We start from the raw sequence: 60000 nt of genomic DNA, 5'->3' as shown, positions 1-60000 counted from the left end.
AATAATATGTTCTGAAACTTTTGTCAAAGCGACAGATGTCTGCTTTCATATAAATGAAATTAAGGAGCAGGTTGCGGTCAGACCTCGTTCTCAGGGAGGCCTTCAGGTAAATCTACTATAGACCAACACGCCAAGTACCCTATCCTGGACCCGATAGGCATGTTAGCCCAAAGAATCACATCCAGGGGTGAGCATGCTAGGTGTAATAGTCATGCTAGCCCTACAAATCACATCCATATGATGAGCATCCTAGCTGTAATAGTCATGCTGGCCCTAGGAATCACATCCATAGCAATGTTGAACATGCTAGCTGTAAAAGTCACGGTAGCCCTAGGAATCAGATCCATAGCAAGATGAGCTTGCTAGCTGTAATAGTCATACTAGCACTAGCAATCACATGCCTAGCAAGATGAGCATGCTAGCTGTAATAGTCATCTTAGCTTTATGGATCATTTCCACAGAAATTATGAGTGTGCAAGCCCCAATAGTCGTGTTAGCTTTATGCATCATTTCCATAGCAATGATGAGCGTGCTGGCTTTAATAAGCATGCTAGTCCTGTGAATCACATCCATAGCAATGATGAGCATGCTGGCTGTAATAGGTACCTTCCAGTAACTTCCGTTATTATGTCATTTAGCAGTGGAGGGTCAGAAGGCCATTGTATGGTTGAACAACACTGTTGAATGTTTTAACTCTAGCTATCTTCTATCCACGCTCTCTTTAACACACTGCCCTTTTGTTTTTTACTGGGAAGCTTAAAAAAAACAAAAGAGCTCTCTTCACTCATCTTAAATGACTTGTCTGCTCCTAACTTACTTACCACAACACACACTTCTCTTTCTCGACATGACTACACACACACACACACACACACACACACACACACACACACACACACACACACACACACACACACACACACACACACACAAAAACACATACACGCACACACACTCATACACGCACATGTACCAACACACACATACACTTGCACACACACACACAAGCACACACACTTGCACACACACACACACACACACACACACACACACACACACACACACACACACACACACACACACACACACACACACACACACACACACACACACACACACACACACACACACTAGTCCCAAAGCGTTTGAGGGACATATTGTTGTGTTGTTGCTAAGGACTTAAAACAAATTTTACACCTTCCCCATTTGTGCCATACAGTCACCCTCCAAACCACCATCAAAACCGGTGGTTTTCATACTGTGTGCCTCCAACAGTGAACAGGCCCCAGCAGGGAACCAAATGAGTGGATGGCCACAACCCATGGCAACATTTATATAATATTTCACGAGTATGTTTGAAGAGTGAAAGGGGGAATGCTGTGTTGAATGCTGATTGACAAATGCAAGTGGTTAACTTTTCCTGACACGTTAATAAGAATGTATTGCTTATTTAACCACGCAAACACAAGGTGTTGGGTGTGGTGGTGTGGGGGATAAGAGTACCTCCACAGGTGGGTCAGGGCATGAAGAAGCATAGGCGCCCCCCGATCTATAATCCACGGAAATCAGCTCTCGTCTATGAAAGAAAAAAAAGTCATGCATGAAGAAGGTCCCTAATGACAACCCTTCATCATCAGCACAGCTACAGTAATTCATCCGCTGCACATGAAAAAAAAAAACACAAAAAAAACATGAATATGCATGGCTGAATATCATATGCATACATCATGCAGTACCCCCTGAATGTACCAGGCGGGCAGTGGCGGGAGCGAGTGTCCGCAGACAGTGGAACATGTCATCTTCGTGTGGCCCCCGCTGGGGCTTGGGAGGAGCGGCCCGGCCCGGGGTTTTGAACCAGCAGCTGCTGTGCACAGTGTCAGATACCATGCCACACTTTGGGTTTCAATGATGCACCTGCTGGCGCTGCCGCGTGACGCAGGGGCCCGTGAGAGGGGCCCCCCCCCCCCCCCCCCACAGGCAGCTGTCAGAGAGCGCTCTATTCACTGAATCAGGCCAGCTTATGGTCACCGCTACTGCGCCGGGGCCCTCGCTCCACCCCTCCGCCGCCCGCACCCCCCCCCCCCCCCCCCCCCCCGCCCCGCTACCCCGAACCGGGCCCCGCCACCGCCTGCCCGCGTCCTGTCACAAAAGGCTTTTTCAGATGGATCACTTTCATGGTTACATTGGAAAATGTAATATGCTACATTGAGTTGAATGTCGCGAATGAGAAAGTACCCGTGCATGTGTTTGTGTGGGTGTGTGTGCGTGTGTATTCTTGTGTGTGTGTGTGTGTGTGTGTGTGTGTGTGTGTGTGTGTGTGTGTGTGTGTGTGTGTGTGTGTGTGTGTGTGTGTGTGTGTGTGTGTGTGTGTGTGTGTGTGTGTGTGTGTGTGTGTGTGTGTGTGTGTGCGTGTGTGGTGTGTGTGTCCTCCTATACACACTCAAGAATGTAGCAGATTCACACTACTAGATCAACTGAGTTCATTCAGTTGAAAATTACTCACACACACTAGAGGCTCGAAATCTCTATAGCAGCCCTACATACATGCACACGCAGCAAGGCATGCTCTCTCTTCCTTCCTCTGTCTGTGTGTGTGTGTGTGTGTGTGTGTGTGTGTGTGTGTGTGTGTCTCTGTCTGTCTCCCTCTCAAACACACACACACACACAGACACACACACACAGAAGGCAGATAAGAAAGCATAAGCTAGAGCCCCCTTCTGGCAGTCTTAACACTGACAGCTTACAATAATCCACCCGACGAGAGAGAGAGAGAGAGAGAGAGAGAGAGAGAGAGAGAGAGAGAGAGAGAGAGAGAGAGAGAGAGAGAGAGAGAGAGAGAGAGAGAGAGAGGAGAGGAGAGAGAGAGAGAGAGAGAGAGAGGAGAGAGAAGGAGAGAGAGAGAGAGGAGAGAGAGAGAAGAGAGAGAGAGACATATCTAGTGTCGTTTGTAAACTTTACTGTCAGAGATCAGAGGATGATTGGACCAGGGCGATACAATGCCAATAATCCATTGTGGAAAAGAAGTGTGTCTGTACTTTTTATTTGTTTTGCAGGAAAACCTTATACCAAGGGCCAAAATCCCAAGCGTGACAATCTCATTTGACAGCTTTTTGTGAATAAAATAAGTCATCATATATTCGCCTATTAAAACATTCCCAATAATTTGATTTCCATTTTTCTTAGGATTATGATGGATGTCGTTTGATGTATTTATTTTGGATACACAAAGATCTCTGTGTAACTGATCAGTTCAACAGAGAACCCATTCAAAAAAACACCCTAAATGCACCCTATCCAACTAAGCAGTCTTTGTGGTTGCTCGAAGCGTCCAAAAAAAACATTGAATATTCCGACGACAATTAATTTCCAACCAAGCATCTTCAACCCCTCTTTCCTATTTTTTGGCGATTTAATTCAACTACAGTATGAACTAAGATGGGACGTACGGTGAATCCAGGCCCAGGACACGCAGCAGCACCATAAGGAGCTAGACATCCGTCCCCAAGGAAACCCAATGGTCAAATTTGGGGCAAATCCAGAAATCATTGGCCAAAAGACAAACGCCCGAACCTAGCAACCACTAGACCATCCTCCTGGCCTGACAAGTCCTTCATCCATCTCAAAGAGCTCTCTTCTTCCTCAACTCCCTCGTTCTTCTGCTCTGTTGGTGACAGTTGAGTGGCTTACATATGCTGTGCTAAAGGCTTCTAGCTTGGCTAAGCTAATGTGTGGAGAGGCTTTTCAGCAGGGCCATATGGTCACTGTCAACAACAGCAGGTAGGATTTTTGAAGTTACCCGTCTGAGCGTAAAGGTAAAGTCTGTCCTCCCTTCATCAGCCCATTGGGAGATTTATTTTTAGGAGGCGTGTGGAGGATGTCTGCTCTTTGTCTGCTGCTCCACCCAATGCACAGGGTAACCGGATTTCCCCGTTCATGTAAACACACTCATTGTGTTCGTTTTCAACATAGCCAGTCTGATTATTTATTTGTTGACATTGGGCGTGCCACAAGGCTAATACGCATCACGTCACTTTTTTCCTGTATTCATTCATGGTCAACCTCAAAACTTCCGCAGTACACTGACATTACTGCAAGCTGCAAGTCTATGCCTGATCTAGCTCAAATTGTTATTTCTAGACACATGAACACATTTGTATGGAAACATTGGGTCTCTGGCCGGGCCTCTGACACTTCCTTTAAGCCTCATCGACTTCATCGTTATATAAAGTCCAACTGACGTCTGAGAGCAGTCTACTAGCAATCATTTAACTTAGCGTTTCCCGCTTCAGGAGAGACCTATTCCACGCTTCAGGTGAGAAACCGCTGGTACGACCGGGTCTTTGCACATCATGACAGCTCCGAATCAAATCTTTCTCCATGGCCTTTGATCAGTTCATCTTGTATTACTGGGCAGTCAATTTACTATTTTATATTTCTGAGATTACTGTGATTCCATGACTCCATGGCCCATGTCTGACATATCTGTCTTCTGCGTACAGTTTGTGTTGTGGTTGTGTTTGTTTGTTGGTTTTCTTTTCACACCAGACTCTTTCGGTCTTCATGTGTTCAACATGTTCAGGGTGGAACCTATCCGTTCTGGGTCTGTGCGTACCTCCCAGGGGATAGAGAGATGTGTTAACAAAGTGGTGTGGATGGCCGAGAGGCTGGTGGTGCTTGCGGTGCGGAGAGGTGTAGCAGAGAAACGACCAGATGGGAGAGGCTGAAAGTTATCACCTTGGGGAGTCTTTAGAGTCTGGAGCGCGGTGCTTCGTAAGCTCTGTAAACATGTGTGTTAAGTGTGCAAGTGGTATAGATGTGGACCATGAGAACATTCAACCCTTACCAAGACACAGAAAAAGTTCACATGCACACACACACAATCACACATACACACACACACACACACACACACACACACACACACACACACACACACACACACACACACACACACACACACACACACACACACACACACACACACACACACACACAACCCCAAAAGGTGTTATCAGTAGCCAGATGCTGTACCTTCCTAGTGCGAGGAACAGTGGAGAAGAAGGAAAAGCAAAGAGAAATTGAAAGGATATTTTGAGGGAGAGTGTGAGAGAGAGAGCGAGTGTGAGAGAGCGAGAATAATAATGAGCCAGGGAGAAAGAGAGTATTAAAAAGGCCCATTCTTGGCAGCTGGCGTAATTACAGAGCAACCAGTGGAGAGACAGAAAGGAAAGAGGAAGGAGGGGGGGTGGGAGAAAAGACAAAAAGTTTTCAAAGTTCTTGCGGCTGTCTCCACCTCTCTCCGGCCCGGGCTCCTCCCTCTCCTGTGTTCCCCCGTCCTCAGCACCTGGCCCCCAGCTGGAGGGACTCTCACCCCGGGACTAAAGCCTGCTTCGGTTACCTCACCTCTGCTAGCGCACCCCACTCTCTGCCACCGACACCACCACCACCCACCACCCACCAACTAACACCTCGTCTCAGGATCCAGTCATAGCGCTTAAAGACGTTTGGCATTCGAGTCATTCATTGTTTCCTACCAAAGAAGATGAATTAAAACTAACAGATTTTTTTTAAGCAAAATAGACTGTTTTTTTCATATAATATTGAGATTGTAAAGAAATATTGAAAGACTCACTTTATATGGGGGAACATTAAAGATTTCAGAAGCAAAGTTTAAAATCAGTTTCAGACATTTTTCTTCCTTTTTGAAGATGCGTCCATCCAAAGCAAATTACAGCGACAATAGAGACTTAGATTGGTCAGTAAGGAGCATCTTACATATAGTAGGAGAAAGGGCAGTCACCCTAACCCCAGCGATTATTATTAAGAAGAAGACATTATGGGTCCATAAGGCAATGCCAGTTCAGCTAAACAGGACCATGCATCAAAAGGAGGGAAAAGCACCAAATCTTTGTGGATTATAATAGGGAAATAATAATGTGTTTCTAAAGTTGTCCTTTCTAGCCCAACTGGTAGTTCTTAGCATCAACAATATCAAGGTCAGCGATTGTTTCCCACTGTCCTCAGGACACTTTAAACAAATATGAAAACTGTCTTTGAATTACTTTTTATCGATTGCTTTATTTAATACTACTCTTTAGATTATATTTGTTACAACACAAAAAAATAACTCCCTGACTGCTTGTTTTTCTTATATTTGCAGCGTGATCCCATCTAGCTCAACTGGTAGACTGCCAAGGTCAGTGGTTCCATTCCCTCTGTATATCTGACACTACAAAGTCTCTGCCCAACTACTGTCTTTGTCATCGGTCCCATTTATTTGCAATGAGGTTTAAAACGAAATACTTTTTGGTCTGGAAAGGTACAGATCATGCCGTATGAACTAATGATCGACCATACCGCTACTTATCAGAGTGCTAACATTATTTAATTCAGACATCTTACAACTCTTTAGCCTCAGCCACATTCAGCTGGATTATCATTTTGGAATGGAATAGCTGGTAAGATCTTAAGTGCAGCCTTCTCATCGTATACAATGAGGGCATTCACCCCTTCATTTTACTGATAAGGAGTCTAAGGGAGGTTGTGTTGGGGGCTGGGTTGAAATAGAGATGGAATGTGCAGTATGGGGCGAGAGAGAGAGAGCGAGAAAGAGAGAGACAGAGAGAGAGAGGATGAATGAAAGAGAGAGTCTCTTGTTCAGCGTTTTCTGCCCCATGCGGCAGAGAGTTGAGTCGCAAGCATGCTGACACCGATACGTGCGATTAGAGAAACTGTATATGGTCCAAACGGAAACATTCAGGCTTTTTCCCACCACTTGAATAGAAAGGATCCTGTCTTTGAATTTTTAATTTCTATCTTTCATCCTTGCCGTCTCTCTCTTTTTCTATCATTCCTACATTTTTTCCTTCCTTCAACAAAGCGATTTACCTCTCTCCTTTTGTCCTCTCTCATCTTATCATCCCATTCACAACTACTGTTTTAAAGAATAGTATGTGTAATCTGGGATCCCGCAGTCCTACTATGTTATAGCAGAACGTCTTGGGCTCAAAGCCCTGTGCCGGATGCTAGAAAATGCAAGGGGTGGAGTTAGGCCTTGTTCCCTGTTTCGTTATGCAGATGATCTATTGAAGAAAACGAATTTACGCATGTGAATGAAGCTACAAGAATGGGATTTGTGTATTGGTACAAGGTGTTGATTTGAAACCTTTAGAGACACTTCCTCACAGGTTACTACTGCTGGCCGATTTTGCGTTCGCCAGTTACGCGCATCTAGATACCTGACTCCAGGAACATGATTGGTCAACACAAGTTACAAGTATGGATGAAAGAAAGTGAAACGCCCCCAGATTTGTGCTCTTCTGCAATCAGACTTCAGATATTAATCTAAAGCCTGATTTGTGAAACTATTGTGATTGTAACTGGTGCTATTCATTAGTCAAGATAGACCCGGAATTTTTTTCAATATAATGCTACAAATTCAACCCAGGCCTAGAGTAGTACTTTATATTGAAGTCCAACTCCTATTCTCATAATTGAGACATCATATTTATTTAAACAAATCACTTAGACTTTGTTAAGTCACCTTGGTATCAAGTGGCTATCTATCAAATATAGTAAAATTTGGTGGCCATATGCCAATGTTTAACATAAATCAAACCAAATAGCCTCTCATTCATGTGAAAAGGGGTAAGCAAACATAACCCATGCTCAAAACTAAAGTTGTGTACATTTTAAAGTATCACACATTGCAGCCCCTCAAATAAGATGAACGCAGATTGTTCCATATAAGTCAAAGTCATTACTGTGCACCCCTAGGCAGGGGCTTCACATCGGGAACATTATGAGCTATATTTACTTGCGTCTCAAGGTACACCTGATGCTGTACCACGGAGTTACTCTCTACAATGTCGCAGTACACAATGCGTGTATCTGGTTTCAGAACACAATACCAAGGCAATATAATACAACGGCAGCGCAGGTATTTTAGCGGAACCTGGAAATCGCTGTTATCCTCAGTGTCACAAATACACAAAAGGTCTGAACCAGAGCAGATAGAAGATCACAGAAAGGTCATAGTTCAGGTGAGTGTGTGTCACTGCGAGTCGGGAGGGTGGTCCACCTACACAAGTGAGAATACTACAGTTCACATGCTGAAACTAAAGCCGGGGGAATTGAGGTATGCCCCAGACAAAGAGACATGGTCCTTTTCTGTTCACATGGTGGGGGGGGGGGGAGTGGATGACAAGGGGAATTCCACTCGCCTCCACGAGTAATGCTATTAGTCAAAGTTTGTTTATAGTCAGGTCCGTAATGAAGGGATGATTAATGAATGGATAACATTGAGGAAGTAGTGCTCGGGGCCGTAAGGAGAAGGAGGTTAGTAGCTGTACATGTCAGCCTGGTTGTTTACTGTGTTTACTTTGTATGCCTGTATGATAGCCATCCACTGGACTAGGGGCTGGTATAAAACAATGAATGGGACCTCGACTGAAGCAATTCTGATTTGCTGAATGAGCTGCAGGGGCGATTCCAGGCTACTTTTTTAGTGAAGGTGCACAGGGGGCACCAATAACCATTTAAGGGGTGAAGGGGGGGAGCGATTGACAGTGCTCTGATCCAATGACACTGGGTATTGTGAGATTGACCGATCTCTAGGCCAATGGCATTTTATTTTGGAAGGGGGAATCATATTTCGGAAAGTTCCCCCTTTAAGATCCACCCTTGATGAGCTGATAAGCTAATCAGAAGGAGATGAGTGGACTCTCCAGTGTTTGGTTAATAAATTCAGAGTCTACAGTCCAGAATCAGCAGGAAGGAAGTAGGCGATAGGAGGTAGGAGGAAGTGAGACTAAAACTGCAGAAGTATGGTGCGATCTGGACAGAGAGTAACTTTAGAAACAGAACAGCAGATCATTGAAAAAAGGCCTAGTTCTCAAGATGAAAAAAATAGAAACGTGGGAACAGACACCCACAAATGGAGCAATAAACATGAAACTTCAGAAACATCAGAGGTGAATGAGATGCAAGTGATGTTCTAAAGATGCGGTTGAACTGCGTAAGTGACACTTAGCTGTGGAAAGCTTTTCACACATACAAAGACAACAGACGCCACGAAGAAAAGATCACACATAGAAGGCTAATGCCCGCGGTAAACCAGCGACAAGACTTCACGCCACGGCCAAGCAGAAAGAAGGTGCAACGGGGGGGTATAGATGGCGTTCTCACCATCTCCGGGCAGTGAACTGAGCTCAGAATGCATTCAGAGGGGCAGGCCATAGGATCAGTTAAGAGTTACTGTACATTATTTATGTTAAATAACATGTCACAGCGATATCCTACTTTAATTTAAAGTTAAAGTGATGTACTCATTACAACTTCACAGATACTAATTCCCTGGGATGTGTTAACATGACTCAACACAAAGCTTTATCATATCTGGTGGCATACTACTCATGCAACTATGACTCAGACTTCAAGGCCGGATTAACCAGATGGGCAACTGGGGCACTAAGCAACAAGTTAAGTAAAACCACATTTTATTTAGCTGTAAACCGATTATACAAAACCCATTACCTGCCACTCGTTGCGAAAATCTCCCCATGCACTCAACCATATATATATATATATATATGGAGATAACAACCCACTTGCATCAATTCCGCCAAACCATCGCGGTTCATCATGCTGAGGATGCATTTCCACGGGGCTTGACTGACACAATTATATACAAGGAAAGGTCAGAAATTACATTATTCCATGCCTATCCCCTTCCCCCACAGGATAAACCTATGTTGGTCCGCCTGCCATTGTTGGTGGAGGACCCTGGAGTCCCTGACGTGACACTTGAACAACCGCAACTTCCCCATCTATTGCCACGAGAAGACCAATGTGTGGAGGAGTCATCAATCAGGTGGTCCAATCAGAGGAGGGTGTCTGGGATTTCAGACCTGAGGGGAGGGGTTGAGGCTCAAATGCTAGCCCGCTGGGTCACCGATGGCCTATCGCTCATTTATGCCCGATTAGTTATAGATACGGTGTTGACGATGGGATAAACAGACTCAGTAAGATTGTGTATTTTACCACAGGTGGCAATTATTACGATGTCAAATCAATGATTGACCATAAGTTGATTGGTAATAAGTTATTTGGTCATAAGTTATTGTTAATAAGGTGGTTAATTGGTATTTCACTGTTAAAGTGTACCTCTTTTACCTCAGATTTTAATTTTCTTTTTTATTATGGATTTACATTTGTATTTTTACCACAAAAGTATATATACAGTCATAATTGGCAAAATATATGAACTTGCTTGAATCTGAATGAAAATGTCAAGGAATCTTGAAAGTGTTGTTTATTAAGTTCATCGTTTTCATGCATCGAATGTGTGTGTTATGTAGGCTGCAATGTTAAACCAACCTCCACAAGCTACAAATGCACTGCAGATGTAATATCGATGGACGACCTCTAGAGGGTGCTAATGCCGAGTGTTTCATTCACACAAGCGAATGAAACGCTTCTGTGTCCCATGCTGACGTCAATTAACCTAAAAACAACCACACGTAATGCGACAGTGTCCTCTAGTGGACAATATGATACCTTCTGAATAGTGTTTCTCTCTTCCCTCCTATGAATTAATAGATGGATTGTAACAGAATCCATGCCACAGACGTGCTCCATGCAGTGTGGTACCTCACCACGCAGGCAGTGCCCGAACTGATCCACGACTCCACCAGTGGAGGGTCACCGCCCGCGCACGCTTTTGCGCCCGTGCGTGCGTGCGTGCGTGTGTCTGTGCACCAAGCAGCATTTACAGCATCAACAATTAACAGTTGCAGTTAGATTATAACCATTATGTGGTCATCATTAATTCACTCATTCATTACTTGCATGTTCATCTTCATATTCAACCCTCCCTTTCACCCGGACTGCATTTAGGCTAGCGTGTTTCTAACCATTGACATGCAATGGTTAGAAAAAAAGACATACAATGGTGGTTATCTCGGCCATGGTTGAAAATGAATTGGCATGAAGCACCTTTGGCGGGCAAAATATGTGGCACGACAAATTCGCCTGACAAAACTTGCACAGCGACAGATTTGTCGCGCGACAAAACTTGGCCGGCAGTGCGAACGGGAGACAAGTGTCTTGCATTCACACCAAAATACACATTTGTCTCCCGTTTGCGTTGTTGGCGAAGTTTTGTCGCGGGACAAATCATAATCTGTCGCTGTGCAAGTTTGATCAGGCAAAAAAAAAAAAAAAAGTACCGTGGACCTCTGGGAGTGAGGTCAAGTGAGGTCTAAATCACAAAACTGAGGTTCATCCTTTCAAAGTAATGTACTGTCGGATTAAAACTAACAAATAACAGGATTGAAATGAAAGCTAGAGAGGGTCGACTTTTCTCTTTATATTTATTTATTTTTGTTTAAATTAATATTGATATAATAAAAAAATAAACGTACTGGCAATGATGGAAAAGTATACACAAAAAGGGGAACGACTTCACGTGACAAATGAAGAATGGGGGAACAGAAATTGTTTGGTTTGCAAAAAACGTTTATTTTCTTCCATCCATTATTATCAATTTTATTTTCTGCTTTTCTCTTCAAACAAACCAATAAAAAATAAAGAAATAAAGAAAAGACAAATATTATGTCTCCTCCATTTCGGACACTTTGCGCTTCCTCGTGATACCGAAGATAGGTGGTAGAGTTCCTCTTGCCATCTCTCTGCCCTCCTTCGTGAAATTAGCAAACCGTCTGCAATGACTGCACACACACACACACACACACACACACACACACACACACACACACACACACACACACACACACACACACACACACACACACACACACACACACACACACACACACACACACAAATATTTTTTGTCGGTCATTGTTACGGTTGTGTTAATATTGGAATTCACAGCACATCTGCTTCAGAAGAACTACCTTCAGTATGGAGATTTTCCAACAAGGTGGAGCACCACCACTTCCTGAGATGTGTTATGTCATGCTGTGGAAGATAACAGTATATCAGTCAGAATTAACTTCCAGAGACTGCAATGAGAGTAGACTGTTTGTACTTGACTACATCATAATTTTGCATTAACTTTAGCCATTTCATTTTCGTATATTTTCCTTTATATATATTTGTATGTATCTAGTATACTATTAGAAATTTGAAATAAGTTGCATGTAATTATAACTATTATTTAAAGTGTCTGCTAAGGTGGATAGATACGTTAGCTTAAGGCAGTGGCGTCCCTAATTAAATAATATTTGGGGATAAAGCCTCGGATGTTATTTAATTAGCCCCGAATATGATCTTTGGGAAAAAAATAAATAGAAATATTCATAAACATTTATAAGTAGCCTAGTCTAGACAGACATAGTCCTTCTGGCAAGAGAATAAACAACAACCTGTTTACCACCTCAAGTGTATTAACCTATCCTATCCCCAGTCAGATCTTTGCGAGTGTGTGTGTGTGTGTGTGTGTGTGTGTGTTTGTGTGTGTGTGTGTGTGTGCGCGTGTGTGCGTGTGTGTGTGTAACAACCCAGGTGGGTCTCTCAAGGCTCCGCCCATTTGTGCTGCTTGCCTGTTCTGTCACCTCCCTTTCTTGTGTGCAGGTCTCAGGTGTGTGCAATGACCCTGCTGATTGAGGAGTGTAGAAAAGACCTGCCGTGCCAACACCCAGGGCTCTCCTCTGCTGGCTTTAGGCTTTTGTTTGGTTGTTCCCATGACTGATCTCACACCACACTTTTGGTTACATCACATATTACTGACTTGCATCAAAGCCCATTAACTTTAAGGAAACTTAACTTTAAGTTTCTGTTCAATCTTATTTAATTAATAATTGTTATTCCTTTACCCTGCGTGTGGCCTCCCGAGTTTATGTTCATGCCAGAGCCAAGCATGTTACATATGGGGGCTCGTCCGGGAATTTGGAACCGGGAAATTGGTATGTAGCAGTTTGTCATTTTGATTCCCACTATTGGCTATTGGGAGCATAGTGTGTATGTGCAGTGCTAAATTGAAATTAAAGATTCTTGCTGGCAGGTGCAAAGTACCTGCGCAGCTCAGTTATCAGAATTGGGGAGACCCACGCGTTGGTTGGTTGGTTTGTTGGGTTGATTGGAATTGGTTTGGCCATTTTGATTCATGCATTTAGGCGAGATTGTTTTGGTCGGCAGCCTTGTGATTTGATTTGGCCGAGATTTTGTATGTTGGTTTGCCGTGGAGGAGAGAGGCCATTTGGGTTCTTGCAGCTTTGCAGGCAGGGACGCGGGAAGTCAGTCCGAGGGGGGGGGTGCTGAGAGAGTCTATATAATGACGTCATAATAAATGCTGCGCAACATCCATAGTCTACAGAGACGAGATGACGGGTGACGTCACATTCAGGGCTCCGCTTCAGATAAACACTCTACTGGTGTGTAAAAAGAGTTCTGCCAACTAGCCACTGTTATTCACAAACGTTAGCAAGTAAACAATGTGGACATTAGAGTCAACTCGGCTGATACTGTGCTGAATTTCACACACTATCAACATGCCGACAAGCTGTTGCGGTCTGGGATTCATTATACACAGCGTTATAACAAGGATTCAGGAGGTTATTTCTAAAGGTTTACAAAGGAAAGTGACAATAAAAGAAAGCCTTAATTTTCATCCAGAGTTACGATTTGTCGGAGTCGGATATGAGGAAAGTGACAGTTTCTCCGTCAAGTGAACCGTACGTCTTTGCCAACCAGTTTACGTGCGGGATTCCAGAATCAAAACGATAACATTCAACGTGTCTATTAATATGGCAGCAACATTTGACACCAGTTTTAGAATGCAGTTCTAGAATGTACGACAGATGTTGAACACGAAACATGCTTACGTAAAATCAGCATAGTAGCCTACCTACCATATTCAGCTATGGACAGTTCTGCGTTGTGCGTCATAGCCTACGTCAGCCTACACAGACAATGTTCTAAATAAAAGGAAATGATAATATGATAAATATCATAAAAAGGGTGGATGTCAATAATTTAATGAAAAATTGTGTTGCATGATAAAATTATACAAAAAAAAAAAGTATTGATTTGTTCAGAAAACGTTCTCACTTGCAGTTACAGCCAGGGGCCGCAAGGGGGGGTGCTGCAGCACCCTGGGCACCCCCACTTCCCGCGTCCCTGTTTGCAAGTGTTGTGGCTGCAAGGCGACCGTGCTGTGCAGGCAGCGCTTGATTGAGGGGGAACAGGTGTACTTGGTAACTGGGTGGGGGCTGGTAGGTCCTTATGCGGTGTTCGGGTGCGGTGGATGAGAATAACATAGACGGACCCGTTTGTTATTATTCCAAAAAGTTGAATGAGTATGGCCCTGGAAGTGTTGTATGTGTGTGCTGGTACTTCGGGAGTTGGGTTAGTTTAATCACGTAGGGTTAAAAATACTGTGTTTTATTAATGCTGTGTTTTGTAGTTGGAATAGTAGCAAAATCCCACATAGGTGGGCTACTGTTTTAAGGGGGGGGGATATGTAACGACCCAGGCGGGTCTCAAGGCTCCGCCCATTTGTGCTGCTTGCCTGTTCTGTCACCTCCCTTTCTTGTGTGCAGGTCTCAGGTGTGTGCAATGACCCTGCTGATTGGGGAGTGTAGAAAAGACCTGCCGTGCCAACACCCAGGGCTCTCCTCTCCTCTGCTGGCTTTAGGCTTTTGTTTGGTTGGTTGTTCCCATGACTGATCTCACACCACACTTTTGGTTGCATCACATATTACTGACTTGCATCACATCCCATTAACTTTTCCTTAGTTTCTGTTCAATCTTATTTAATAAATAATTGTTATTCCTTTACCCTGTGTGGCCTCCCCAGTTTATGTTCATGCCAGAGCCAAGCATGTTACAGTATGTGTGTGTATATGTGTAAGGTCTGCCTCACTTGTATTCATTTGCATTAACTTGAATGGAACTTTAGACATTTGGGGATAAGCAGCATAGCAGTCAGGTAGCTATTTTATGCTATAATAAACCGTGTATTTCGTTTATTTAGATAAAGCATTATGAAAAAGTTTGCATGCAAAATAAAGCATACACATAAATGGCACGCAGCATTTTAATTTTCAATCCCCGGAAGTTTATGAAACCTAGAAATCCCCACCCAAATCTATTCTCTTGAGTAGAGGTAATAAAAATGCGATATGCGTGGAAGAGACACGGAAGGAGGAGAAAAGGATAAGAGTATTTAGTGACCAGAACTGTGTGTGTGGGGGGGTATCTAGTTTGTATCTATATGAAGTTAATCTTTGTCTATTTGGTGTGTTTATCTATATGGCGTGTGCATGTGTATATATATACAGTATATGGTTTGTATCTGTCGTTTGTGTGTGCATATGGTTTATCTATATGGTGTGTGTATCAATATTGTGTGTGAATCTATAAGTGTGTATCTGTGGTGTGTGCGTGCATATGGTGTGAATCTATATGGTGTATTGTGTGTGTATGTGTGGTGGTATGCTATGACTCAAGTTTAACCAGTGAATGAGTTTCTCTGGTCTCTTTGAAAGCTTCCTTCTCTCACTCACACAAACACACACACACACACTCACGCTCAAAGTAAGGTGAATTGAATGAAGACTTTTTTTGTTTTGAAGTTTGAATCTAAATCAGTCAAATCAGACTCATCCCTTTAATTAAAATGAGGGAGGTCATTTAAGATCGCACACAGAGCTGAAATAGCCTCTCACTGTTACCGAGAAGACCCCAGGGTGCCGAACCTGCATTGAGTTTTACTAATTAGCTCACCTGCCGCAGCTCGCCTGCCAGGTGGTTTTCTTAATTAGTTAATTGGTTGCATCTGGTGCGTTTCACTTAAAAGGGAACCGGACAGTGCATTTGTTTGTGTACTGCTTTGAGGTCTGTTGTGACTTATTTAACATCTCTTCCAGTTTCACAGGTTAAAGACTTTTTGAAGTAAAGAGGAGCATCTCATCTGAACCTGATGTGAGTAGATTTGTGTGGCAAAGCATAACTGATCTGACTTGTATGTTGAATATAAATCACTGATAATGTGTGAAGGAAATCTGGGATTGTGGTGGTTTAACTCTCATTTGAAATTTGGACCATGAGTAAACTGTTCCTTCCTTCAAAGGTCAATCATGGACTTTTAACTGCAGTTCTGTGAGTATCCCAACATAACCATGAAGCATATCTGCAAACTGTAAGTCATTAATTTCTCATTACTCTTGGGCACATTGTTGTATTTTGGATTCCTGGTGGGTTAACCTGTTACCTGAAGGTTGTTCTGAGTAAGGATGTTTTATTGGTTCATGGTTTACTTAGGTGTTTGGTTTATGTTGGTATTAATGATTTGTTAAAATGGTTACAGGCTCCAAGTTATTGTTGTAAGCCGGAGTAATGGGTTGGGTTCTGATGTCTTCAGTCTCCTTTCATTCTACTCTCCTGAGCTCTGCATCTTCATTACATGAGTGTTGCGTTACTGATGAGTGTGTGGTCTGAGTGAGCAGAGGTGCATACTGGGATACAGAGCTGTCTCGAGTCTACAGGTCTGTAGACGCGCCCCCTCAGGGGAAACCGAGTGTTTGAGAAACTGTCGTGACGTCAGTTACATGGACTGGAATGTTCTTAAAGATGGAGACAGGGATTCAGAAGGAGAATCACCAGGGGGAGATGAGGGGGCTCCTCATCTCAACGACTAAAACACAACTTCAGTCTGACACAGAGAACCATGGAACACATTCAACAGTCTCCTCCAGGCATCGTGACTCCTCAGGAACAGTTTCATTTCCAAGAAGGTCTTATTTGGGGCCATCCCCATATGGATCCTGCTCCTCAAGACCCAACCCCCTCCACTGGGTGGTCTTCTGAACAGATGACCTCCTTCCTGTCCTCAGGCTGACTAAAGCTCCACCGTTTGCATCTGTGAAGGCCCCTCATTCAGGAAACCACTGGACTACAAAGACATGACTACAGAGATGTTGAATAAACCTGGGACACTTTTTGGAGACGCCAAGCATAATCCATCACCAATGTGGGACGCCACTGAAGAATGTTGTACTTAATTTACGTCTCTGGAGACATCGGTTGTTCTGTTATGGGTGCCCTGGCAGGAGAGCTGGGAAGGTGATGATGGAATGTTATTTGCTATGAGGTTTTTACCCTGCATGATTGTTTGGCCTTTTATGGCTCAGTGGTGTGTGTGTTTGGGTTTGACATGAGATGGAAGGTTTTTGAGCATAGGGTCGCTAGGGTTTTAGTGTGTGTGTGTGTGTGTGTGTGTGTCTCCCTCTCACACCTGGCATGGGGTTCTACGTGCCTGTCCTGGGTTCTATATGCGTGTGTCCGGCTTGCTTTGACAGTGATAATGTTCATACGGGGGTCTGTGTGATTGGCTTGGGATATCGGAATGGTCAACTAAATCATACCTGATGGATGGCCACACGTTTACTTAAGGGCCTCCAGTAGACATGAAGAGCCCTGAGCGACGCTCCGGAGCGAGATCCAACACACTGGGCAGGAAGGAGAGTATCCAACTCGAGTGTAAAAGGATGCAAGCGGCGTGTTCAGATCAGTGACTTCAAACTAGGACTACGCCAATCAGGATCAATGGAGGATGGACACCAAAAGGAATTTCACAAGGAGAGTCTGACGTTGGAAAGGGACCTAAATGGATATTCAAGATGACCTTCAGACCTGTAATGAGACGGCTCTTCCTACCTGGCTGGATTGATGGAGAGCCCTGTGGATCTTGTCTTGCTCTCAGTTGCACGTCTTCTCAGGCTGAACTGTAATTGTCTCGGACAGGACTAGCTGAACGATTGGTTCCCTTAAATCAGAACCAATCCGGGAACTCTAGCTAGTGCGCTCTTCAAGCTGAAGTTGTGCTCTTCAGCTAAGGTGGTAAGGAAACCTTCACTGGGGCTTCAAGATGTAAAGAGGAGAATGTTTCAAAGTGTTCCATGGTACTCTGATGAAGGCCGTTGGTGTGTTCCACTGGCTGAGAGGAAGAACCCACACATCTTCCTCTTGGCCTTTCTCCTCTGAGAATCCTGGCGCCATCTTGAAGGATATTCCAGCTCATGTAACTGATGTCACGACAGATTCACAAACACTTGGTTTCTCCTGAGGGGCGTTTCTATAGAACTGAAGACTTCAGACAGCACTGTATCCCAGCATGCATCTCTGCTCACTCAGACCACACCCCCATGAGTAGGATGCAACACTCTAGTGATGGAGATGTAGTGTTTTGGTGATGAGGCGGTCAGGCTGACGTTGCAGGGCTATGGTCGGCTCTCTGTGAGCTCAACGTTTAGATTTTCTCTATGGTTTGTACCCTGAATAATCTAGATAATTGTAAAATGTAGACACACGGTTTTGTATTGAATGATTTTAGGTTTAAAGTTGTTGTACATGGTAGTTTGGTTCTTCGTATGGTTTGAGTGATTATAACTTGTACACACTGGGTGCATAATAATGTATAGTTACACTGAATAGTATTAATGACCAACAGCAACAAACCAAGATCTCCTCAAGGTAAGTCTGTTGGCTGTATTTTAATGAAGACCATCGCTGGACTTCAGGATCTTCCTCCGTTCAGCTCAAGGTGAGGCGCTGGTTCTGTTTTTTCTTTGGTTGGTTCCGGCCGGAATGTTCGGATTCCAGTTGGACGGTTTGTGCTTCCCGCCGTGGAAGGTTCTGAGTGCGGTAACTTGATTTAGTCCCAATGGTTAGCATAGAAAGTTGTAGTCTTGACAACCATAAGAAAACACCTGGCCATTAGTTGGACGGGAGTCCCCTAAGGGAATCTGGCGGAACGTTCTGGATTGTATTTGCGTAACCTCGAGCCGTTGCCAACTGAATTATTTTTCAGTCGGTTTCCATTGGTAATTGTTGGGAATTGTTGCACCTATCTCAAACAACTTTAAGTTTGATATCAAATACGTCGTACAATATGTTGATAATTTCCGATGGTTGCGCCGTACTTTTAACCACGTTGACGGGGCTCTCGCTGCGTACAAAACGGCGTTCTACTTGCGGCCCCATTTTGACATCAGTGAAGGCTGAAAATCATTTCAAGGTGGAAGACAATTTGACATTTCTTCAAAGGAACCCAGCACCTGAATATGGCTGAGTAAATTTGATTTACTATTGATACTGCTTAGTGTTCTTTGTTAATTCAGCTTTTGTACGTTCTAAATATATGCTGTCATTAATTGCCACAGAAGTTGAACCCTACCAAATAGAATGACGTTAAAGAACGACTTTGGTGTAGAGTTACCAACTGGATAATATCAAAGCTAAAATAATGGCCGTCATTCCCACATGTTACAGTAGAAGATACTCTAGAACTCTACAAGGTAATATGTAGTTTGTCCCAAGGTGTCTGCCTCCTCACCCAGAGCAAAACCTCCACCTCCTCACCCAGAGCCAGACCTCCACCTCCTGTCAGAAGTCCTCCAGAACAGGTCAGTGCTCGTGTGAGTAGAGAAATGCATGGCCTGAACCACTTCTTTAAACTTGTGGACTGCTCTGTCTTCACTCCCAAAATGTCTGGTCTAAAGTATTTTCCAGCCTTGAGTTATAAAATAATAGCTAAATTAATTTTGTAACTAGGTTTTGGAGTCAATTAAGTTTATTGTTTGGCAAATGCTGATATAAACCTGCTTCTGTAGCTGAAAGGTGAGGCTGAGAGGCTTGGGACCGGAGGCTTGTGGTGCCAGGATGGACCGGACACTGAGGCTGGAGACCAGGGGCCTGCAGCACCGGACGAGAGGGTAACCATCACCAAGCTCATCTGAAACACTAAAATCCTCAGAGGTTTAGGTCTGGTTTTGATCAACTTATGACTTTACATCTGTGCCAAGCTGTGATTAGAGTTAATTCATACCGGTTTTATGTAGGAGTCATATGAGCCATTATTGTTTCTGGTGCTGCTATGACCGTAGTGGATGAATTGCTGAACGCAACAATCTGCAGACGTTGTCTAATTTAAGTGTTTAAATATGTTTCAAATTAGCCGTGCTGAAGGCCCTGCCTGGTGGAGGATGTCTGTCGTGGGGTAGATGGAGCCTGACTCTGAAGTGATCATCACACTCACTGCCACTTCTCGTAGAATACTGCTACCACAAACCACCGGCGTTTGTACCATATATACCAGACGACTACATCTGTTTTACCACCTGTTGCCGCAAGCCTTCCGCTGTTTGTTCCAAACCAGGACTCTGTCTGAGGAGAGCTGATGGAGAGCTGATGGAGGAGCTGAGTCGCTGGAGGACGATTAGGAATCGACCAACAAGGATTCCTCGTAAGTTTGTATTTACTTACATGGTTGACCTAACGGGCAAAATAGAGCTGTTACTTTGACATGCGTTAACAAACTACCTCTGTTTTCTTACTAGAACGTGTTTCTGGAGCGGAGGCGAGCTGATAGGGGAGCCGTGAATCTGGAGGATGACGTCACTCTACCAACAAGGATTGTAAGTTTGTATTAACCTGTATCAACAAAGTGGAAATAAAGGGCTTAAAATTAAGACAAACTACATGTTTGTTACCAGACGTTGGGACCAGACTGTTTGTTTCAGACCAGGACTCTGGCTGAGGAGAGCTGATGGAGGAGCCATAAAGTAAGCAGAGTGGACTTAACGCAGGATTAGTTTGTCCAGTAGAAGTTAGGGCGTACTACTGTGGTTGGTTACCAGACAAACTACAGCTGCTACTTTGTAACGCGACATTAGATCCCAACTACTCCTGTGTTTGTGACCTTACATTAGAGACAAACTACTCCAGTGTTTGTGACCTTACATTAGAGACAAACTACTATTGTGTTTGTTACCTTACATTAAAGACAAATTACTACTGTTTTTTACCTCGCATTAGAGACAAATTACGTTTGTAACCAGACCAGGAATCTGGAGGACTGACGGAGAAGCCGTACATCTGGAAGGCAAATCCTGAGGACGACCAGGACTCTACCATCAAGGATTCCTTGTAAGTTTGCATTATCTGGATATAGTGGACTAGGTAGGGGGTTGGGGGTTCAACTCTCAAACCAATGGTGCCGGGTTCAAGTCCTCAGAATACAGTGATACGTCCATGAGCAAGGCGCCCTAAAGCCTGCCTGCTTTAGGGCGTCTCTTTGGTTCAGATAATGTTGCATCTTTTGAATATTGAACCTAATCAATGTCCTTGTTTGGTCCGGCCAGACACACCTGAGCTGAACCTCACCTGATCCGGACATCCTGCTGGTCCCGTCTCCTCAGTTCATCTGAGCCTCTTCCTCCAGAAGACCTGCTGAGCTCAGCGGTCTGAGGCTAATGTATCAATGACCTCCAGTGGGAGTGATCTTCTTGACCCCACATGTAACCGTGTGCTTCCACACGCCTTTCCTTCACGTCTGTCACTAACCTCACCACTTCACTACTCTCTACTGCTTCCTCTTTTCTTCCTTCTCTGTGGTTCGAACCTTTACACGGAAGGCGCGTCTTCCTGCCCTCAGAGGGTTTAGCGTTAGGGTTGAGAGTCAGGGTTTAGAGTCAGGGACAGAGCTGGTCAGGGAGGAGCGTTTGTACCATATATACCAGACGACTACATCTGTTTTACCACATGTTGAAGCAAGACTTCCGCTGTTTGTTCCAGACCAGGACTCTGTCTGAGGAGAGCTGCTGGAGGAGCTGAGACGCTGGAGGACGACTAGGAATCGACCAACAAGGATTCCTCGTTAGTTTGTATTTACTTACATGGTTGACTTAAAGGGCAAAATACAGCTGTTACTTTGACATGCGTTGACCAACTACCGCTGTGTTTTCTTACTAGAACATGTTTCTGGAGCGGAGGCGAGCTGTTAGGCGAGCCGTGAATCTGGAGGATGACCATCACTCTACCAACAAGGATTGTAAGTTTGTATTAACCAAACAAACTGGAAATAAAGGGCTTAAAAATAAGACAAACTACATGTTTGTTGCCAGACTTTAGGGTCAGACTCGCGCTGTTTGTTCCAGACCAGGACTCTGGCTGAGGAGAGCTGATGGAGGAGCCAAGACTCTGGAGGACGACATCACTCCACCAACCAGGATCCTTGTAAGTTTGCCTAAAATAAACAGAGTGGACTAGTTACGGCATACTATTGTGGTTGCTTACCAGACAAACTACAGCTGCAACTTTGTTACGCGCCATTAGAGCCCAACTACTCCTGTGTTTGTGACCTTACATTAGAGAGAAACTACTCCTGTGTTTGTTACCTTGCATTAGAGCCCAACTACTCCTGTGTTTGTTACCTTACATTAGAGACAAACTACTACTGTTTGTTACCTTACATTAGCAACAAATTACGTTTGTAAACAGACCAGGAATCTGGAGGACTGATGGAGAAGCCGTACATCTCGAAGGCAAATCCTGAGGACCACCAGGACTCTACCATCAAGGATTCCTCATAAGTTTGCATTATCTGGACATAGTGGACAAGGTAGGGGGTTGGGGGTTCAACTCTCAAACCAATGGTGCCAGGTTCAAGTCCTCAATACAGTGTTGCATCCTTGAGCAAGGCGCCCTAAAGCCTGCCTGCTCCTTAATTACTTATCTTTGTTTCAGATAATGTTGCATATTTTGAATATTGAACCTAATCAATGTCTTTGTTTGGTCCGGGCAGACACACCTGAGCTGAACCTCACCTGATCCTGTTTGGTCGGGGGCAGGCACACCTGAGCTAAACCCGCCCTGATCCTGACATCCTGCTGGTCCCGTCTCCTCAGTTCATCTGAGCCTCGTCCTCCAGAAGACCTGCTGAGCTCAGCAGTCTGAGGCTGATGGATCAATGACCTCCAGTGGGAGTGATCTTCTTGACCCCACATGTAACCGTGTGCTTCCACACGCCTTTCCTTTACGTCCGTCACTAACCTCACTACTTCACTACTCTCTACTGCTTCCTCTTTTCTTCCTTCTCTGTGGTTCGAACCTTTACAATGAAGGCGCGTCTTCCTGCCCTCAGAGGGTTTAGCGTTAGGGTTGAGAGTCAGGGTTTAGAGTCAGGGACAGAGCTGGTCAGGGAGGACTGCTTTACACAAACCTCTTCACTTGCTTTCGGAATGGTGGTGACATTTTGAAGTGATTCATTTGGGAAAATGTTTTCCTCTGCTTTCCTTTGCAAAATTGTATTAAGCTTCTGTCAAGTGTTTTTGTTTATATATTAAAATCCCACATTGACTTCTACATGTTTGGTGCGGTTCATTTTATTGTCCTTTAACTTGGTTAATGTCAAGCTAAACTCCTGCAATACATTTAATATACATGATTGTTATTCAGCAATGTTCACATAATCCATTTTGTAAAAATATGAAACATCCATATTACTACTAAATTCAAGCCAATTTATGTATTTAACAATGTACATACTAGCCGCGTTTACATGGACACATCTGTTCCGCATAGATTTCTATGCGGAACAGAAAATGATCATGTATACGCCTCATTCGGAATACAATTATCTGTTCGGCATAGATTCTAAGCCGAATAGAAGAGGTGGTGTAGTCCGTTGTAACCGTTTTAATACACTTATTCCGAATAGATTGGGATGCAGCCGCAGTAGTTCGCAATTGGTCCACTGAGCTCCGTCTGTACTTTTAAGCACACCGAACTTGACCGCTGTCAAGGAAAGTGGATTTATTGCCTGATTCACGTCTTTGTTATCACTCCGTAAAAGTAGTCCGGTAAGCGTGTCCGGTTGCTAAGCGACGGGAAATGGGTGTTTATTAATGACGTGTTCGCGTATCGTAGTGTCCGCACACGTCCGGGATAACTGTAAATGAGTAGGCTACTATTAGTACTTTTGCAGGCTGAACGTTAAAATACTTCTTAACTTAGAGAGACCACTCTCTCCCACCAGTCTTGGCTGCGGACTCGCATCCAAATTCCTCTTGTTTACGGCGGAGCTGGGGGTAAATATAAAGATCTGACGAGAAATTTACGTAGCTACGATGTCCTCCTCCTTCTTAATTGAAGGAGCAGGCAGAGAAAAGCTCTCTCCTGCTGTGCTTTCATTAAAATCAAATTTAAAATCCCCGATAGTGATAAGAAATCCATTATGTCGCCGCCGGTCCAGAGATGTGTCAGGTGTGCGCGAGAGACAGAACGGACACTTTTGTTACTGCCATGTATACAGTACATTCGGAACACATTTTAGGAACAGATCTATGCCGCATAGAAATCTATGCGGATCAGATGTGCCATGTAAACGTGGCTACTGCCTCGCAGGCCATTCTCTGCTACTACAACACGTTCAATCCACCAACCCGTCTCACATCAATGTACTATAGCTGTTGGTTCAAACGGAAAATGCAGTTTGGTGTGAGACTGTTGTCCAGCAGAGGGACCTTAATTATACAGGAATGTGTGTATTTACATTTTAAAATGTTCATGGGCTGGTCTAGTTTGTCTGCAATAAATAACTCTGCCTCCAGCAACAGGATTGGTCGAAACATATGAAGTGAAAGAAATAAAAGCCCAGTTCACCAGATCTGAGGTCAGCTGCGGTCAGATTTTGGATCATGAATGTATTGAGTGAACGACGTCTGAGCTAAATATTAACCACCTGGAACTTGGTTTCCTGGAGCTCGGAGGATGCGTGTTTACCTGGTCGATTAGGCCCTGAACGCAGAACCTGAACCCAGACATCCTAATCACAGACCCTGTGTTTAATTAGCCCCGAATATAATTTTTGGGTTAGAAAAATAAAAGTAAAAATATTTATAATTATTTATAAGTACTAGCCTAGTCTAGATAGTCCTTCTGGCAAGAGAATAAACAGTTTAAAAACATAACCTTTTCACCACCTCAAGTGAATTAACCTATCCTATCCCCAGTCAGATGTGTGTGTGTGTGTGTAAAGTCTGTCTCACTGTCTCAATTTTACTCTGAAATAACTTGAATGGAACTTTAGACATTATGGGATAAGCAGCACAGCAGTCAGGTAGCTATTTTAAGCTATAATAAACTGCGCATTTTGTTTATTTAGGTGAAGCATTATGTAAAAATGTTGTTATGTAAAAACATCCGGGGCTAAGCCCCGGATGTTTATGATACCTAGAAACACCCCTGGCTTAAGGAGTGGACCCATCAAAACTCATTTCACAAACGCATGTTTTTGCATCACAATTGGGTTGTTTCAGTCATTAGCCAGTGACGTCAGTGGGGGTGGCAAGTGGAATCACGTGACAGCACTTGGACGTTGGATGTCCATGTCCTACAAGCCACAGCGAGACATTATAGGACAGACCTGCCTCTGTAATGGTTATGTACAAATACGTGTATCGTTACACCCCTAGTCAGTGTTGCCAGATTGGTCCATATTTCCCGCCCGATCTGGCAACATTGGCTGCAGCCAGCGTTGCCAGATTGGGCGGGAAATACGGCATATTCCAGGTGCAGCTATGCCTGGAATATGCAGGTTTACACAGTGAAACCTGTTACTGGAAGGCCAGAAAAAAAACAAGGCATACGTGTTGTGTTGGACATGACAGCCGGTCTCAAGGGGCATAACATCACATGCGATAACTTTTTCACATCACATAGGCTTGGTCAGGAGCTGCTAAAAAGAAAGCTCACCATAGTGGGCACAGTGAGGAAGAACAAGCCTCAACTTTCCCCTGCACTGGTTTCGACCAGAGGGAGAAATGCACTCTCATCCAAATTTGCTTTCACTGACACACAGTCTTGGGTCATATTTGCCCAAGAAAAATAAGAATGTCATCCTGACACAAATACGCCGCTGTCAGCAAAGCAGAGCACAGGAAACCCCAGATCACCCTGGACTACAACAGAAACAAAGGAGGCGTTGACTGCCTTGATAAGGTATTGTATATTTTCATCTGTCATGCATATTGTATTCATGTCAAACATTTTGTGTAAGACAGATTCAATATCGTTTCAAATCGAGTCATTGTTTCTTTCATTGCAGCTTACTGGTACATACACCTGCAAGTGAATGACAGCTCGTTGGCCTGTGGCAGTGTACCACAACATCCTTGATGTGTCTGCATGTAATGCATATGTGGTGTGGACAGCGATTGACCCAGCCTGGAATCAGGGGAAATGTTTCAAGAGGAGGCTCTTCCTGGCAGAGCTTGGGAAAGCTTTAGTGACTCCTCTAATTCAACGGCGCCAGCACCTTCCCCGCACACCAGCCTCTGGCGGTCTGGTGAGGAGTCTGCAAGCCCTCGCCACTGCCCTGGCCGCTCTCCCCCCAATACAGGGGCAGAAACGGAAGCGATGCGAGCTCTGTGCCCCTAGAGACAATAAGACACGTCTTACATGTTTCAAATGTGATGCATACGTTTGCAAGGCACACTGCGACCTGATTGCAAAATGCCACTCCTGTGTTTGAACACACACACACACACACACACACACACACACACACACACACACACACACACACACACACACACACACACACACACGATGTGTTCATGTTGATGTTCTGTGAATTTGGTCTCTGTTTAGATTTTTCTGTCTTTTTTTTTTTTTACAATAATTCCTTGTAACTCCTATTTACTGCAGTTATTCATGTAAACCAGTCGTCGGGAGACATTGTTTACAGGTTAAAAGGGAGTTCAATAAAATTTGGTAATGATCATTGTTTTTTTTTTTATTGTAAGGGCAGTTAAAACAGACCGGTCTAATTTGACCGGGAGCACCAAAGTAATGGGAGAGAAACGAACACGACACAAAGGTTAAAATTAAACAAAAACAAAGGCTTACTTTTCAAACATGCATTTCTCACAAACAGGCACTGAACACTGACAAGGTCGGACAAACAAAAGAGCTGTCTACATCAGCTAAATTTAAATGTTACTGATGGTGTTTTGATAAAACACATGATAGTGTTATGGCAAAGTGACCAGAATGCAGACTGCTTCAACCTGTAGGCTACAATTTGAATAAGTGGCGATTGTCATGCAGCAATCTGCCTAGGGGAGCAGCATCTTTATGGTCATTCTCCGAACAATGAGTCGACTCGATGAATGAGAGATGGCTCTTTAGTGTTCTCTCTGTGCGGTTTCCCCGCAGTCTCCACACCTGCTGTAGGCTACATCCAAATCTCCCCTTCCATACTGTAATAAAGTAGTAGAAGACAAGAAAATAAACATTAGGACGGTCAATTAATGAACATTTCTAGAACATGTAAAAACTCAAAGATTATTTTGTTTGCACGTTTAAGAAAGGTTACTGGTCCGCTCTGACCATTGTGTTTGGTCATATTAAAAAGAAAAAAGGCATAGCCATCAATACAGTAAATAGGACAGGAGGGGACAGGCTCTGTTAGCTCCGGATAGCGCTTTAGCATTGAGTTAGTGGGGCTTCTGTCATTCAAACAACTCGGACATGTAGTTCAGATATCTGATATCTGTACCCATGGTGGATTGTATAGTGCTCCCTGTTGTCATGTTGGTGGTATTCTGTATCTGACAACTGTCGGTCATGCTTTAAATCCTACAGCAGGGAGCACCAGAAAGGAGGGGAACCATACGCCAAACTAAATTGTATTACTGTTTAAGGAAAGAATATATATTGTGGGGGGGGGGGGGTTAGGACCATTGCAAGTTCGACCTCTGGCGCACTCCAAGGTCAATTCTCGTAGCCGTGCGGTGTAAAGGGTGCGAGAGTTGCATAACCGCTTGACCTGGGCTCCTGTCTTGTCCTTCTCGTGCTGCTCGCCACAATATCGCTTTGCCCTGCACACCACAGTGAGGGTTTTAATTCGCACTAGCAGCTAGTCCCCCATTTCCTCCCTTGTCCGTTCCATCTGTCCGTTTACATGTTTAGTAAGCGTGTTTTATTTCACTTGTTCCATCTAATTTAATAAATTAATAAAATTAAGGGTGCCACCAGAGGGCACCAACACATTTGCCGCCCAGACGATCGCCTATAGGTCGCCTATGCCGATCGCCGGCCCTGAGTGCGTAAGACAGGTGTTTTAGCAGAGTACGGGAGGAGAAGAGGCTGTGGTGAATTCTGTGTCTCTGTGAACTCCACAACAAGTGACTCTTGAATCATTTGTCGTGTTTTGGGAAGCTGGTGGGCGACTCTGCAGTCCTGACATTGACAAGTATCTAGTTCCACATTTTGTGGTGCCAAAACAGTTAGCAAACTGTTAACTTGGCAAACAACTTCCCCTATCTTGCCATAACTTATCTCAACGAGCATCTCTGGTGACATCCCTCTGTAGGGTCAGGGTTAGGGTTAGGGCATCTGTGGTGTGGTCAGAGGGGCGTGGTTAGGGTCGGCTATAAGATACGACTCTCAAGGGGCTCTCTACAGTGAGGTCAGATCCATACTGACGATTCCATCTGTTCCTGGAAAGGGAAGAAAGACCAGAGCGTAGCCACCAGGACAGGTAAGGAGGATTCAGGGTGGTCTAACCGGGATCTATGGGGTTTTGATCTCTGGGTAATCCTGGCGGCATTTCTCACAAACTAAACATTCAATCAATTAATGGAGAAAAGAATCAGCAGAATAATAGGTAATGAAAATAATCATAACAGTTTGAAACAAAATATTTCAGAATGATTCTCCACCTCAACCAACTACAACAGTAAAATCCTGCATTTAATTGACTGTAATTTTTGCTTGTGTTTTTTTGCAGTGATACAGAGGCAGGTGTATTCAACTCCAAACTGATTTTCAGAGTGCATCTCACTCATAAATAGATGATAGACGGTTGTAACATTTGTAAACAATTACACAACAATATCAGCTCTTAAATCGAAACTCTTAAAGGGGAACAGTCACGCTCGCTAGCTTCTAATATATAGTTCTGCTTCATATGCGTATACATGGCCGTAGCCAGCTCTGAGGTCACCAAGGTCCAGACCTGTGGAATTATTTTTAGAGCAAGAAATTAAACTGGATGGCCTCAACAAGGCCACATGCCAGGGCATCAAGGCTATGCGTTAAAAAACATGATTTCGATTTCACTTTAATTGACGAATCCATTTCTAAAAGCGATAATGCCTTTTTAATAAACAGTGTAACACTTCTAGAGAAATAAAAACACAATTTGTAGCAAAATAATCATTGATATGTAATTAATATTAACACGTTCTCCCCAGGATGCTTTTAATATGTATGAGCCACTACCCAACTCTAGTTTCTGAAAAATCACAAGGATTCTGTGGCCTACATATTATAGCATATATTTTCCTATATTTCTCCATATATTGTAGGTATAACATTTGTCTATTTGTCTACACGTGTGTGTGTGTGTGTGTGTGTGTGTGTGTGTGTGTGTGTGTGTGTGTGTGTGTGTGTGTGTGTGTGTGTGTGTGTGTGTGTGTGTGTGTGTGTGTGTGTGTGTGCGTTATTCAATGGCCTGGTAATGTTTATACATATACGGTAATATTCATACTAGGTATGTTTTTGGTATTATTTTATACATAAACTGTATCATTTCTGTTTCAGGTTATTAATCATGGCGACTACACTACATCTCATCGGTGGACGGGGAGGCAGTTCATTTAGTTTCACTGGCCGTTACAATGGTGCCACCCTCAGGAAGATCGGAGTGGCAGTGGGCGGCTGGCAGATCAAAGCTGTGCGGGCAGAACTGACCGACGGGCGTGTGCAGACCTTTGGAGATGCAGACAGTTTCCGTGAGTTTACGTTTGAACCTGGCGAACGCATCACCAAGCTGTCCCTGTGGGGGAACGGTGCCGGGACACGTCTGGGTGGCATCAAGTTCTGGACGAGTTCTGGACGCGAATTCTTTGAGTACATGAGTGACTGGAGTCTGAAGAACGAGTACTCCATGGATGTGGGGTCTGGAGTCTGCCTGGGGTTGCAGGGGAACGCTGGCTCAGACATCGACAATATGGGATTCGTCTTCATCAATGCCATCCAGTCGTCTGTGCTAACCGACATGACCTATCCCAGCCTGGCCATGTACACACCCGAGGTGAGTGCTGCTATGTGTGGAAGACCTGAGTCTGAATATGGCAGGCTAAGTGGGCCAATACATTTAAATTAACAAGTGTTTCTTTATTAACTCCGATAAGCAATTGAAATGGAATAATTTTCATGCATCAATAGCACCTGTTTTTGTAGTAGGTTGTGTCCAGGACCGAAATTGGCAAGTATTTTTACTCTTTCCCATCATAAACAAAGCATGATTTATACCTATCTTTCATAGCATACATTACTCTAATATATTAATCAAATGTATTTTATAAAGCCCTTTTTTATATCAGCAGCTGTCACAAGGTGCTTTTTTTAAGAAGAATGAAGAAAGATTTGTTCTGATCAAGTGCTTGTTGGCCCACTTTTACGTTCCATAAAGGAAAACTTGATGAGTGTTGTCCACCGTATAAACATTATAATTTGATAAAATGGTTGACATTTATGTATTTTGTTTAATTTCATTAGGTCAATAAAATAGTGTCAGCACTTAAATCTTTTGATTTTCTCCCCTGGGGGATTAATAAAGTGTTAAAGTCTAAATGTTAGACTAAATAAATGAGTTGATATTTTCTGTACTGGTTATTAAGTATTATTTTGTGTGTTGCCTGAAAAATATGCATTTTTTTTTGTGTTTGAAGGTAAAAAAAGAATACGTAAAAACTGTGTCTTATCACAATGGCAGCACTGCGGATCAAGAGCATACATTTACGTACAGCAGATCTGTGACCAAGTCTACCACCTGGAGCACCACCACTAAGATTGAGTCCACCGTCAGCCTGACTGTTACAGCAGGGATCCCGGAAGTGGCGGAGGTATCTGCTGGGTTTAGCGTGACCGTGGGAGCGGAGCAGACCTCCTCAGTGTCCAAAGAAGAGACCATAAACGAATCAGATGAGGTCAATGTGACGGTCCCGGCAGGAAAGATCGTGAAAGTTGAGGCGTCAGTGGGACGAGCAGTCATCGACCTCCCCTACTCGGCCACAGTGAAGATCAGATGCCTGAATGGCAGCGAGCTGCGCTTCAAATCCACCGGCAACTACCATGGTGTGGCTTTCAGTGGAGTGACTGTTAATGTCACTGAGTCTGATTATGTGAACGATGGAGAATAAGATGCATCAACATCTTACTGTGCACAGTTTTAATATTGATTGCATTACATTGGTTTGATTGCTAATGTAGAGTGACTGTCACAGATAAATAAATCATAATCATTAACCTGCTTGTGTTTCCGTGTTCATCCTTAGAGCTTGTTCAACAAAATATGAAAATGAGTCTGTCTAGCTGATCCCATTATTTAACGTTTCAGTTAAGTAAGTGATAATTTCAGTTCAAATATTCTATATGCTGTTAATAATTTAGTTTTCCAGTCCAACAGCCTGGAAAGATAATACGTTTCTGCACACTTCCAGTAAGATGCTCATAGCTTTAAAAGTTGAGGTTTATGCTAAATCGCTTCAGTAAATGTGGGACAGGTAATAATCTAAATAGTGCCAAAGATAATTCATTACACAATTGTTCCAAAGATACAGTACATTGCCAACAGAAAAACAGCAATTCAGCCGAAGGCACACCTTCATAGGACAAAACATGTTGGTTCCCTAACCTAGGGTGACCTCAGTCCCCAATACACGGAAAGAGTTCACAGCAAGTGTTCAAGAGGAAGGGGAGATCTTAATATTGAATATTCGCAATAAGTTCTACTTTAATATTTGTCCACTTGGGGGTACGTTTTGTGTAACCTGTAAGTCAAGTGATATCTTCAATATTGTCACATAATCATAACAGTATTAACAAAGATAGGCCTATATTAAAAAAAAATAATAACATTTGTAGACTGAAAAAGACAAATCCTGGAAGCCTTTTGTTAAACTTTTGCAGACATAACAGCCGAACAAACTTCCTACAATGGAAATCAAATATTGTTTGGGAAGCTCTTCCCAACACTGTAGATGTTCCCACAAATGTGTTTCACTTGTAGGTTGCTTTGTTTTCACCCCAGAGCTATAGAGAGAGAGAGTTGCGACACGCTATGATCTCGCCGACAGGGTGGTCACGTGGTTATCACGGGGTTCATGTAAGCCTCAATAGATCCAAAGACCAAACACGCCGCGCTGTCAATGTTATTCTATGGGACGACAGCAGAGATTTCAATATTGAATGGTAAATATGAATGAAAAAAACACATACAAGTATTGGTCTGACTGTTATTGCATTATTGCATATTTGTAAATGTCAGTTTTACATTTAGATTGGTAGGGGGACAACTGAAAGCTATCTATCAGTATTACTTAGATACGTTTTTAAGTTTTTGAGGAGAGCTTCACGTTCGTGTTAGCATACTGGCTTAACCTTAACTTTTACCTTGCATCTGTTTTGAAATCAAAGTATTCGAGATGTTCTACAATGATCATTTTAAGATATAAGCCACACAAAGTATCAAATATATTAAAGAATAACAACTCATTACGCTTGAATGAATGAAAAAGTATTCTATACTTTCCGCCATTACAATACTTATAATAGCCCTGAGCAAATTCAAAATTGGTTTAGAGGGAGGGAGGATCCTCGTTTGGTCATGAACTCTGACCTCTAACCTATTCTCAATAGTCAGGGCATAAGTGGTTGAGGAACAGTTGTTACCCGCTCTGTGATCTTCAATGGTGTCATGGTTCATTGGTTACAACAACTAACATTTTATAGATCAATGGTCATACCATGGTTGGCTGTGCAGCGTTTGGATGCTCCAATCGGTCCGAGAAGGGTTACCACATGTACGGCTTCCCCAAGGACCAAGAGCGCAGGAAGAAATGGATGGCAATGGTCAGCCGTCAAAACGTACAAGTGACAGGGGTCAGCAACAGTCAAAAACTATGTAATGTAAGTAATGTTCACAACACTTGCTCGCATTTCAAAGGGCATAATAATTCTATGTGTAGAGAATTATGACGTTTCAATGATATTTGAAGTGCAATGGAAACTGATCTTACAAGCCTACCTACAGGTACACTTTGAAGATGACCAATTCACTGCCACAAAATGAGAAGGGATGTTGAAGTTGAGGCCCGATGCAGTCCCAACAGTTTTCATTCATCGCCCTAAGCCGAAGAGGAGGAAATCCCCTTCTGTGAGGGTGCCTCCAGAACCAAGTGCTACGGACCACACATACTGCGCCAAATTAAACTTCGGTATGATCCATGCAGCTAACAATATTCCCCATTTCATCTAATTGAAGGATAGACTACACTCCTAATGAGATTACATAATTCAGGGGTAAACGGTGAAGGAATAACTTTTCCAGGGCCAGCTGCTCCAGGGACCAGACTGCCAGGGACCGATGGGGCGACTGTGGAGGACCTAATAAGGCAACTAGAAAAGGAAAAATTAATGAGAAGGAGAGCAGAGAGGGCTCTTGTAAAACAAAAAAGAATCAATTTGGCACTAAGAAAGAGAAACAATTCAGTCAACAAGAAGTTAAAACAAATGTTTAATAGCGACCAAATTAGAGCCCTTGGACAGGAAAATAGACAAATACGTTGGGGGAAGGAGACAATTAAAAAAGCCATACGGGTTAAATTTGTGGTAAGATGGCCGCCAGTGGTGACGTTCTAGACGCCACCGTAAGGCATCTAGTTAATAATTATATATGCATAGGACGGGTAAGCATCATGGAGGCTTCCATGTTCTTCTGGTCTATGAACGGCCGAGAGGGACAAAAAGCACTACGTGGTACAGGAAATGCAAACGCATTTTCACTCTGAGCCAGCGTGAAGGATGACTGAAATAATTCACTATCTTGCTCGAGGAGTTATTACTCATACATGATTAGCTTTACACTAATGATTCAATGCAGTTTGAAATTTGTTTGAAATAACGAACCTCATCACTTGAATGACTCGATGAGGTAGTATTGGATGTCATGACACAGCTTCTTGGCGCATACTGCACCGCGTCGTTTTTGAACAAGCGAGCACTATTAGTTTGAATGCAATATACAATTGTACCACTAGATGGGAGTAATTTTTACACAGTGTCCCTTTAACTCTATTCATTTCAGAAATATAAATTGAATAAACACGCTTTCTCCCCAGATGTCAGTCCTGGTTGTGGTTGCAGTTTTAACCACTAGATGGCAATATCTCTACACTGTATGACTCAAGCGAAGCTTACGCACCTTGATTGGCCTTTAAACGTTTAATCAAACAGGCCTCCTTTACATCAGTTCACACATTCTGTTTTAACGAATTTGTATAAAAGCATAATTTTCCCTTGGATTGAGATTAATAATAATATAACAGGACGTTATAATGGTTGGTTACATGTAAATGTTGTTTTATGTTCATGTTTAATACTGCCCATAAAAAAATATAAACTGATCTTCAACTCTTTGGCATGATAATTAAGTCCTTATACTTTTACCAAAGTAGACTTTTGTGAGGTTATAGAACAATTAATCTGTCTTAATTATGGAAAAGATAATCAAAAATCAGAGCCTAATAAGTTGTGGATAATAGGCTGCATAGATAGTCGTTTGCTCTTTCCAGGGCAAATCCTCGGGATGTCGTGATATACGTTTATTTATAGGATGATGGATCTATATCTGTTTGGTGTGAAGTTGGTCTTTCACTGTTGTGGTATTAATGGATGTATTCCGGCCTGTAGTCTTTTACTTGGGACATAATGTACAGACAGCTCAACCCCCAAAAGCTTGGAACTTAACCCAATGGTGGTCAGTTGACAACCATTTTCGATTACGGTTTATTTAGAAAATATTTTTAATTTAGGTTTAGTTATTTAATCTGTTCATATCTTATACGTAAGATAGTGTTAATTAAATTGATGTCCTCTAGTCGTATGTTCATTCTAGGCCATGTTGAAACATGTTAGTGCAACATGGTGGGCTCGCTGGAAGAGGACCCTCTCCTAGATATACAGGGCTCTATATAGGATAACGAAAACATCATTTATTCTATGGGACTATGCACAAAAAAAGAATTTAAACATATGTGAGAATGAGGTATTGAACCCCCAACTCACATGAGGGACGGGACGCAACCAAGGAGTCAGTTGGTCCAAAGCAGGAGGCGGAATGGACCAACTGACTCCTTCAACCCTCAGAGGGTTGAAGGAGTCAGTTGGTCCATTCCGAAAATGGTGCCGGTTTATTTACTGTGCCAAAAAGTACAAAAAGTCACACAAAAGAATACAGCCTCTCGGCAAGCTGTTACATAACTAACGCCCAACCTTTTTCCCTCACCATGTCTCCCCATTAAATAGGCCTACCAATCAGGGCCGATTGGGAGAGCCCACTGGGATAGGTGACGCATCAATACAACATGATCAATCAAACACCACACACACACACACACACACACACACACACACACACACACACACACACACACACACACACACACACACACACACACACACACACACACACACACACACACACACACACACACACACACACACACACAGCACAGTCTTTGATAAATAAATCACACCAATCATAACGACACTCAGAAGTACAAACGCTACCTCACCACCCCCGCCATTAGCAAACCAAATGAACTGTCCCGGAACAGAAAATAAAGCCCTGGTTCCCATGCGGCACGCGTTCCCCATGGACCAGTTTGCCGGACGGACAGGAAGGAGGGTAGTTGACAAACAAATGTATGTGTGAATTATCTAGCATGTTGTAAATAAATGGAGTGTATTAAACTGTGGTGTGTGGTTGTTTGTAGTGTGGTGCTATGTGTGTATGCGAAGGTGAACGGCTAAATTCAAAGATTCAAGATTCAAAGATTCAAAAAGCTTTATTGTCTAGTATGTTGCCATACTAGAAAATTGTCTTCTGACTGAAGGCTTGGAGGTGTGTGTGTGTGTGTGTGTGTGTGTGTGTGTGTGTGTGTGTGTGTGTGTGTGTGTGTGTGTGTGTGTGTGTGTGTGTGTGTGTGTGTGTGTGTGTGTGTGTGTGTTATTTGTGTGAGTTCTTTGAGGAATGAGTGTTCTGTGTGTGTATGGGGATGAATGATTTTTTGTAGATAGCTTTCCTGGCCAAAGGCATTCTGAATCTTGGGAAGGAAGTAGATCAAAACAAGGATGGAGTGGGTGGGAGGGATCTAAGAGGATGGAGTTGGTCTTCCTTCCCACTGCCTGGATATACAGATCCTCCAGCGCTTTCTGGTGTATTCCTATTAGCTTGCTTGCTTGCTTAGTTAATCTATTAAGTCTGCTTTTGCTTGCGTTTGTGAGGAAGCCGTACCAGGATGTAATGTTGCAAGTGATGATGGATTCCACCAGAGATCGGTAGCATATCTGGGGAAATGCGACCCTCGCTTTTCACAACATACTTATAAATACTTTTTACATTTCTGTCAAGTCCGTTACACTAGATGGCATTACATTCTACATATTACACCTTTAAGTGTAAACATCGGCTTGATTTTTATGTTGTTTTTTTACATAATTCAAAAACTTCTAAATAATGCGAGGAACTTGCATTTGAACGATTTCTTCCTGGATGTTCCTCGTTTCCCATTTCTCAGGACATTTCTCTCATGAATTGTGTCGAAAAGCTCTTATTGAATGTTTTATGTGAATGGCTGAATCTGCCAACTAGAGCTTGATCGAGGGCACCTTGGGTGGCGGTTTATTTGTGGACGATGTTGTCGATGTGTGTGTTACCTGTAGTTGGGTGTGTTACGTAAGCAGTCTGTCGTGCTCCTGTGTGAGGCCCTTAGCCTGCCTCCCCATAGCCTCCAACTCAACCCAGGCCCTAAGGACAACTCGGGAGAAAACATCACATTTGAAAACACATCTGATTTTAATTTAACGTATATACAGTATTTGAGAGTGTGAGAGGTGTCAAAGTGTTGACTGATAGAATAAAGATGCAAATGTAGCAAGTAAGTAAATACCCAGAATTCTCCGGCTGATTTTGACAAGATTGGCTCTGGTGTGGCCCAACAACGAATCGAGAGGAAATCCATACTTCTGAATGAGGCAGGAATGCAATGGCTTCTGTGTCTTACCATGATTTGGGGTTTATTTTGAAGGCTTATCTCCGGGATGCTTCAGACCTGTTTCAGCTGTAGGTTCTCCGGCTGGTACCGGGTGGCTGCCTGGTTAGCGCCAACCGTCTGGGCCTGAAGTCTGGCGCTGTCCGTGGTTGCTAAGGCAACCTGGTTCACCAAGGTCACAAAGCGACGCATGATACTGTGAGGCGCTCACAAGACCGGCCCGGACAGGGAGACAGAAAACCCATTGAACCCCCAATGTCCACAATCTACTGGTAGGGACCCCTGTGTATACCTGTTCATTCATGAGAATCACCATTCCTGCTAAATGACTAAATAACAGTAACAGCAAATACATGCCGATTGCCCAATATACTGATAGCAACTCATCTTTTATAAATGCAAAACGTTGAAACATGCGGTTGTTTTTTAGGGAGTCAGGGAGGCCTATATTCCGGTCAACTATGTCCATGCAGCAGTTTCATATCCTGTCAAGAGTTATCAGATTTGATGACAGAGCTACACGACCTTTCCGCTGGCGAGATGACAAACTGGCTGCCATCAGGAACGTTTGGGACATGTGGGTGGAGCGCTGTGGGTGGTGTTATTGTGTAACGTGTGTGTGTGTGTGTGTATAGGGGAGGTGGTGTTATTGTGTAACGTGTGTGTGTGTGTGTGTGTATAGGGGAGGTGGTGTTATTGTGTAACGTGTGTGTGTGTGTGTGTATAGGGGAGGTGGTGTTAATGTGTAACGTGTGTGTGTGTGTGTGTGTGTGTGTGTGTAGGGGAGGTGGTGTTGGGTGGTGTTATTGTGTAACGTTTGTGTGTGTGTGTGTATAGCCTACCACTAATGTACAACCCAGGCCCTGAGGTGACAGTGGACGAGCGCCTGGTCCCTTTCAGAGGTCGCTGTCCATTCAAACAGTACATCCCAAGCAAACCAGGCAAGTATGGGATCAAGATCTGGGCAGCATGTGATGCCAGGAGCAGCTACGCCTGGAATATGCAGGTTTACACAGTGAAACCTGTTACTGGAAGGCCAGAACAAAAACAAGGCATACGTGTTGTGTTGGACATGACAGCCGGTCTCAAGGGGCATAACATCACATGCGATAACTTTTTCACATCACATGGGCTTGGTCAGGAGCTGCTAAAAAGAAAGCTCACCATAGTGGGCACAGTGAGGAAGAACAAGCCTCAACTTCCCCCTGCACTGGTTTTGACCAGAGGGAGAAATGCACAAATATGCTTTCACTGACACACAGTCGTGTGTCATATTTTCCAAGAAAAATAAGAATGTCCATCCTGACACAAATACGCTGCTGTCAGCAAAGCAGAGCACAGGAAACCCCAGATCATCCTGGACTACAACAGAAACAAAGGAGGCGTTGACTGCCTTGATGAGGTATTGTATATTTTCATCTGTCATGCATTTGATTTACTTGTATTCATGTAAAACATTTTGTGTAAGACAGATTCAATATTGTTTCAAATCGAGTCATTGTTTCTTTCATTGCAGCTTACTGGTACATACACCTGCAAGTGAATGACAGCTCGTTGGCCTGTGGCAGTGTTCCACAACATCCTTGATGTGTCTGCATGTAATGCATATGTGGTGTGGACAGCGATTGACCCAGCCTCAGCCTGGAATCAGGGGAAATGTTTCAAGAGGAGGCTCTTCCTGGCAGAGCTTGCGAAAGCTTTAGTGACTCCTCTAATTCAACGGCGCCAGCACCTTCCCCGCACACCAGCCTCTGGCGGTCTGGTGAGGAGTCTGCAAGCCCCCGCCACTGCCCTGGCCGCTCTCCCCCCAATACAGGGGCAGAAACGGAAGCGATGCAAGCTCTGTGCCCCTAGAGACAATAAGACACGTCTTACATGTTTCAAATGTGATGCGTACGTTTGCAAGGCACACTGCGACCTGATTGCAAAATGCCACTCCTGTGTTTGAACACACACACACACACACACACACACACACACACACACACACACACACACACACACACACACACACACACACACACACACACACACACCACACAAGCACACACAACACACACACACACACACACACACACACACACACACACACACACACACACACACACACACACGATGTGTTCATGTTGATGTTCTGTGAATTTGGTCTCTGTTTAGATTTTTCTGTCTTTTTTTTTTACAATAATTCCTTGTGACTCCTATTTACTGCAGTTATTCATGTAAACCAGTAGTCTGGAGACATTGTTTACAGGTTAAAAGGGAGTTCAATAAAATTTGGTAATGATCATTGGTTTTTTTGTTATTGTAAGTCTAGTTAAAACAGACCGGTCTAATTTGACCGGGAGCACCAAAGTAAGGGGAGAGAAACGAACACGACACAAAGGTTAAAATGAAACAAAAACAAAGGCTTACCTTTCAAACATGCATTTCTCACAAACAGGCACTGAACACTGACAAGGTCGGACAAACAAAAGAGCTGTCTACATCAACTCAATTTAAATGTTACTGATGGTGTTTTGATAAAACACATGATAGTGTTATGGCAAAGTGACCAGAATGCAGACTGCTTCAACCTGTAGGCTACAATTTGAATAAGTGCCGATTGTCATGCAGCAATCTGCCTAGGGGAGCAGCATCTTTATGGTCATTCTCCGACCAATGAGTCCACTCTATGAATGAGAGATGGCTCTTTAGTGTTCTCTCTGTGCGGTTTCCCCGCAGTCTCCACACCTGCTGTAGGCTAAATCCAAATCTCCCCTTCCATACTGTAATAAAGTAGTAGAAGACAAGAAAATAAACATTAGGACGGTCAATTAATGAACATTTCTACAACATGTAAAAACTCAAAGATTATTTTGTTTGCACGTTTAAGAAAGGCTACTGGTCCGCTCTGACCATTGTGTTTGGTCATATTAAAAAGAAAAAAGGCATAGCCATCAATACAGTAAATAGGACAGGAGGGGACAGGCTCTGTTAGCTCCGGATAGCGCTTTAGCATTGAGTTAGTGGGGCTTCTGTCATTCAAACAACTCGGACATGTAGTTCAGATCTCTGATATCTGATATCCGTACCCATGGTGGATTGTATAGTGCTCCCTGTTGTCATGTTGGTGTGATGTTGGTATTCTGTATCTGACATCTGTCGGTCATGCTTTAAATCCTACAGCAGGCAGCACCAGAAAGGAGGGGAACCATGCGCCAAACTAAATTGTATTACTGTTTAAGGAAAGAATATATATTGTGGGGGGGGGTTAGGACCATTGCAAGTTCGACCTCTGGCGCACTTCAAGGTCAATTCTCGTAGCCGTGCGGTGTAAAGGGCGCGAGAGTTGCATAACCGCTTGACCTGGGCTCCCGTCTCGTCCTTCTCGCGCTGCTCGCCACAATATCGCGTTGCCCTGCACACCACAGTGAGGGTTTTAATTCGCACTAGCAGTTAGTCCCCCGTTCCCTCCCTTGTCCGTTCCATTTGGGAACATGTTTAGCAAGCGTGTTTTATTTCACTTGTTCCATATAATTTAATAAATTAATAAAATTAAGGGTGCCACCAGAGGGCACCAACACATTTGCTGCCCAGACGATCGCCTATAGGTCGCCTATGCCGATCGCCGGCCCTGAGTGCGTAAGACAGGTGTTTTAGCAGAGTACGGGAGGAGAAGAGGCTGTGGTGAATTCTGTGTCTCTGTGAACTCCACAACAAGTGACTCTTGAGTCATTTGTCGTGTTTTGGGAAGCTGGTGGGCGACTCTGCAGTCCTGACATTGACAAGTATCTTGTTCCACATTTTGTGGTGCCAAAACAGTTAGCAAACTGTTAACTTGGCAAACAACTTCCCCTATCTTGCCATAACTTATCAGAGGGGCGTGGTTAGGGTCGGCTATAAGAGACGACTCTCAAGGGGCTCTCTACAGTGAGGTCAGATCCATACTGACGATTCCATTAGTTCCTGGAAAGGGAAGAAAGACCAGAGCGGAGCCACCAGGACAGGTAAGGAGGATTCAGGGTGGTCTAACCGGGATCTATGGGGTTTTGATCACTGGGTAATCATGACGGCATTTCTCACAAACTAAACATTCAATCAATTAATGGAGAAAAGAATCAGCAGAATAATACGTAATGAAAATAATCATAACAGTTTGAAACAAAATATTTCAGAATGAACTCTACCTCAACCAACTACAACAGTAAAATCCTGCATTTAATTTACTGTAATTTTTGCATGTGTTTTTTTGCAGTGATACAGAGGCAGGTGTATTCAACTCCAAACTGATTTTCAGAGTGCATCTCACTCATAAATAGATGATAGACGGTTGTAACATTTGTAAACAATTACACAACAATATCAGCTCTTAAATCGAACCTCTTAAAGGGGAACAGTCACGCTCGCTAGCTTCTAATATATAGTTCTGCTTCATATGTGTATACATGCCCGTAGCCAGCTCTGAGGTCACCAAGGTCCAGACCTGTGGAATTATTTTTAGAGCAAGAAATTAAACTGGATGGCCTCAACAAGGCCACATGCCAGGGCATCAAGGCTATGCGTTAAAAAACATGATTTCGATTTCACTTGAATTGACGAATCCATTTCTAAAAGCGATAATGCCTTTTTAATAAACAGTGTAACACTTCTAGAGAAATAAAAACACAATTTGTAGCAAAAGAATCATTTATATGTAATTAATATTAACCCGCTCCCTCCAGGATGCTTTTAATATGTAGGAGCCACTACCCAACTCTAGTTTCTGAAAAAATGTGGCCTACATATTATAGCATGTATTTCCCTATATTTCTCCAACATTTGTCCTGTAATTTCCTGTAATATTACAACTTGTTCCTAGAAACTGCATCCTATACTTCCAATTCTCCCTATTACCACATTATTATGTGTGTGTGTGTGTGTGTGTGTGTGTGTGTGTGTGTGTGTGTGTGTGTGTGTGTGTGTGTGTGTGTGTGTGTGTGTGTGTGTGTGTGTGTGTGTGTGTGTGTGTGTGTTATTCAATGGCCTGGTAATGTTTTATACGGTAATATTCATACTAGGTGCTAGCATTGGAAATGGCATAGTGCTAACGCCAACCCCTTTAATTTTTGTATTATTTTATACATAAACACCGCCTGCTTTGGTTGTCCGTAAGTTTTCGCCCTTGGATCTTGTCCTTTGATTTACTTTTACAGTTTGAAATGTCTGCATCTTTTGTCGGGCATTCGGAGGATGCATGAATATATTGATGTACATTTCTGTTTCAGGTTATTAATCATGGCGACTACACTGGAAATCATCGGTGGAGGGGGAGGCAGTCCATTTAGTTTCACTGGCCGTGACAATGGTGCCACCCTCAGGAAGATTGGTGTGGCAGTGGGAGGCTGGCAGATCAAAGCTGTGCGGGCAGAACTGACCGATGGGCGTGGGCAGACCTTTGGAAATGCAGTCACTTTCAGTGAGTTTACGTTTGAACTTGGCGAACGCATCACCAAGCTGTCCCTGTGGGGGAACGGTGCTGGGACACGTCTGGGTGGCATCAGGTTCTGGACGAGTTGTGGACGCGAATTCTTCGAGTACATGAATGACTGGGGCCTGAAGACCGAGTACTCCATCGATGTGGGGTCTGGAGTCTGCCTGGGGTTGGAGGGGAATGCTGGCTCAGACATGGACTCAATGGGATTCCTCTTCATCAATGCCATCAAGTCGTCTGTGCTAACCGACATGACCTATCCCAGCCTGGCCATGTACACACCCCAGGTGAGTGCTGCTATTTGTGGAAGACCTGAGTCTGAATATGGAAGGATAAGTGGGCCAATGCATATTAACAAGTGTTTCTTTATTAATTCCGAAAAGCAATTGAAGTGGGATAATTTTCCTGCATGAATAGCACCTGTTTTTGTAGTAGGTGGGGTTAGGGTCCAGGACAGAAATTGGCACCTTTTAGTCCCCTTTCCTATCACTAACAAAGCATGTCTTACACTTATCTTTCATAGGGCAGATTACTCTTATATAATCAATCAAATGTATTTTATAAAGCCCTTTTCATATCAGCAGTTGTCACAAGGTGTTTTTTAAGAAGAATGAGGAAAGATTTGTTCTGATTAAATGCGTGTTGGCCCACTTTGCCTTCCATAAAGACAACACGATGAGTTCTGTCCACTGTATAACATTTTTTACTTACATTAGGTCAATAAAATAGTGTCACCACTTCTTTAGAATTTCTCCCCCGGGGGATTAATAAAGTGTTAAAGTCTAAATCTTAGACAAAATAAATGAGTTTATATTTTCTGTACTGGTTATTAAGAATTATTTTGTGTGCTTCCTGAACAATATGCATATTTTTTGTGTTTTTCCGTATCTGTGTGTGGGGTATGTAGGTAAACAAAGAATATATAAAGTCGGTGACTTATCAAAACGGCACTGCTGCAGATCAAGAGGAGAAATTTACGTACAGCAGATCTGTGACCAAGTCTACCACCTGGAGCACCACCACTAAGATTGAGTCCACCGTCAGCCTGACTGTTACAGCAGGGATCCCGGCAGTGGCGTCGGTGTCTGGTGGGTTTAGCGTGACCGTGGGAGCGGAGCAGACCTCCTCAGTGTCCAAAGAAGAGACCATAACCGAATCAGATGAGGTCACTGTGACGGTCCCGGCAGGAAAGGCCGTGAGTGTTGAGGCGTCAGTGGGACGAGCAGTCATCGACCTCCCCTACTCGGCCACCATGAAGATCACATGCCTGAATGGCAGCGAGCTGCACTTCCAATCCAACGGCAACTACCATGGTGTGGCTTACACTGCAGTGACTGTAAAGTCCACTGAGTTATGAATGTCAAATAAGATGCATCAACATCTTACTGGGCACAGTTTTAATATTGATTGCATAACATTGGTTTGATTGCTAATGCAGAGTAACTGTCACAGATCAATAAATCATCATCATAAACCTGCTTGTGTTTCCATGTCCATCCTTAAAGGGGTAGTTCGGAATTTTGGACATAGGGCCTGATTCCCAAGTGAGCATTGGTATTCTATATCACTGGAGACAGTTTAACACATTTCATTCAGTCCTTCTAGTTGCAGAGTTCGCTCGTGCTAGGCTAGCGCACGGCAACGGGCAATCCTAGCCTGCTATTAAAAACAGTCTTACCCACTCCACAGTACACCCGAGGTAAATCAATTATAACGCAAGACTATAGATTTAAATGTCTGGGTTGATAGAATAATGTTAGAAATAAAACTAACCTTGCATCGCATGAATCATCGAGGGACTACTTTCTCAGCAGAAGCGGAATTTTACTATGCGCTGGTTAGGTTTGTAACCGAATCACGACAGAAGAACGTAAACAGAGAAGCGTGGGACAGAAGCGCAATTGAACGACTATGCAACATGATGGTTCAGTGTGCTTTTAGAAATTGTAGAAATAAACGGTACAGATGGGCACCACAAAGTTTCCACCAATTTCCAGTGCGAGATCCAGAAAGGACTCAACTGTGGCTTGTTGCTGCTGGCTTGGACATCAAAACACCGGCTCGTAGGGATGGGAATTGATAAGAATTTCACGATTCCGATTCCGATTCCGATTCTGCTTATCGATCCGATTCCTTATCGATTCTCTTATCGATTCTCATTGGGTGAGAAAATAAGTATAAATGTGTTTGTTTGCATTACATCTCTTTAATATCTGATCAGAAGTGCTTCTTCTATTAGGAAATTGTACATTTTCAAATCAATTGGTCTAGACGAAAAGATATATGTTTCGCTTTTTAAGCCCAAATGCCATCATTATGTGCCATACAACTAAAAACACAGACTGAAAACAGCCAAGTAAGAGCTTGTGCCTTTTGGAATTCTAACAGTGTTCATTTGCATTCAACTTGTAACAAAATTAAACTGACATAAACAAAATGAAGCATTGATTAGACAGAGATTTATTAGATGGGCCTACCTAATAAACCGTTGGAACACACAAGACCGGAAACCATAGCAATGCCGGTAAACAAACCCCGAGAAGCCCAATCCCTATGAGAGCTCCCCACGCTACGGCCATCCGGAGGCGACAGAGCTGTTGGCCGTGATATTATATATACAATTATAATATAGTATATAATATATTATATACTATTATATATAGAGCTCCGGGAGTCGCAAACTGCAACAATCACTTTCTCCTCCATTCCGCGGTTCACCCGGACTGCACTGCACTGAGTTTGACGGCTGAACGCGGATTGGCTGTTAAGTTACACATGTCACTCAGTTATCACGCTGTTGAACGCTGATTGGCTGTCATCACGACAAAAACTTGTCATCGGTTTTCTCCCGTGAAAAACTCGCCCTTATACGCGTCTCTACGTTCACTTTGTATGGGATCTTGTCGCTCCGTCGCGTTTGGTGTGAACGCACAATGCGATTCTTCCTCGGCGGCGACATGTTTGCTGCGTTCTGAACCAAATCAAAGCAGCGTGTGTGTGACGTCAAGACGCATTTGCCGCGACCGGAACCGATAAGCGGAATCTTTAAGCAGACTTGCTAACGATTCCAAGGAATCGGTTGACTTGGAACCGGTTCTGAACAAGAACCGGTTCTCGATTCCCATCCCTACCGGCTCGTACATGTACGGTTCGTTGGATACAACAAATTCCTCATAATCGTCTTCAAAAGCAGATGCATCGCTAACTCCTCCAAACGTGGGCATATCTTGTTAATTGAATACGCTTATAGAATTCCTTCGTTCACTGTACTCTGCGTTTGTAGCAATGACAGCGGCAGGTAACCTAGGTATCAGTCCGCCGCTGCCGTAGCCTACGTACAGGAATATAAACCCTGCTGCTGAGACCCCGCAATTCCCTCAAAATGCAATGCAATGCAAGGTTGGTTTTATTTCTAACATTATTCTATAAACAGACAGTTAGATTTATAGTCTGTCGTTATAATTGATTTACCTCGGGTGTACTGTGGAGTGGGTAAGACTGTTTTTAATAGCAGGCTAGCATTGCCCGTTGACGTGCGCTAGCCTAGCACGAGCGAACTCTGCAACTAGAAGGACTGTATGAAATGTGTTGAAAACTGTCTCCAGTGATATAGAATACCAATGCTCACTTGGGAATCAGGCCCTATGTCCAAAATTCCGAACTACCCCTTTAAGGTGCGTTCACACCAAACGCGAAGTAGCGACACGATCCCATACAAAGAGAACGCAGAGACGCGAATCGGGCAAATTATTTGCTAGAGAAAACCGGCGACAAGTTTTGATTTGTCACGCCACACCTTCGCCCTGCACAGGCGAGCGCGTTCACGAGTATTCGTAGGGTGACAAATTTGCTCAAGTTGAAATATTTCAACTTTGCTGCGACATTTGTGTGATGACAGCCAATCAGCGTTCAACAGCGTGGCCACTGAGTGACATGTGTAGCGTAACAGCCAATCACCTTTCAACCCGGCCAACCGTTCCCTGCAGTGCAGTCCAGGTGAACCGCAGCAAATTCGCCTGACAAAACTTGCACAGCGACAGTTTAGGATTTTGTCGCGTGACAAAACTTGGGCGACAACGGGAACGGGCGACAAATGTGTCTTTTGGTGTGAAAGCACCTTTAGATTTTGTAAAACAAAATATGAAAATGAGTCTGTCTAGCTGATTCCATAATTTAACGTTTCAGTTTAGTAAATTATAATTTCAGTTCAAATATATACTATATGCTGTTAATAATTTAGTTTTCTTGTTCAACAGCCTGGAAAGATATAAAACATGAAACGGACAATCGCGTCGAACGATTGATTGATTGATTGATTTCATTTATTTCAGACGTATCAAAATACAAATCAAACATCGCAAATAACACCAAACAAAATAAAAAGCATGACACTACAATAAACAAAAGCGATGTGCCAATTATTTCACAAAAGAAAAAAATTACATACATTCAATTGATATGTCTGAAAAGGAGTAGGAAGAAGTGTAACACTTATTTAATCCTACCCCTTTTCCACAGTTCAATAATTAATATTTATTTAATATATACTTCCTGTATTCCTCATAATCTCTCTTTATACTATATTTGATATATTATTTCATATATATTAATATCATTATTTATCTTTTTATATTTTCCTTCTTACTTCTGTCCCTCATCCCTGTACCTTTTGAAAATTATTGCTTTGAACCTTTTTTTAAACTGCTTTGTACATTGCTTTAGCTCCTTGCTCATCCCATTCCACAGTTTCACACCCCCAATTGAGATGCAATGACATTTTAAAGTCATGCGTACGATGACGTAATGTTTAGAACGCGGATTACTTAGGCGGTACAATTTTCGCCCCCGGTACAATTTTGGCGTGACAGCTCTGATTCTTATAAATTGCCTGCTTCACAATGGCCGGCTAGCCCAACCCTAAACTTTCGTTTTCAGAAATGTGCAACTCACCGAGTGGTTAGTGATGTTCCTTGATGTTCCAAAGCAAGTCTCGTAGCGAAATACAGTTTCTCTGGGTTTTATTTGGCATTTTGTAAATCCATTGATTTCGGTTGGAAGACTCATTCCTGCTGACCAAAACTGAAAGGCTGGCTGGTTGTAGTCTTTTCGCTTCGTCCTAGCTCTACTGTTGATACGGAGAACCGAGCGAAAAGACTCCAACCAGTCCCCCTGGACTCTGCTGCTGCCGGGCTTCTCCTCTAGCAGTAAGAGGAAGGAACATTTGCGCAGATATTTTCTCCTCTGCGAATCTCGCGGTGTTGGCGAATTTGTGTAAAAACAACACACAAGTTAATTTCTGGTTTAAAATGCCCTGAGCTTTGTACCGAGTTACCAAGTTACAGCAAAAAGTAATGCAGTACAGTAATCCATTTCTTTTGTAATGCGTTACTCCCAACACTGATCCCAAACTTAAACTTTAAGTGATAGCTAACTTTAAGGGCCCTATTTTAGCGGCCTGAAACGCAAGTGTGAAACGCGAAAAACGCAAGTAGCTTCGTGGGCGGTTCTCTGCGGCTGTTGCTATCATACCGGCAGATAAATTACTCTTGCGCCCGAAGCAAACCTAAAATAGGTTGGTCTGAAGTAGCTTAATTACTCATAGGTGTGTTTTGAGCATTTATCTTCCCGGCCCTGTGCTACATTCAAAAACAATCATACGTCGAAATTACATCAAAAAGAGTTACATTTTAAACACTGTAGTTACATGAAGTTACAGATTGCACATTACAGTTATATGAAGTGAGATCTTTGATTAAAATCCATTCATCGCCTTGTTTATTAACCTTATCTTAAATCTTCGACACGATTCCACACATGTGTTTAAGAGATGAGCCTGTATAACCAATATTTATTTAAACAGTAAAACACGCATTGAAATAATTAACAATACCATGTGCCCGTGGTATAGATATTTACATTCAGAAAGTTGGTAGTCTGACTTTAACAGGAGTTTAGACTAACTCCAACTCAGAAGTTGGAGTGAACCAGTCCACACTCCCAAAACACGCACCACGAAAACCTAAGGAGGGGAAACCGCGGGAGGGATCTGTTCTTATCAAAGCCCTCCTCGTCCTCCCCCCCTCACGCTGACGTGAGCCAGTCCTCTCTCTCGTGACTGCCCTCATGCCTCTAAAGACACTTGTAGCGGCAATGTATGAGAGTTCTTTGATTGGCTTCCATTGCTTTTGATGATCCCTTTTTATACTTACATTTGTTATAATAAATTATTTTTGGAGATGCTCTGGGATTGTGGGAACTCTTGTTCTTCTTGAACGTGTGAATGATATTGCCATGGTGAAATTAATCACACGGGAATGGACTAACATGATCGTTATCGGTCAAACATTGCATGCCTTAACTATTCATTTCAGAAATATAAATTGAATAAACACGCTTTCTCCCCAGATTTCAGTCCTGGTTGTGGTTGCAGTTTTAACCACTAGATGGCAATGTCTCTACACTGTATGACTCAAGCGAAGCTAGCTCAACTTGATTGGCCTTTAAACGTTTCATCAAACAGGCATCCTTTAAATCAGTTCACACATTCCGTTTTAACGAATTTGTATAAAAGCATAATTTTCCCTTGGATTGTGATTAATAATAATATAACAGGACATTGTAATGGTTGGTTACATGTAAATGTTGTTTTATGTTTATGTTTAATACTGCCCATAAAAAAATGAAAACTGATCTTCAACTCTTTGGCATGATAATTAAGTCCTTATACTTTTACCAAAGTAGACTTTTGTGAGGTTATAGAACAATTAATCTGTCTTAATTATGGAAAAGATAATCAAAAATCAGAGCCTAATAAGTTGTGGATAATAGGCTGCATAGATAGTCGTTTGCTCTTTCCAGGGCAAATCCTCGGGATGTCGTGATATACGTTTATTTATAGGATGATGGATCTATATCCGTTTGGTGTGAAGTTGGTCTTTCACTGGTGTGGTATTGATGGATGTATTCCGGCCTGTAGTCTTTCACTTGGGACATAATGTACAGACAGCTCAACCCCCAAAAGCTTGGAACTTAACCCAATGGTGGTCAATTGACAACCATTTTCTATTACGTTTTATTTAGAAAATATTTTTAATTTAGGTTTAGTTATTTAATCTGTTCATATCTTATACGTAAGATAGTGTTCATTAAATGTATGTCCTCTAGTCGTATGTTCGTTCTAGGCCATGTTGAAACATGTTAGTGCAACATGGTGGGCTCGCTGGAAGAGGACCCTCTCCTAGATATACAGGGCTCTATATAGGATAACGAAAACATCATTTATTCTATGGGACAATGCCCAAAAAAAAGAATTTAAACATATGTGAGAATGAGGTATTGAACCCCCAACTCACATGCGGGACGGGACGCAACCAAGGAGTCAGTTGGTCCAAAGCAACCCTCAGAGGGTTGAAGGCTGTGAAAATGGTGCCGGTTTATTTACTGTGCCAAAAAGTCACACATAAGAATACAGCCTCTCGGCAAGCTGTTACATAACTAACGCCCAACCCTTTTTCCCTCACCATGTCTCCCCATTAAATAGGCCTACCAATCAGGGCCGATTGGGAGAGCCCACTGGGATAGGTGACGTATCAATACAACATGATCAATCAAACACCACAGACAGACACACACACACACACACACACACACACACACACACACACACACACACACACACACACACACACACACACACACACACACACACACAAAACACAGTCTTTGATAAATAAATCACACCAATCATAACGACACTCAGAAGTACAAACGCTACCTCACCACCCCCGCCATTAGCAAACCAAATGAACTGTCCCGGAACAGAAAATAAAGCCTGGTTCCCATGCGGCACGCGTTCCCCATGGACCAGTTTGCCGGACGGACAGGAAGGAGGGTAGTTGACAAACAAATGTATGTATTTGTTTGTATTAAATGTATTGGGTGGCGGTTTATTTGTGGAAGTGTCCAGTTTTCACACATCTTAGCCATTGAGCTTTGTTGTGACAGATTAATATAAATGCATCTACCCCCCACCATAAGTAAATAACTAGATAATTAGTTAACTGTTAATTAACTTGGGTTATTGCTTATTAATTCATTGAATGATGTTAATTAATGGTTAATTAAGGTTACCTAAGTGTTATTTATTTTTGTTTTCCTTGTTGCATACACCACGCAACACACCACCTCAAGCAATACAAACAATAAGGGAACATCTTTATTGTAGACAATTGGACTTTGAGGAACCAAATATTCCCTTTGCCTTCCATATTTCTTAACAGTTCTGCCTGCTCCTAATGAAACAGACGCACAGGTGACACACATACACCCTGGATGTAGGTCTCCCACTGGGTCCTCTCCCCTTCCCCCTTCACAGGGAACGCCTAAAGTAGGACAGATCTGCTGGCCCGGCTTGTGTTGAACTGAAGTTAAACTCCCACACTTCCCATGTTTCCATGCTCAGACGCTTCGCTGTGGAGCCTCTGGTAGCGAGATCATGGGAAATAGTGCCCGCTCAAATGGTTCACTTTATTTTACACGCTAGAAAGAACTTTCAGATTTGCTGGCCCCTTTTTCTCCACAGAGCAAATACACTTGGAGTGAAAAAAGAGGGATTGAGTGGACGGGTCTGTTGGTTTTAGACACTGATCTACTCGTATCATTTCGAACGAAGAATGATGACTCCAGTGAAAAAAGTTTGACTTTGTGCTATAAAAGATTGAGTCGTCGTGCTTGGGAATTGAAGGAGACGAGTGGCTATTTAATAAGCCACAAGGAATCAGGGGAATTTAGGAGATACAGGCACAGTTTCATCTCGTTCCGTTAAATCAATGAGACTCGGAGGATATTGCTCAGAGGGCAGCAGCAGAAAGGAGGGGAAGCCAGTCGAGCAGAAGACAAAAACAATATGAAGGAGTGCACAATACATTTATTATCATTCGATCCTTTATTTAACCAGGTTTAGTCTCATTGAGATTAAAATCTATTTTACAAGAGAGACCTGGCCAAGATGGACAGCAGTACAGTACAGTCCCAACCTAAAACACAATACGAAGCACAAGTTCAATACTAACTGCGATAGTAATTATACATTTAGATCATTGACTAAAACAGCTTCAGGCCCCGTCCACACGAAGCCGATTTCATGGCGAAACCGCAAAGGTCTTGTACGGTTCGGCCTTCCGTCCACACGAAGCCGGCGAATCCGCTGACCGAAACCGCAAACTTCTGAAACCCCTCGGAGGTGGTTTAAAATCTATCCGGTTTCGTTTTGGTTTCGTGTGGACGCCTGAAACCGACTGAAACCGCAAACCATGACGTCATCGCCCCACCCCTCGACCTCCTAGCCAATGGCTCTTAAGCCCGCGGAGTCTCAGAAATCACAACAAAAAAGATGATGGCGGACTACAAGCTTGTAATCGTTCTGCAGCATATCATGTCCCTTGTTGGGTTGCTAAGCCATTATTTATTGAGAATCTAGTTCGCCATCGTAGAAGAGCTGTTTGTTTGAGTTGTTAGTGGTTCGGGGGGCAGCCTTTATGCGCATGCTCGCCTCTTCTTCTTCTGGATTTGTGTACCAGAAGCAGCGCCCCTTATGGGCCTGGAATATGTACTACAGCGTTTCTACAGATCTATCCGGTTTCGCTTGGCTTCGTCTTTACGGAGATACTTCGAAACCGGATAGATCGAAACCGTAACGGTTTCGCCCGTTTCGGCTTCGTGTGGACGGGGCCTTAGTTTCACTGAGATTAACTTGCAGCTTGAGCTGCTTCTGCGGGTTATTCTGGTAAATAAAATACAATAAACCGCCCTCCATCGGGCTGTCCCACTCAGCCTTACGACCCGCCCCCGAGTGCGTCTAACGGTACGGCCACACCAAACACGTTACTCGCGTTAGGGGCGTCAAAATTCGGCATTTTTGCATAGGGAACCATTGGTATAGGCGCGTAGACGCGTTACATGCGATGAAGCGTCAAGTTAGGCACGTAATTACGCACGTAAACGCAGTAACGCGCCCAACGCGCCAACGCCCGGAGTTCAGAAATCTGAACTTTCAACGCTCCAACGCGTGACGCTTGGCCGCGATAGCCAATCAGCGTTGAGCTTGACCCGACGTCACTGGCAGAGAGTAGTGAGCTTGGACAGAAGCATACGGCCAACATTTTTCTTTATTCTGGGTGGAAATAGTAACATAGTTATGCTATTAAATGCGTTTATGGAAACATTTTTAGCGAGAAATGTGCATTTTACTTTCATAATGTTCGCTCGGTGAATGTGAAGGATGTTTGGTTTGATAGTTATGACGAAGAGGGAACGCTCCGTTCACTTGCATGGACAGAGTCTCTGGATGCTAAGCAACCTCAATGTCTTGGCGGACTATTTCTCTGCTGATCAACACTACGAATGCTGGAAACACACCAGACACACCATGTGAAGTTATTTAAACCGATTATTGTTATTTATATCAGAGATTATTTAATCTAACCCGATCTAAACTCCATCACCCAAACACGGCAGCGTTTGGGGTTCCTACCTCGGACTCCAGCGCAGCCACGGCCGACAACTATCTTTATTCTGGGTGGAAATAGTAACATAGTTACGCCATTAAATGCGTTTATGGAAACATTTTTAGCGAGAAATGTGCATTTTACTTTCATAATGTTCGCTCGGTGAATGTGAAGGCTGTTTGGTTTGATAGTTATGACGAAGAGGGAACGCTCCGTTCACTTGCATGAACATGGACTCATCTAGCTGCGTTGACGCGTTGGAAGCGTTGAACCGAGTAACCACCCCACAATGATCAAGCGTCAGGTTAGGCGCGTTACTCGCGTTATCCAACGCGAGTAACGCGTTTGGTGTGGCCGTACCGTAAAGGGCTGATTATGGTTCCACGTTCACGCAACGCAATGGCGCCCGCAGACGCTTCGACGCAGTCCTGAGCCTTTATGGTTCTGCATCGGGTTCTAGTGAGCGGACCAATCACAGCCCTCGCTGCTGCATCGCCTTCGACGGAAGGTTACGATTTTTGGGAGGCGCACGTCCGACTCTTGCGGTGGACGCCAAAAGGGTCCGCAAGGACATAAGGGGTCCCTAACCCCCTTTGCGTCGCGTGAACGTGGAACCATAATCAGCTCTTCACACCCCGGCCCCGAGTGTGCCTAGCTCTCTGTTGGGCTCAGTGTTCTCGGAGAGGTAGCAGAATACCTCCGAGGGCCACACCGGTCCAGAGGTCAGGAGGTCAGGAGGTCAGAGGTTCAGGTTAGGAGGTGTGGAGGCAGAACGTAGGTAGTGTTGCGTTTAATGTACTTTTACAGTCTGGAAATACTGTGTGTGTGTGTGGGGGTGTGTGTGTGTGTGTGTGTGTGTGTGTGTGGCACTGCCTTAAAGGCTGGTTGTAAAAGGACTTTAATGTACCATGGCAGGCGGAGGATCATTAAGTACAGGCCGGATGGTCTCATCTCTCAGAGGGAAAGGCCAAAGGGCTTTCTGGGGTTTTATGCTTCTTCGTCTCTCGGATCTACTTCACTTACCTCTATCAAACGGTATAGGCTAAAGGGGGAGGGGGGGGGGGGTGGGGTGAATCCCTTTCATGATACTTTAATTATGAATAACCGATCAAATGAATCAAGTACAGCCAACATTAAATGATGAGGCATTTCACAACACACACACACACGCGCGCGCGCTCGCACAAGCACACGCACTTACACGCGCACACACACAAAAAAACACACTGTGACCTTGTGACAAATTACCTGTATCCGGATAATAGCCTACATCTATGATCGAATCGCTTAGAAACACCCTCGACTTCCTGTAAAACTTTTCCGTGCACTTCCAGTCAAACTCTTCCAGTTTCTGACATCATTCCCAGGTTGACGTGTGGGCAGAGTTATACACCCCCCCCCCATCTCATCCTGGTGTTCTGTTCCAGCCCCGGGTCCAGCTGTCATGGTTCTGTAGTGCCCTCTGGATACTGGGGAACAAAGGAAGGCCCACAACCGTTTTCCCTGATCAGGGATGAGTTCCTATTGAGGATGGTACACACTGGAGGTCCCTGCTTCATCTGATTCCCATAAAATACACCATCATTAATCATTGTCTACAATTATTAAATGAATGTCCACATTAATTCAATTAATGTCCAACCTAATTAAGGGAAGATGAGTTACGTCGCACTTCAACATCCCACGTTCATTTGCTAACTTAATTAAGTCAATCGAAGCTATGGGGTGCTTTTCTATGGAAATATATGGTAATTGCCACGAGTTGCATCAATGCCTGCTCATTCTGAGGTGCGTGTGCCTCTGCATTATTCTCTAGAAGACTCTGTAAGAGTTGGAATTTGTGAGAGACGTCACAAAACATTTCATCAGCCAAAAAAGACAACGGGAAGAGTTGCGTTGATATCACGTTTTTCTTACAAAGCTGTGAGCAGGGTTCAAAGTCAGTGCCTCATCCTGTAAAGCTTTGAAAGTGGCTCTATCTCTGGTTTCCCAGGCACTAACAGCTGTGGTGTGGTGCATAGAATATCAATGTTCCCTTCACTGCCTCTGCTTCTCCTCTCAAGGCTTCTCTGGACAAGCTGCGTCAGAGTGGAAGCCAGGTATTCAGCTTCTTATTATGCACGCACACACGCCACCTGCACGCAGCCCACCCGCGCGCACGCACGCACACCACCCGCACACACACACACACACACACACACACACACACACACACACACACACACACACACACACACACACACACACACACACACACACACACACACACACACACACACACACACACACACAGGAGAGGAAAGAAGAGAGAACTTAATCATGTTTTTTTAATCTCGTCAACACGTTGAGATCAATCTCAGAGAGAGATAGATACCTAACCCCCCCCACACACACACACACACGCACACACACACACAGACCAATATGTTATGGAGGGGGTTAAGGCAAGCTTTGGCTAATCTTATTATGATGGTCTTCCACATGGATCTCCTTTTGCTAACTCTCTCTTGCATAAGTCATCGAGCCTCTGAACATATGCTTCAGGGAGAATTGTCCCGCCAAGAGAAGGACATTCACAATACAGAAAGCAATGCAGAAAAGTAATTTATTGTGCGAAGCAGAGTGGAGCAATAGATAGTCATACAGGGTAAACATTGGGATATGCTGAATACAGTTTTACGATTCATTCAGCAATTATCCAGTATAATATGTATTGCATTCATATTTTCAGGAAACTAACGGAACTACAGAACGAGAGAGAGAGAGAGAGAGAGAGAGAGAGAGAGAGAGAGAGAGAGAGAGAGAGAGAGAGAGAGAGAGAGAGAGAGAGAGAGAGAGAGAGAGAGAGAGAGAGAGAGAGAGAGAGGGAGGGAGGGAGGGAGGGAGGGAGGGAGGGAGGGAGGGAGAGAGAGAGAGATTGTAATTTATTTTCAAATAGGTTCCTCAGAAAATAAATGATGTTTTGCAGCAACGGGATTAGCTACTCGACGCTCAAGGTTTTTTGGTTCAGTCACTAAGAATTCCTCCAGATGTTTTCTCACTGTTGAGATCATAGGAGTGATCACGGTTGTCCCTGCCATTAAAGGGATCTAAGCCTGTAGAAACAGCAGTACTTGTGGTACATTAAAATGTTTTGACTGAGCTTGGTCTCTTAACTGTTATTCGCCTTTTGACTGTAAATGGTGTTTAAACATAACACAGTCACGGTTTTTCATGTCATGGTTTATGCTGCAATTATGCAGTTTTCTTATTTCTATAATTTATTCTCTTTTGCTAAAGGAATCAATAGGACTGAATGTATGTATTGAGCGTGTGTGCTTGTGTGTGTGTGTGTGTGTGTGTGTGTGTGTGTGTGTGTGTGTGTGTGTGTGTGTGTGTGTGTGTGTGTGTGTGTGTGTGTGTGTGTGTGTGTGTGTGTGGTTGCGAAGGACGCTATACATACACAGGCATGCATACATACATGCCTGCATACACAAAACTTCCTGTAAAAATGACTAAACATAAAACTGCTGTTTGCGTCCCTTTTTTTGACAGCTAGGTCCACGGGAGGTGTGTTGCAGACACATCCCAGCGGGCGATCACTGCTAACGCGGCGCTCCTTCCTCTAACGACCGGCGCTGGCAGTCAGCCGGCAGCATCCCAGGAAAGGCACGCGAGCGGGGGGTGAGTGAACGTTGTTGGAGTCGGTCCAACACAGCAGCACTCAGGGCAGTCACCTTAGCGATGCCTTTCTATATCATAAGCGATGTTACCTATCCTGGGAAGTAAGTGGGATTTTTCATCATTTTGTCACGTTATACTTCAGGGATAAATAACAGGGTTTTTTTCTCGACGACAAAAAAAAAAGAATAATACGCTGAAAAAGCTGAATCTGAACTGCCCGACACCGGAGTGTTTGGAGCGGCCGCGCAGGGAGCCGTCGCCTTGAGAGCGAGCGGTGGTGGAGTGGGGGTGTGTGTGACGACTGCCGCCTTGGGTCTAGCCGGACTCGGGCAGACCCGAGGACCGCTGCGGACTCACGCAGACGGAAGGCCCCACAGGGCTCTGCTCTACTCCACCCCTACTTCGCTACTCCACCCCTACTTCGCTACCCCCATCTCATTGTGTGTGTTTCTCTGGAGTACTGCGTATCGATTCTAGCAGTGCAGTCAGAAACTAAATGTACTTTAAGAGAGGGCCTGGTGGGAACACTACCTTCCATCTTTAAGAACATTTAGTTTCTGGCTCTCCCACAATGACGCGACCATCTGATTGCCTGCCAGAAAAAATTGCCTGTGAACCGAAGGTAAACTTTGACCGAAAGGGAAATAAACAAGGGAGATGCTGTTTGGAATTAGTTAAATTAGAAATTAAACATTGGATAATCTCCATGATACTTGTGGTATTTTCTTCCTCTTTGGTTATCATGCCAATAATGAAAAACTCAAAGTACTATTTCCTTCATGATTCATCCTAGGAAAAAAATGTGACTTTTCTTCCTGATAACTTGGGGACAATGGTGGAATTTCTTATGCACTCTGTGTAAGCACATTCTCCCCATAGCAAGTCTTGGTACGCTGCAGTTGTTCTAAGAACAAAAAAAGCCATTTTTGGAAGCAAATGGAGCCTGAAACAAACAAAATCAATCCATCACCACAAGAGACATCGGGGTGGCTGAGAGTGGCAGAGAGCACGCAGCGAGCGTTTCATTATGCATTCTCCCCTCTCGCTGTTTGAAAAATGTAAAATCTGAGGCGAACCCCTACACGCTCTTACCCAGTATAGGACACGGATGCAACCCTAATAGCACCATAATGGATACACATGCTGTTGTTTTCACTGCTGTGGGTACTCTCTGTGTACGTTCTTGTCTTCTCTGGGGTCAATTGGAATTAGTGCATGAGTGCAATGAGTATAAACACGGGAAAAGAGCCTAAAGCAGGTCATTATCGGTCATTATCGCACTGAATAAAGATAAGAGACCGTCTGGTAAAAAAAAACATGAATCCCTCTGTACTGGCAAACCCCTTCCCCTCCTCCACCTCCACCACCACTGCCCGACGCTTTCTAGCCCACCTTCTCAACCCCTGCCTCCCCTGTAACCTCGGCGACAGGGTGTCGTGCACCTGTAGTCCCTGCATCAGCCCCCCCGTTGCGACGGCTACTTGGAGGGCCACTAGGGGCCCTCCCTTGCCACTGGCCCCCTCTAGGGCCTGGGAGCCCTCCACTGGCGACTGCATTCCTGGGCGTGCGCCAGGCTTTGCCTCCCTCCTTTCACACTGTCATGCTCTGTTTAATGTATAGACTATAGAGGGCAGCAAGAGAGAGAGAGGGAGAGAGACAGAGAGACAGAGACAGAGAGAGAGAGAGAGAGAGAGAGAGGTAGTGATGCATGCGGTTCAGCCCTGCGATACATTTCCGTAGTGTTGCTGCAAAGGGCTGCGCGGTGATGGTTGCGGTGAACCTCTGCGGCGCGGCGGGGACGCGGAGGTGCCGTGCACTGCCACCGGTCACATGGGTCGCCGTGGCAGCAGTATCATCAGCACCAGTGAGCAGGCTCTCCTTAAGGTAGGGGAGCTTTTCTCTGCACTGCACCATTCTGCTGAGTCACAGGTCAAACCGCACAACCACGATATACACACACACACACACACACACACACGCGCACACACACACACACGCACACACACACACACACACACGCACACACACACACACACACACACACACACACACACGCACACACACACACACGCACACACACACCCGTTCACACAGGGTTAAAATAGGTTTAAAGAAAAGTCATGAATTTGGTTTATGCATTAGGTAGATTAATGTGATGCATTTTGATCGACGTGTTTGGTATTCTTTCTGCAGGGAAATGCCAGTGCACAGGAGACGATAATTGGCTATCCTAAACAGTTCTGCTCCATAGAGTATGGAATGCATATTGTAGGTGCAGTTTGTGAAGAGTGAGCTGTTGTCATGGCATCGATTGAAACGATAAAATTCGAAGCAAAGTCAATTCACAATTAAAAACAATGGGCTTGGGTTTTTTCCCAGCTCTGAACTGCAGTACTTAAACCCTGGGTTGTCTTTCCCTGGCCACGTTAGTGCTGATGGTGAAGATGGAGTCGGCCCACGATTGAAGATGCTCATGCAGAGGTCATATCGCACAATACAATTTGTACATCTCCCTGTTTATCCAGGTCTTATTTTATATATGTTTATAATATCCTTCATTTCGGTTAAAACTTATATTGTATATACATTGTATATTGTATTTTATATTATTTTATATTATTTTATTATATTTGATTACATTCTATTTCATTAATCTTTTAAGAACAGAAAATACAGAGTATGTCCCACAAACATGTCACTGCTCATCTTGTATGAGTATGTGACAAATAAAAACCTTTGAATCTCTGAGGTGGAGGTGGAGTTCCCGATGGTCTTTCACAAGACGCTCCGGTCCGGGATGCCTAAGGGGAGGGACGCGGCTCTGTCCAGAGACCGGGGCGTCCCAGGGCAGCTGCATACCTGCCCCCTTCTCAGCCCTGTTCCGCTGGACACAAAGGAAAAGGAAAAAGCACTCCCTTCTGCACAAACTTTATAGCTCGCGGTGCAGAAGCCGGGCAGGCTGGCAGGCTGGCTGGCTGGCAGGCTGGCAGGCTGGCAGGCTGGCTGAAGAGCTGGCTGGCTGGCTGAAGAGCTGCCCTGGGTGAGTGCCTCATTAGTTGTCTCTCACGTGGACAATCCGCCAGCTTTGTGCTGAGTCGCTGATCCTTGTCTCTGCTCGGGGGAAAGCTTTGAGCCGGGGCCAACGTCTTCATGTCGGTCCTTTGGAGCGGACGTTTACCTTATTAACAGCTGGAAGACTACAACCACAACCCCGTCCTCTGTTTGGTAAATCACCTTCAGCCCTCTGAACTTCCTAGCAGCAATTATTACACCCAATCAATTAGCCGAATGATGGGCTGGGGCTTTCTAATGGCCTTCCTGATATATGAACCCTCACTTAGTGCCCTCCACAGCCACAACACCCACCTGTCCTGTCAGATGGTGAAGAGAGGGGCAGGGGGAGAGGTAAGACTTGGATTCGGGACCAGATTTATCTCATATGCCGGATGAA

The 60000-nt window shown here is 43.8% G+C and overlaps 2 protein-coding genes and 1 long non-coding RNA gene across 15 annotated transcripts; all 3 read left to right on the top strand.

Annotated features, from left to right (window-relative positions):
• The first annotated feature begins 15839 nt into the window (after positions 1-15839).
• LOC130389751 (uncharacterized) lies at positions 15840-23152 on the top strand. Of its 12 annotated transcripts, none has more exons than XR_008896603.1 (13): positions 15840-15948; positions 16097-19430; positions 19638-19739; positions 20183-20269; positions 20364-20441; positions 20520-20588; positions 20842-20952; positions 21168-21323; positions 21601-21681; positions 21778-21856; positions 21963-22041; positions 22306-22426; positions 22610-23152. It is a non-coding gene; the product is annotated as an uncharacterized LOC130389751 (long non-coding RNA). The 12 variants fall into 12 exon arrangements; XR_008896596.1 differs by having other exon boundaries at positions 19982-20269; XR_008896602.1 differs by having other exon boundaries at positions 19638-20023.
• A 5113-nt stretch (positions 23153-28265) lies between these two features.
• LOC130389364 (aerolysin-like protein) lies at positions 28266-31123 on the top strand. Its single transcript, XM_056599114.1, has 3 exons — positions 28266-28351; positions 29416-29908; positions 30549-31123. Exons 2-3 carry the CDS (start codon positions 29426-29428, stop codon positions 31017-31019), a joined length of 954 nt encoding a protein of 317 aa, XP_056455089.1. The 5' UTR covers positions 28266-28351; positions 29416-29425; the 3' UTR covers positions 31020-31123.
• On the top strand, positions 28285-43896 carry LOC130389366 (aerolysin-like protein). 2 transcript variants are annotated; one of them, XM_056599116.1, is made up of 3 exons: positions 28285-28351; positions 42176-42668; positions 43289-43896. In XM_056599116.1, the coding sequence occupies exons 2-3, from the start codon at positions 42186-42188 to the stop codon at positions 43736-43738; spliced, it is 933 nt and encodes a 310-aa protein (XP_056455091.1). In that variant the 5' UTR covers positions 28285-28351; positions 42176-42185; the 3' UTR covers positions 43739-43896. The 2 variants fall into 2 exon arrangements, with proteins under 2 accessions (XP_056455091.1, XP_056455090.1); XM_056599115.1 differs by lacking the exon at positions 28285-28351 and adding an exon at positions 40830-40918.
• Positions 43897-60000: the final 16104 nt, after the last annotated feature.

This window comes from Gadus chalcogrammus, chromosome 9 (assembly GCF_026213295.1).
Source record: "Gadus chalcogrammus isolate NIFS_2021 chromosome 9, NIFS_Gcha_1.0, whole genome shotgun sequence".
Classification (NCBI taxonomy): Eukaryota; Metazoa; Chordata; class Actinopteri; order Gadiformes; family Gadidae; genus Gadus; species Gadus chalcogrammus.
This window is presented reverse-complemented; position numbering and strand designations above follow the sequence as displayed.

Bases quoted from the DNA above. Each gene is read 5' to 3' on its own strand.
- LOC130389364 (XM_056599114.1), top strand. From the start codon at position 29,426: ATGGCGACTACACTACATCTCATCGGTGGACGGGGAGGCAGTTCATTT. The intron at 29,909-30,548 runs GTGAGTGCTGCT...TTGTGTTTGAAG, and splicing joins TGGCCATGTACACACCCGAG to GTAAAAAAAGAATACGTAAA.
- LOC130389366 (XM_056599116.1), top strand. From the start codon at position 42,186: ATGGCGACTACACTGGAAATCATCGGTGGAGGGGGAGGCAGTCCATTT. The intron at 42,669-43,288 runs GTGAGTGCTGCT...TGGGGTATGTAG, and splicing joins TGGCCATGTACACACCCCAG to GTAAACAAAGAATATATAAA.